This window comes from Lactuca virosa, chromosome 7, assembly GCF_052849685.1.
Source record: "Lactuca virosa cultivar CGN04683 chromosome 7, Lactuca_virosa_CGN04683_v6, whole genome shotgun sequence".
NCBI lineage: Eukaryota > Viridiplantae > Streptophyta > Magnoliopsida > Asterales > Asteraceae > Lactuca > Lactuca virosa.
The window spans coordinates 278,643,317-278,715,405 of NC_136432.1; the positions used below are offsets into that span (position 1 = coordinate 278,643,317).

Here is a 72,089-nt window from a genome sequence, read left to right on the forward strand (position 1 = left end):
TGAGTCAGGATCCAATCATTAATTAGATGTTATTTTGTGATTGATAGCAAAAAGATTTTAGCAGGCCAACAGCCAGAAATTTATCTGTGAGATTTAGCAGTCTGAGGTGAGTTTCCTCACTGTGTTTAGCGGGTCGAAGGCACCAATGCCGACCCATGATTTATTATGTTAGGATGCTAGATGTCTACGTGACTCTTCCATGTGTATGCATTGGTATATATGGTGAGCGGGGCTCGATACCGGGCGTGGCCTGATGATTGTATTGTATGCTATTATCTTCTTGATTATCGCATGTGTTAGTATGATTATATGTTTATATGCTTATATGTGTAACGGGTGGGGCCCGATGTCAAGTGGGGTCTAGTGATTGACAGATCTGTAAACGGAGCAGGGCTCGATGACGGGTGGGGCCCGAGGCCGGGTGGGACTCGATGTCGGGCGGGGCCCGATGAAGGGCGGGGCCCATTATATGTTTATTATGTATGGTATGGGGTATTTTGGGGAACTCACTAAGCTTTGTGCTTACGGTTTTCAGTTTATGTTTCAGGTACTTCTGGTTCGAAAGGGAAGAGCACGGGATGATTGCAGAGCACACACCACCTTATTCCGCATTTTGTGATTTATTCTGATATGATATGATGTAAGGACATACTTTGTTCTATCTTGGTTTTATGACAATGTTTTGAAATACCGTTTTATTTAGATTAAAAATGAATTTTTAGGTCTTATTTTTGGGACGTTACAATCAAGTTCCAATCTTTATGCATTAGGCTTCTAGATCTATGATTTTTGTCCATTTTCTCCACATTTGGGAAATTTTGGATGGATGGATTCCATAAAGTTGGCAACTTTATGGATCTTTGTGGTCCCTTGAAGGTTATATGCTTTGGATCTAAAGTTTGGTTGAGTTTTGAATCCATGCATGTCATTTTGGTTCCATTTTCATCATTTTGATCTAACATGAGCTCAAGACATGCATTGGACATGCATGTTTATAAAGCATCGATTTTTAGAATGTTCTTGGATGTCACAACTGGTATTTTTACCAGGAAATTATGTGATCATGTAAACATCATCTATGATAATAGTTGTAACTGTAACTTGATATCATACACTATGTTCATTCTATGACCACAAAATTAGTCAAGATTTACGATTGAAATTCAAAACTCTATGCAAAACATTTCAGAAAGTCAATTGGGGAGTGGAATACCCTAGAGATCCAAGTTCAAGTTCATTATGGACTAAGATTTCCTTATTGGGCGTAATGGACCAATAAGCATTCAATTCAACTATATTGGGCTTAGAAACCCTATTTGGATTCTAAATGGACCCAACTCATAAATCTATAACATTTTGGATCATTTGGACCTAGAATGATTCATTCTAACCCTAATGGGCCTTAATGGGCCATAAACTCCCTTTCTTTCATTCAAATGGGCCGTGAACCATCTAACGAGCCAATGGGCTGAAAAATAATATTGGGCATATAAAATTCGATCAAAGCCAAGAATTTGGGCCCAACACTATTTTCTTCATCCCACTAGGCCCATTCTCGGCCCAATGAGTAAAAAAAATAAAAAAAAATTAGGAGGATTAATGAGAATTAGACACATCTTTATTGCATGGTGGATCTCCATGCACATCACTTCACTCTCTCTCTCTTCTCCCTTCTTCTTCTCGGCCGAAACACCTCACACCACATTCATTCTCTCAAAAATCTTTCAAGAAAACTCTCTCAAACACTCAAGAACATCCTCCTCCCTTCCATCCAAATTTTCGAGATTTCTAAGTGTCTCAAGAAGATCTTCACCAAAGCTCATCAATCTTAGGTAAGTCATCACACATCCAAGCTAAGTAACTTCATTATTATGCTAGATCACTCCTTCTAAACATTGTTTGTGATCATACTCTTAGAAAACCCCCTAAGTTCAAAATATACTCAAAGAAAGCTTGCTAGGGCCGAAACCTCCCTCTTTTCTTCACCAAACCGAGGACAAAAAAGCAAGGTGAGTTCATATACCCATTGTTTTCGGTTTTTATTTGTTTTTGGGGGAGAATACAAGTGTTCATGTGTAGATCTATGTATTATTGCATGTTGTGTGTGATTTTTTTTGGTCTATGTTGTGTTTTTGTGATAAACTCGATGGATCCATGAAAATTCAACAAAAATAGGTGAGATTCATAAACCAAAACACTTTAGACACCATACTACAAAGTTAAAAGTGTTATATATGCCTAAGTTGTGAAAAACAAAACAAAACCTTGTATAAGGATCATTTTTGGCAAATAAACAAAAGTTTGGGACAAGGGTGACACCTACGGTTTTATAGGGACCAAAAGGGTCATATTAGCTTAAAAATGAGTTTTTACAACAATCATATTTTCCTAAGGGCCAAAAGTGTAGAATTTGGCATTTTGGGCCTTAATGTGGGCCTCATGGCTTTTGGGCCCAAATTGCAAAAATATCAATTTTTGGGGATTAAAATGTCATTTAATCAAAACTTGAGCCAAAAATGAGAATAAACGAGATTAGGGGCTGAAAATGACACAATCTCAAGATTTGGACCAAAAATGTTAATTTTATAAAAACTGGGCCGAAAATGTTATTTTATTCAAATAAGGGCTGAAATTGTAATTTTCTGCAAAAATGGGCTGAAAACGTCATTACATGTATTTTGGGCCAACCCCGTCATTTACTAAACATTTGGGGCGAAAATATAAGTTTTTATAAATTTATGGACTAAAATGTTATTTTTAATTTAAAATAGACCAAAATGACATTTTATGTAAAATAAACCTTTAAATGTTCAAATTAGCTCTTGAGGGACCTAAAGTGAAATTTCTAATAAAAACGGGTTCTAATTATAGAATTTTGATATATCAAACTAAAAATATCGTTCTAACAAAACATTGGACTTTTTATAATGCTAATGATAAATAATTCGACTAAACGAAATATACTATAGCAAATAAACGAAATACAACAATGGTGCGATAATTGGGCCTAGTATTTGCTATACATGTTTATTGGGCCTTCGTGATCCATTTACATGTTTATTGGGCCCAATGTATTCATCACATGTCTATTGGGCCTCAGTGACCCAATTACATGCTAAATGGGCCTAATTTAGCTTTTACATGTTATTGGGCCTTAGTGGCCCATTAACAGGCTAATTTAGCCTGGAAATAACTTACACGTCTAATGGGCCATAGTTGCATTTTCTTCATGTTTGTTGGGCCTTATCTTTTCATTTCATGCATCATCTAGTGTTCGAACTTCTAAATACATATAACATTATACAAATTCATGTGGAAACAAATGGGATCTAGTGAGACGTGTCGGTTGACATCACTGAGTGTATGGCCGTAGCTTGTAGTTATAATCAGAGTCTCATGGAGGGAGAGCGAGAGTTTGTGTATAGATCTATACGGGGGTGACTCCCCTACACCTGAGTTGTTCGCTACAGTTAGACTAGGCCAGTCTAGGGTGACAAAACCTTGATCGAAAATCCGGCGTTTGGAAAAATACCAAGACAAGCAAACCAGTCACTATCATGTATGGTTATAACGACTCATATAGAGATCCATTCCCATCACGACATTACGGAAAATTAAAAACTCGTAAGTCATATTGATACAAAACATTTCGACAGTGCAAAGACTGTGACATTTTTATAAATCAGAAAATATCGGATTTTCTGGGGAAATACTATTATTCAAATACCACTTACTTACAACAGAAAGAATACAAAGAAATTTGAACTGCATTCCTATATGTTACTACTATGAAATTCACACATGCATTTATACTCGATTTTCACATCATTTTTCAGACTTTTTACAGAAAACATCGGATTTTCTGGGTTTTACAAACAATACAAAGACTTTCTTTCAAACATGCTTATGAACTCACCAACATTATATATGTTGACCGTTTTCAAAATAACTTGTATTCTCAGGTAATCGTTAAGCAGAAGGACTTTCAAGTGTGTATGGATTTATTTTATGTAATGTCACTCATCGTACTATTAATATTTTGGATTTATGTAATCTATGACAATGTACTTGATGTGAACAATACCAGTTGTAATATGTAATGTTTGGTGATGAATGTGTTATGTTTCATGTATATTCAGTGTGATGATATTTCAATTGATAGTCACACGAGCCCTCGGGCGTTTCCACCGTCTGGTTTAGGGGTGTGACAGGTTGGTATCAGAGCATTGTTTATAGTGAACTAGCATATCTAACGATACTTGATATGCAACTATAAATACAATGGTACTAAAACACTCTGAATAAAGTACATACGTTAAAACAATAACATTAAAAGTCTCTAGAGGAAATGGAACACTGTGATTAAACTCGGGCAGTTATGTGGTTATATTGGGGGTAAATATAACTTTATCAACTATATTTATTCAAAATATGACCAACATGTGTTTGGGGGTAATTATGGTAGGAAATTGACCTAGAAGCTTACCTCATATCCAAAACTTCGCAGGAATTCAAACATAAATAATTAAAATACTATAGGAGGATTTTGGAAATACTGTATGCATACGTGATTTTTTTACAACGTTTTACACCCCTCGTGCAGACTTTATGGATGGATTCCATCATCCCAGAGATCCCTATTTCCCTAATCAGGGAAATGGTGGATGGCTAGAACCCGAAGAAGAACCTGAGGAAGAACCAGAAGAAGAGCATGAAGAGGAACCCGTGGGAGGACTGGCAGAACCTTTAGCCGACTCGGACGAGGAGGAGGCAGAGGGCAGCGACTCAGATGACTCGGACACAGGGTCCGAAGTCATCAACCCTCCGTACATGGCCAGGGTGCCCCCATATCGAATGGGCCCCAACGGACCCACGCCCCCATAGGCACACGACATTTGGAGATGGAGCCGCCAGCAGGGGATGCGGCCCCCGTTTGGTATGGACCGAAACTACTACGATCTGAGTCACGGTGGACGCGCCGATCGAGCCTTGCCGGTGATAGTAAGGAGGACTCGCGACATCGGCGAGCAGGCGCAGGCGACCGCTGGCCAAATTGTGGCCATGAGAGCCGCGATGGAGCGCATGGATAGGATGACACACGAGGTGGTCAGGGACTATCAGATGCGTCAGGCAGCTTTAGAATCCCGACTTCGGGACACCGAGTGCCATCTGGCTAGACTTCAAGGCGCATCCACCTCATCATCAGCACCACCAGATCCACCCTGCCGCGGCTAGCACCTGTCTATGTGCTCATGTTACGATTTCCATTTCTATGTTTTACTTTATGTACTATCGACCTTATGTTTAAGTGACTACACTACTTATAGGGTCGTCATGCCGACGGATTATATGTTTTCCTATGTACTGTATGCCTTCTGGCAAATTTTCATGTATTAAAAACAATTAGTATTAATGGAAATGCCTTATGTTTATATCGTGACGTTGTTATCTGCTATGTGTTTTATTTCCTTGTTTTATGTTAATGCATGGAATCACCTAAATACACACTCGATACGCTGGGTCTACGGAATTCTAAACTCGGAATACGATATGTACTCAAAACATTTCCGTTCTTTGACAGAAAGATGCCTCAAAGACCCAACCGTGGAAACAACGCAACACCAACCCCGTCGGAAATAAACTCGGTTGCATTCCAAGAAGCAGTGTCCGCTGCGGTCACTGCAGCACTTGTGCAGATTCGCAATGGAAACAACGGAGAAGGCAACGGAAAGGGAACCGGAAGCACAAATCAAGGAACAAACCACAAAGTCACACGAACAGGCACCTAGAAGGACTTCACCAACGCCAAAACTCGAACCTTCAATGGAACAGGAGGTGTAATAGCCCTGAAAAGATGTATTGAGAAGGTGGAATCAGTTTTTGAAATTTGCGGGTGTCTGGATGGGTGCAAGGTCAAGTTTGCGGCCTGCACATTCACTGATCAAGCTCTCTCCTGGTGGAATGGCCACATAGAGGCCATGACACTCCCGGTGGCGAACGCGTTGCCATGGGAAGAGCTTAAAGAAATGATGCTGGCTGAATACTGTCCAAGAGGCGAAATTCAGAAGATGGAACAAGAATTGTGGAACCTCACGGTTTAAAACTCCGATATCGATGCATACATAACCAAGTTTAGTGAACTATCTCTCTTGTGTCCCGGAATGATCACCTCAGAAGGGAAAAAGACTGAGAGGTTTATCTGGGGATTGACTGCACCTATCCAAGGGAATGTCATGGCGGCAAACCCTGAGACATTCGACAGTGCCAAAGAGGCTGGCTAAGAAATTGGATGATCATGGCAACAAAAAGGGTGCCAAAACAGTAGAAGCGGAGGTTAAGAAAGAAGGTGAGAGCAAGAAAGGGAAAAACAACAAGCGAAATGGAAAACAGAACTCTGAATCATCAAAGAAACAACAAACTATGATTGTCCATGCTGCAACTCAAGCTACCACCACACCACATGCTCCAGCCTCATCCACACCAAATGCTCCAAAGCAGTATTCAGGAAATCTCCCCAAATGTAACAAATGCAACTTCCACCATCATGGGGAATGCAGAGAGATGATTTGCACAAGGTGCAACCAGAAAGGCCATACATCAAAGTATTGTAGGACTCAGTTTCAACAAAACCAGATGCCAAACAATAACAACAACAATAACAACCACAACAACACCAATGTTGGGGCCAGTCATACCTATTACGGATGTGGGAGAACCGGGCATTTTAGGTGTAATTGCCCCAATGTTAACAATCACGGAGCTGGAGGATCGGGAAGAGTTTTGACTTTGGGACAGGGCGAAGTAGTCCAGGACCCTACCGTTGTCACCGGTACGTTCCTACTTAACACCACATATGCATCCATCTTATTCGACAGTGGAGCAGAGCGAAGTTTCGTTAGTAACAAGTTTAAACATTTACTAAAACAACGACCCCAGAAGCTCAATGAAACCTTCACGGTAGAAATGACTAATGGGAAGACTGAATCAACTAAAGATATCTATATAGGATGCACGTTAACACTAAACAACCACTCTTTCCAAATAGATTTGATGCTTGTAAATGTTAGGAGTTTTGATGTGATAATTGGCATGGATTGGTTACGCCCCCACCATGCTGATATTATGTGTCACGAGAAGGCCGTTCGCCTTCATCTTCCCAATCACGAAACCCTAATAATCTATGGAGATAAAACTGGCACAAATCTTCGCCTTATCTCGTGTATCAAGGCATAAAAGTGTCTACACAAGAAGAACTACGCATTCCTCGCTCATGTCGTAGATAAAACCAAGGAAGAGCTAAACATTCATAACATCCCAGTGGCGTGCGACTTTCCAGATGTATTTCCTAAAGATCTTCCAGGAATACCTCCAGAAAGGCAAGTCGAATTCCGAATTGACCTCGAGCCTGGAGCCACTCCGATTGCCAAATCACCATATAGGTTGGCTCCCGCTGAAATGCAAGAATTATCAAGCCAACTGAGTGAACTCCTGGATAAAGGATTCATAAGTCCAAGCTTCTCTCCATGGGGAGCTCCTGTTCTTTTCGTTAAAAAGCAAGACGGATCCTTCAGGATGTGCATTGACTATAGGGAATTAAATAAGCTCACCATCAAAAACCGGTATCCACTTTCACGAATCGATGATCTATTTGACCAGCTTCAAGGGGCTAGTTACTTTTCGAAGATAGATCTGAGATTCGGTTATCATCAACTCAAATTCCGAGATGAGGACATTCCTAACACTGCTTTCCGAACTCACTACGGACATTACGAATTTGTCGTGATGCCCTTCGGTCTGACAAATGCCCCCACAACATTTATGGACCTCATGAATCGAGTCTGCCGCCCATTCCTTGACAATTTCGTAATCGTTTTCATTGATGATATTCTCGTATACTCTCGAAGCGAAGAAGATCATAGCCAACATCTCCGACAGATCTTAGAGACTCTACGGGCTGAAAAGTTGTATGTGAAACTCTCCAAATGTGAGTTTTGGATCCGCAGTGTAAATTTCTTGGGTCACGTTGTCAGCAAGGAAGGAATTCATGTAGACCCTTCCAAGGTCAAAGCCATTAAAGGCTGGGAAAATCCGACAACACCAACGGAAATTCACCAATTCTTGGGTCTTGCAGGCTACTACCGAAGGTGTGACCCTGTGTGATTTGATAGGTGGGTTGTAGCACCTGTTTCATGGCGTTGAGCTATGGTTTATTTGACTTCGTGAGAGAGGTGGGTTTTCTCACTATATTATGTAGGATACTAGTTGTCCTTGTGATACTTGAATAGAAGACCATATGAGTAGCCTATGACAGTTGCATAAAAGATCATAGGGGTAACCCATGACACTTGGATGTAAGACCATAGGGGTAGCCCATGGCATTTCAGGGAAATACCATGGGGTAGCCCATGACACTTGGATGTAAGACCATGGGGGTAACCCGTGACATTTTAGGGGAAGACCATGGGGGTAGCCCATGACACTTGAATGTAAGACCATGGGTAGCCCATGACGTTTCAGGGAAAGACCATAGGGGGAGCCCATGGCGAATGTATGTATGGTATATGATATTTCTGATGGGTTTTGAGCATAACATACAATCCTATGTGTGCATGCTACCCTAAATTGATTGGATCTAAGTTTTCTCTAATTGAACATGCAAACTTGAACAACAAAGTATAAACCCTAGATCCCTAGTGTATAATCAAATATTCACGTAGAAAAGGGTTATGAAACATACCTTTAAGATTGTTATTGTAAACAATCTTGAATCCTTGCTTGAAAGACCTTTGGTAACAAGCACCACAAGTATCGCACCTTTAATGGCTCACAGACAAACTCAAGCAACCAAGGATTACTATATATATATATATATATATATATATATATATATATATATATATATATATATATATATATATATATATATATAGAGAGAGAGAGAGAGAGAGAGAGAAGGGAAGAACAATTTCGACTCTAAGCCTTTATTATGAGTTCATAGACGAAATCTCACCCTAAGGAGGGTTTATATAGGTGTTAAGAAGGTATTAGATAAGGCAGGTGTATCCAAGATAACCGTAATCCCTTAACTTCCTCCCCAAGGCATCCAAGGCACCCTTAGAGCCCAAGGAAACCCTAGGAGCATCTAGATTTTGTTCCCCCTACTATAGGGAGGTTCTAGAATTGCCCAATGTTCAACTATTGAACATTGTCACCTTTAGTCCCTGCAGTTTTAATTAATTCCTTTAATCCTAAAATTAAATCCAAATTAATTTCTGATTAAATATTAATTAAACAATATGATCTCTAATTAATATATTATCTCCATAATACATTAATAAATCATTTATTTTGATTTCTAATTAATTTATTAACCAAGTAATAAATTAATAAATCATTCTTCTCTCTCTAACAGTTATCCTATTCAATTGTCAGGTTTGAGGGCAACCCAAAAGGACTGTGCTACTATCAATTTAAGTTTATACCAATTATAGTTATGGGCTTAGACACCTAATCCAACAATTTCGGGCAGCCCATGGCCCGACTTGATCGTACTATATCCCTTGGAGGCTTATTCCGCATTGATTATTACGATTTTACTATGACTGGTTTTTGAACAAATGTTTATGTGATCTGGGTGTTTTAAAAATAAAATTTTTACTTGGTATTTTTAGGACGTAATAGGCATACTGTAAAACATGTCTGAAGATTTTTTTTACGTGTGCAAACTCAACTTCTATCCATCCTTCATTTGATTTTTCATCATCTGATAATGTTTTCTCACTCACTCTTCCAAACTCATATAAATTTTGTTCTTCCACCTCATTTACTGCCACAATTTCTTCTCCCGAACAATCTTCAAATTTATATGATACAATGTTGTCAACATTATCTGATACAAAGTTGTCTTCCACTAGTGCCTCTTCAACCCATCCCTCATCCACCTCCAAATACAAATGCACTATCTTTTTCGTTTCAGACATTACATTTCCGAGTTGAGTAATATCTGCTTCGTCTGTAATGTTGATGACATACCCACGATCCGGGTGTTGAAAAGACAACGATATATTACTATTGAATGTATGTGCCTTATTTTTAACCAAATCAAACAATATCTGGCAGTCAAAATTAGGCGGAAGTAATAAATCTAAGTTGTTATACTTTGCCCTAACATATATGTTAATGCCATTAATTAACTGTCAAAATCTCCCAATACATAAAATAATGAAACTCATATTTTTCTGAAAAACTAGAAAATTTTTCTTCCTTATACTCATATTTTCGTTTTTATTTTTTAAAAAATAAGAAAATTGTTTTATATGACATAAAAAAAGCATCATAAATGCTTGTCACCAACTCCACCTACCAATTTTGCGAAGGTTTCATGTCATTCCGTGGAGCCCGCAGACCTGAAACTACCCATTCCGCGGAGGAATAAATTGTGAATCAATCGTTTCTTTTGTCATTCCGCAGAGCCCGCAAAGGGAGCTCTACGAAACTGTTCTTCATACATTATCCTCTGTGGAATTCTTCTTCATATTTTTTTTATGGCCATGTCGATTCCTCAGAACTTTAGTGAATTTTGCGGAGCTCGTGGAGCTCACATCTACAGAAAGCGTGTCTATATATAGAAATGGTTGATTTTATGTCTATTTTTTGGAATTCAACCTCAAAAATGTCTATATCCGGCAAAATCTCATATATTTAGGATTGTTTGATATGTATATTATTGAGTCTCATAAAAGGTTGGGTCTAACTCAGCCAGATTTAGACTGTTTGATACCTAAATTAGAACCTTCTGACTCAATGGCGGAGACAGGACAAAACCTCAAGGGTAACATATGTGATTTTAGGGTAACATATCGGAAATTTGAAACTACGTGGAATAAACTTTCAAAAAACAAAAAAAAAAGATGATAGTCTAGGCTACCGCAAGCACCCAAGTAGATCTGTTAGTGTTTTGACTTGATTCAACAGTTCTGACTCATCTAACATGTCTGTTATTCGGTCAGATTGAAAGTTGTTTCAACTCAATCAACATTTTATTTAAAATATTTTAAATGTTCAATAAATTATCAAACTATTCACATATTGCGGTTTTCATGGAATTAGAATTCATATACAAACAAACGTGAAATAAGTGCAAGTTGGGAAATCAAAAAAGGGGTCACAAATCGTTGTTCCATTAACTTCTCCAAGACTAAAAAGGATGTCGTGGGCCTAATCAGCTAATCTTTCCAAAAATACACCCACGTCATCAAACGATGATGGAGGAAGGGTAATTTTGTCTTAAAAGTTATCTAAAAATTGTTTGTCTTCATCTTAATGAAGGGTATTTTTTTAAAGATATCAAGTTGAAAGGAGTTGGACATTTGTTTTAATCAATCTATTTAATGAGTTGATTTTAGTTGCATTTTATTTGACATACATCAAGTTGGTAAATTCTAAAAATTAAGATATAAAAATTATCGAATGCTAAAAGACTTTCAACTGATGGGTTTTGGCACAGATTTTGCATAGACTTGTCGAGAAGATCAGTTTTATTCTCTTTATGTACCCGCTTTTGTCCTACTTTTCTATGAAGGACCTTGGCCGTCTAAGATACTTCATCTACATTTAGGTTTTCCCTCCTTCTTAAGACTTTTTTCTCTCCTAAAGAAAATATGTACTGTTATAGACATGTCAACATGCACACCCACACCCACTCCCACTCATATTGATATAACGAAAACTCTTACGACTACTAAACCTTTATATGACAATCCAATTATCGTATCAGAGGGGGCACTTTAATATTTAACCATCACTCGCCCAAACATTTCTTATGATTTCCAACAAATTTATTTGCACATGCATGCACCTCAAGATGTGAACATAATGGATCTCAAACACATCCATTAGTATATTCGTGGTACTATCAATTTCGGCATCTAATATTATTTTCAAATCACAATCATCCTGCCTTACAACTTTCACTAATGTTGACGAAGTTGAATGCCTAAATACTAGTTGTTCGCCTTCTGGTTATTGTGTCTTTTTCGAAAACAAGCTCATGTCAAGGTTTTCTAAATGGCAAACCACGATTTCCCACCCAAGTGTAGAGGCCGAGTACCGATGTGTTCTTAGTGTTTTCTCCAAAATATGGTGGATTCGCAACTTTCTTATTCAGCTTTCTCTCCTTCTAACAAAATCCACAACTCTCTGTTGTGACAATGGCAATAACATTTACCATCTAGACACCTCATATTTGAATATCAACTCACCAAACAATTGAAAACGATATCCATTTTAGTAAAAGAAAGGTGACCAAACAATCTATTTAATGTGTCCTGTCTCGATATTAAATTGCCGACATTTTACTAAAGGGATTCCAAAGATTCTATTTGAAGATTTTTGCAATAGACTGAATGTTCGTTATCCTCTCGCTCATACTGTGAGTGAATATTGACATTATTATATTAGGTATCTTATATTATATTATATACATTATGGAATATTCCATTTTACTAATATTTGTAATAATGTAGCATTCTTAATTAGGAATTGGTGTATAATTTGTCTTGTAATGTTATAGCATGAAAAATGAATAAACCTTTCAAGACGAATAATAATCTTTTGATGCTTAAGTACCCAAATCGATTGAATCTTGAATAATCAAAAAGCGTTTATGAATGCATTTTAATACAAAAGTATAATGATATAATCATTACTTGTACGTCAAAAAAAAAAGTTTGCTTATAAAAGCACACTTGAGAAATATAGTAGACCATAATCAACGTATTTGTATTACTTTATTTGGATAAATATAACTATGGCTTATTTTTGTATAATATTATCATACTTCCATTTACTTGTAATACAACATTCTACTTTTAAAGTTATCATATTTTGATAAAATATATCAAATTACAATAATTTATCTTAAAAGATGCTTATTATAATGATGGTCGACCTATTTATTATGAAGACCCTGTGTAAAAAATATAAAAATGGGCCCTTAAATATTTTTTATGTAAACAAAATTCTTTAATGCTACACGAAGTTGATAATTATTATGAAAACAATCAAAACAAAAGAACAATAATAAAATAGATAATCGTAGATAGCCACATGAATCATGAGACTCTTTTAGCATCTTAGCATTCGATTAAGTGAGTGAATTAAAAGAATTTTGGTCAATTAAAAAATATGTTATGTAGAAGTGAGAGATAAAGCCGATTAATAAAATTAAGATAAATGGTTATTGGTTAATTAGAAAAACCGATAATGCAAAGTGGGGAATAAAACGGATTAATGGTTATAGGTTAATTAGTGAAGTGTTATACATCAATGAAAAACGGATTAATAAAAAAACAAAGAAGTATTAGGAGTCGAACCCATGTCAATTAAAGGGGAGAATAAAAACGCACCTCACTATGCCAACTGAGTTTAAGGTCACAATTTTACATTTTTTTGTAAAATTATATATATTAACACCATAATTTGCCTAAAACTCGGACACTATTTTTTTTGGGCCCTGTGTGGTGGAGACCTTAAACCCCAAGCCCTTAGGGTCGGGCCTAATTATAATATGATACTTTTAAAATATACGTAGTTATACTATAATTTCAAAAATCAAGACGCCAGTTCCCTCAATTGTGGGCCGAACCTTAAGAAGTCGATTTTGGCCCAATATAAAACATTTTTCAATTTATAGGCCGAATGCTATGCGGCTATGCCCTGTATTTTTAATCCATAGTTTAAACTTTAAAGAGGTCTAAATATGCGGTTAACTGACTTGGTCCAGACTCAACTCGGATCCCAAAAAAGGATAATGACTTAAAAGGGTAACATATTATTGGTTTTGTACACATTTAGTCCCTGACTTTTTTTTTGTCCACATTTTACCCTTGAACTTGTTGTTGTGTATAGATTAAGTCCTTATTACCGGTTGATGTCGGTTAAGCCGGTCATTTTGTGTTTTACGGGAGTTTAAGAAAAATGAATTTAGTTACGTGGCAATTACGTGGCAATTACCCTCTTTCACCCTCATTTATGAAAAAACCTCATTTACAAACGAAGATCAGTTAGGGTTCTAGTGTCTTTATTCTCACAGTCCGTTCTTACTCAGTGCCTCATTTACTCACCCTTCTCTGCTCTCAAAACACCCTTCTGATTCAATGGAGGAAAATCAAGCTTTTCCAAAAGTCGATTTACACTATAATGGTACTTTTGTGCCTAATCCATTAGTGTATTTTGCTCCAGAAGTACTACGATTGAATGAAGATGCAAACGAGTTTGTTTTCTCCGATTTCATCAAATATGTTGAGAAGCTTATCGATTTTCAGTGCAAGCATGTGTATTACTGTATACCTGAAGTGAGATTGAGTGAGGGGATCCAAACACTACAAAATGAATGTGACTACTCTCAGTTTCTTGAGGTTGCAAATGCTAACAGACATGTGGATGTGTATATTGACCATGATAATGAACCTATATTTGAGTGGATTCAGAAAGAAGAACCAGACGATGAAGAACTTGTGTATTCAGAAGAAGATGTCGACTCTGTTTTGGAAGATGATGAGAACTGTGAACATGAAGAGGATGAATCTGTTACATCAAGCAAAAGAATCTTCAAAAAAGCCTATAATGATAAGTTTTTGAACAAGTTATGTCCAGTAGTTGTTGCAGATGAAGATGAAGAAGGCAATGAACTTCCAGCTGTCTACCCTAGGCATGATGCTACTCAGGAATGGAGGAAGATGAAGCCTGAACTAGGTATGAGATTCTCTTCTCCTGCTGAACTTAAGTCATCTCTCAGTAACTATGCAGTTGCACATGGATATGACTTGTATTATGAGAAGAATGACAAGGATAGGTTGCTTGTAAAGTGTTGTAAAGGAAAAAGACCACAATGCCCTTTTAGACTGTGGGCTTCCTGGATGAAAGATGAGCAAACATTTCAAATAAAGTCCCTCATAGAAGACCATAGTTGCTCAAGGGCATTCAAACTTGGGTCAATTGTTACCTACAAGTGGATAGGGAAACAGTTTGTCACTGACATTTTGGAGTCCCCTAAAATGAGTCTAAGGAAGATGAAAGTTATGGTATCCAAGTTATTCAACATAAATGTTAGTGTTGGACAATGTAGGAATGCAAAAAGATTTGCATTGTGTGAAATTGAGGGTGATTTGAAGGATCATTATTCCAAGCTATGGGATTATGGAGCTGAGATTAAAAGGCCAACCCAGGATCTCATGTTGAAGTGTATGTGCAGCCCCAAAGTAATTCTACTGTGGTGTTTGAAAGGTTTTATGTGAGTTTTAAAGGAGTGGTTGATGGCTGGTTAGATGGGTGTAGGAAGGTTATTGGGATAGATGGATGTTTTCTGAAGGGCATATGTAAAGGTGAGCTCCTCTCAGCAGTAGGCAGGGATGGCAACAATAACATATACCCAATAGCCTGGGCAGTAGTAAATGTTGAGAACAAGAGTACATGGAAGTGGTTCTTGGACAATCTAATGGAAGACATAGATGAAGGGGGAAATGGTAATGGAATCACATTGATGTCAGATGGACACAAGGTACATATATACACAAATTATCTTTTACAAAAATTGCCTTTTACACAAACTAACATTCCAAATCAATGCAGGGTATAATGGAGGCTGTGAAAGAAAGATGTCCAGAAGTTGAGCATAGGTTGTGTGCTAGGCACATCCTTGCTAACTTCCATAAAAAGTTTACGGGTGAGTGCTACATTAAACCTTATTGGAGGGCTGTAAAGGCAACTACAATTCAAAAATTTGAACTTGCAATGGAAGAGATCAAGAGCTTTGATGTAGGGGCATATGATTATCTCATTAAAAGGGACCCCAGCTGTTGGTCAAGGGCTTTTTTTAAGGTGGGAATGGGATGTGATGCAATGGAAAATGGTGTTTCTGAGAGCTTCAATGCTGCTATTGAAGAAGCTAGAAAGAAGCCATTGATCACTATGTTGGAGGACATAAGGGTATTTGTGATGGAGAGATTGTACATGCAGAAAGAGAAAGGATTGGGCTGGAATTTAGCAATCTGTCCAAATATCAGAAGGAAGCTTGGTGAATTAAAGAAGTTGAGAAGGTTAGTTGTTACAAACACTTTTACTTACTTTTTGTACATGCAATTTATAACTAACTCTTTGTATTGACAGATTCTGGGCACCATATGTTAGTGGATACAAACAGTTTGAAGTTGTGCAATGTAATGAAAGGTATGGTGTTGACTTGGAGAAGAGAGAATGTGGATGCAGAGGTTGGCAATTGATAGGAATTCCTTGTGTACATGTCATATGTGCCATATCTTCTTTGAATCTTGATTCAGAGGAATATGTTGCAGAGTGGTTTACTAAATCTGCATTTCTTAGGGCCTATGAGTACACCATACATCCCCTGAATGATAGTTCCTTGTGGCCCCGCATGCCTGATGTTCACCAGATACTACCTCCAATTAGGAGGAGGTTACCTGGTAGGCCATGTGTGAAAAGAAAAAGAGACCAAGTAGAAAATGAACTCAGTGGGAATACAAGGCATACTATAAGCAGGGCAGGTGTTCAACACAGATGCACAATTTGTAATGAAACTGGACACAACAAAGCTACATGTCCAATGAGGGGTCCTTTTAAAGCAGGTTCAAGTAAAGCAAGAAAGAAGAGTAATGCAAAAAATTGTCCTTCACAAGCAGGTCCAAGCACTCTAGCTCCAAGTGCTCCAACACATGTCAATCAAGATCCTTTGACTCAAGAGCATGTCCCTGTGAATCAAGAGCTTGTCATTCAAGAGAATGTCCCTGTGAATCAAGAGCATGTGAATGAAGATCATGTGAATCAAGTTCCTGTGAATGAAGTACCTATCAACCAATATCCTGTGAATCCAATACCTGTTAACCAAGTGCCTGTGAACTGTTAGAGTGCCTAAGAGCCTTGGTGTTAGAGCAAGGAAGCCTTCAGAGAGAATCAACAAGATACAAATCAGGAAGCAGGTTTTTCGAAAGGATGGCAAAGGAGTGACTGAGGACAACCCAGTTACTTTAGAGTGATTAGGGTTACTTGTTTTCTTTTGCTTTGGAAGTATGTAATAGTACACTATGTATGGTGAATTTTTTTTGTTAATTGGCCCAACTTTTGATGTAATTGACAATACTACCCTTGCTTGTAACCTGTCAACTTTTGATGGCCTTTAAGTAATGGAATCGGATATGGTATCCTATGTCAATTGTGTTTTGTCTTTTTCAATCTTTATTGGTATTAATGCATTAGTTTATTAAGAAGGTTATAATGGGAATCATATGTCAATTGTCTACTGGGAATCATATTTGTTTCTATCAATGTCCTTGTCTTTTGGTTGTTGAAATTGCAGACAAATTCAATTATCATTGTCCTTGTCTTTTGGTTGTTGAAATTGCAGCCAAATTCAATGTAAATTACAATCAAATGTGTACCATGTAACACTTCATTCAATATGCAAACTCCATTCAATAGAAACATAATTCAATACATTATACCAAACTCTATTCAACTGTTTTCAGATAATATTACAACTGATTTCTACCCTATAACTATGTGCTTTATTCTTCAGCTCTTGAACTTCTTTCTTCAAACATGCAACATCCTCTTTAACTGCTTCAAGTTCTTGTTCTAAATCCGGATTCCCAGTCACAGGTTCATCAATCCATTCCCAATACTTACACTTCTTACCTGGTTTCTTCGAAATGAAATATAAAGATGGTAAGAAGCTCAAAATCTTTATTTATTAGAAGGAAAATCAAAAGTACAGAGGGAAATCAAGATCGACATACCAGAGAATTGGGGCAAACTTTGAACTTTTTGTTAGGGTTGTCTTTAGTCTTGGATGTGCATATTCGAACTGGGAGTCGATAATCACAAAGCTCCTCTTTCTTTGCGATGGATCCAGATGAACTGGGAGTCGACATCTTCTTCTTCGATTTTGGCTATGGGTTCAAAATGTTTTTTGAGTCAAGTTAGGGCTACACATCGTATTATAATCAATGGAACTCAGAGATGATCCACGTAGGAGTATTTACTTTTAATGAGTGTCCACATAGGCAGCCATGTCAGCAAATATGGCATCAACCGGTAATACGGACTTAATCTATACACAACAACAAGTTCAAGGGTAAAATGTGGACAAAAAAAAAGTCAGGGACTAAATGTGTACAAAACCAATAATATGTTACCCTTTTAAGTCATTATCCCCCCAAAAAATGATTATTAAAGGCCCCAAACCAGCCCTTTATGGCTTTAGTCCATTTATATTCTTTTAGTAATTTTTCTTTATGAAAGATGATGTGTTTTAGAAAAAATAATATCTAGTATAATACGAATATTATATAACAAAGATGGATTTAATAGAAAATATTGTATTTTTAGATTATTCTTTTTTTAAGGTTTCACAAGTTTTTATATCTTTGGGAGAATATTAAGTTTTGTAACTTTTTTGAATTTTATGATAAAAATATGTATTTGATTGGAGTAAAGTTTTCTTGATATTTTTATTTATTAAAATACTTATTAAAAACTTACCATTTAAAAAATATTGGTTCTATAACTGTAAAATGGTTATGAACGTTTGTTATACTCGTTTAAATATTTTTGGGACATTTGGTTAAAAGTTTCTAGGTTGGGGCCGGAAAGCCCATAACTACATGTCATATTCTTATTTTTTTCCACATGTAATTTTATGGTTATTTTAAATCAATTTTTATTCCACATGTCATTTTATGGTTTTTCTATTTTATTAAATTTCATATATTATTTAAATTTAATAATAAATGCATATCAATTTTTTTAATGAACTTTCCTTCTAATTTCAAAATTACCAAATTAAAGTTTCATTAATTTCCTTTATTTATTTATCTAAATCATTTGTTTAAATTTAAAAGAGAAAAAAAAACACTTTAATTTTTATAATTCAATATTGTTCTCACTTTTCTTATAAATCCAAACTTCTCAAATATTTTGAATTTTATATTTAAAATTTCTTTTAAATAAGCTCATGTAATACATGAGTCTCACACCTAGTATAGAATAAATGTTTGTCCTAAAATAAAAACACTAAAGCTCGAAGTATGATTTATGCGGAAAAGGGAAAAAAGTGAAAAAAAAATCATTGCCTTTGGTTAAATTCTATTAAAATACATTGTAATTTAGATTATTTTTTTCGGATTATTAATATTTTTTTATTCAACCACTAATTATGATTTATTTTAAACCGTTATATAACACTTTGGTGTTTGTAAAAGGGTTATTGTCACCGTAGTTCAAGCATCTTTCGTATATTAGTTTAAATGGTCCTTCGTGACTATTTTTTGCTTTTAGAGGGCTTATACTTGCAAATGACCGGTCAATACAGTACTTTAACCCACAACTGAAGGTAAAACAACTGTTTGACTTGCCAACTAAGCGGGTGACTCAGCATCGACTTATGGACTAGTGTACTCGTCTTCCACCTAAGCCTCCAGCTAACCTAGTTTAATGCTTTCATTAGTTGGTACCAACCCACCAACCACCCTTAGAGCACAAGGAAGCGTCGGTGGTGGGGGCATAAAGCAGCGTCACAAATCGTTGGGGCTTAACCAAGCACAAATCGAGACCTTTTTACCCTAATAAGCCAAACACGATTCCGACCAACACCCTAAAATATGGCAATGTCGGCTCCACCACCTCCTTCACCTGACTCGATAAATTCACGAGAGTTTCTCAACCTCAACGACATGCATTCCATTTTTTGCGACTGTGGAGACAAGATTGCTGCCAACCAGATCGAGATGCAGACGCTCAAAGATCAGTTGGGTAAATATTTCATTGTGTGCCTTGTTGATCACATCGGTCTCCATCACAAGTTGGAAGATCACGACAGGAAGTTAAAAGCGATTGTTGTGGTGATGGGCGACATCATGGTGGCAATGCATGGGATGATGATGGTTGGGATCAAAGTCCTTATGAAGCGTGGATAAGTTGTTTTGGGTACATTACGATGCATATATAATATAGATATATTAGTTATAGATTTTCTGTTCTTAGTTTTATTTTTATTTTTTTGTGTTTGGTATCTAAGGATTATGTGAAAAGACCTGTGTTGATGACAGACATTTTGTTCGTTTGTTAAGGTTTTTAATGGAAAAGGACCTGAGTTGGTCTTAGGCGTTTTGTATCTAATGTTTGACCATTTGAGTTCGGTTGAAATATCATGCAATAACGAAGAACATAACATATGTTGGGTTGTTGTACCCCACGTGTGTTGCACGGTGAGGGTAGTTTTGTCATTTGGTGTTTATAACGGCTGTAAAAAGGGGTGTCTCATTCAAAAGGGTGCCTCTTTCATTTTTTTCTTCTCTTTTTCAAAGCAACTATGGAGTGAGATCCAAAAAAATTCGACAACATGAAGATTGTTTGTGGGTGTGGAAGTCCGACAATAATTCACACATCTCAGACTATCAATAACCCTGGTAGACCATTTTATGCATGTCCAAACCAGGTAAATGTAGTCATATGTTTAGAACCCTAGTTTCATGATTGTTTTTTTAATGTAACCTTAATTTTTTTTAGGGAGCACGACGAGGTTTCATTTCTTGGGTTGATGAAATAAAATGAAACAATGAAGAAATAATTTTAAGTGTACTGATGAGGTCGAAGAAAAACCTAGAATCAGAAGTGTTGAAGTTGAAGCTGATTTTACTTTGTAGTTAGGTTTTTTTGGGTTTAATCATTTATAAGTTGTAATCAAATGTTCTTGGGTAGTTGAATTAAGAACACTTTGTAGTTATGTGATGTGACCTTGATGTATTGTTGTGTTGCCATTATCCTTAATTACGTATAGGGATGCTTATTAACCATAATCTAGTGAAATTATGCCAACTGTTATGTCATTACGTATAGTACGTCGCTAAGAAGCATCTTTCGTATATTGGCCAGGGCCCTTAAATGCTATGAGGTGTTGTATATGTATAAGTATACTTGTATCTATTTCAAGCATATGTTCTTCACTGTGATATAACATTTGTCACTAAAATTAAAAAAATATATTTCAAAGTTACCATATAGGCTTGGACACTTTGTAACTATTGAGCCTTTAGTAGATAAAATAGGAAATTGTAGTTGCTTTTCCCATCATGCCAACAACCTAATAAAAATGTTAACACTTTTTTGTCCATTAACATCACAAGGACCACATGTTCTTAAATGATGTAATTCACTGTCAGTACCATTCCCCTTTTTTTAACAATAATTGTATATTTTGTCCGGAAAGCACACAAGGATCACATGACAAAAAATGGGAATTGCATGCATGCAAGGTGAAAACTATTAGGGATCCCAAACTCTTAATATATAAGGACAACCAAAGCATGATAATATTACAAACCATTGTCAAAGCAAACATACTAATGTCAAACAAACAAGTAAATGTCAAAGCAAACAAGTACAACTTAATGTCAAACCATTGTCAAACATAACCATAGGAAAACATCAAATTCTCCCTACTCAATAATGTCTACCGGGTTTGCACTAGTTTCACCTTTCCCATCCTTGGTCTTAACCTTCTTTGCAAGTTTCATTTTTATGATCCTCTCAGATTTTTTTCTTTTACCACCAATTTTTGGTCCACTACTTCCTTCATCAACTCTAGTTGGTCCACAACTTCCTTCACCATCTTTACCCTTGTCAATTTTTTTCCTTTTCATGACCTTTAGTTTTGTGGGCCTTTTCACCCTTGACCTTTCTACCTGTGGCCTTTCAAATTTAGGACAAGTAACCTTGTTATTCCCTGCTTGTTTACACACACTACACAATATTATTTTCCCTGCCCTAGACACAGTGTGCCTCAGAATCTTTTCTGACTCATCTCTTCTTCTGTTTACGTTTGGTCTACCTGGAATTCTTCTCTTCAATGGTGGTAGGGGTGGTATGAACTCAGTAACTGGCCACATGTTGCTACCATTCATCCCATGTATTTGGTATTTGTAAATGTTCTTGTAGAAGGCAACATACAACATTGGATCAACATAAGTGGCTACATTTCTATTCAGATATGATATAGTAGATACTGAATGCACACATCCATACCCATTAAGTTGCCATACTCTTCAAGTATAAGTCTTCTTGTCTAGGTCAACAACATATGATTCTGTCAGGTTTCTGGTTTCAAATTGGTTAAGACCACTTGGTAAAACCTGCCAATACCTATTTAAGCCACCTCATAAGTTAGTATGTAAGGTAGAGTAAGAGAGTAAAGATTAGAAAGTACCTTTGAGCTCTTTTCAATTTATTTAGTAGGAGTGTAATTGATGGGCAAGGTTTGTAATCAGGCCATGAACAACCTTTCATCTTCAAATTGTATAGCCTCTCCATAACATATAATCTAATCTCCTCTAACATGGTGATGATTGGCTTTTTCCCTGCATCCCCGATGACACTGTTAAAGCTCTCAGATAATTCATTCTCCACTGCATCACACATCTTTCCTTCTTGAAAGAATGCTCTACTCTAAGATTTGGGGTTTGTTTCCATAAGGTAATCATAGGCTGTAGGATTAAGCACTTGAATCTCCTTCATAACAGCATTAAATAAAGGCTCAGTGGATGCTTTGCTTGCCTTCCAAAACATGGTCTCATAGTGTACACCACTGAATCTTTTCCTAAAGTTGGCAACAATATGTCTTGCACACTGCCTATGTTCGGCAATAGGAAGCACTTCTTTGACAGCCTCGAACAACCCCTATCAAATAACAGTGATATTTTAGACATAATGTAACCTAAATGTAAAATATTTATAAAAGTTGAAAGTATAGGACATACCTTATGCTGATCCGACATCAATGATATACCAAAACCATCCTCTAGATGAAGGTTATCTTTTAGATTTTCCAAGAACCATTTCTAATTTGCTTTGTTTTCTACACATACAACTGCCCATGCAATTAGGAATATGTGATTATTAGCATCCCTTCCTACAACACATATTAGCTCTCCTGAACATAAACCCTTTAAGAAACACCCATCCAAATTTATTATTCTTCTGTAGCTCCCTCTCCATCCTTGCTTTAGTCCATCAAACAAATGTAAAACTTGCTAAAATAAGTCTTACCATCTGGCATAGAATTGACATCGATTTTGACTGTTGATCCAGGATTTGATCTTCTTATCTCCTCACCATATGACCATAGCTTTGCATAGGGATTCGCTAGTGTTCCCTCAATCAACTCAATTGCATATTTCTTTGCTCTTCTACACTGTCCCATACTTACATCTATCCCAAATTTCTCTTTAACCTCATCCCTAAGGAGCCTAACACTAACTTTTTGTTTCTGTAAGAATTGGGTGGTGTAATGGGTACCTATTCGGGCATAGTTCACAATTGAACCTAATTTGAAGTTTCTTGCACAATTATGCTCATTTATGAGACTCTTAATTTTGAAATATTTTTCCTCACTCATCCAAGATGCCCACAATCTAAACTTGCAAGCACCAGAACAACATTTCACTAAAAATCTCGTGCTATCATTTTTCTTGTAGTATAAATGATAACCATTTGCAACAACATAGTTACACAGCATGTGTTTCAGTTTGTTTAGGATTCATAAATCTCATACCTAATACAGGCTTCTGCTTTTTCCAATGAACTTTCTCATTGTAAATATCTTGGTCATTAGATATTACCTCATCCTCATCTACATGATCATATCGCTTGTTTTACTATTGTGCATTGTTATGATACTGAACATGACGTCCTCCGCCCCCGAATGTTTCTTCCGTTCTGGTTTGGGGGTGTGACAGATTGGTATCAGAGCTTTGTTTATAGTGAATTTAGTATATCAACCCATAAAGGATATACAACTATAAACACATCGGGATTAAAACACTCTAACCAAGAGTTAATACTTTTAAAATAATGAAATATTTTAGTAAAGTATTCATACATGCATTCATACTAGGATCAGTGTCATACTAGAACAGAACAAAAGTATTGCGGTTGTTGGACATCACGAGTAGGCTTGGGGACATATAATCAAATCTGGGAGTGATATAGCCTGATCAACTATATCTTTCCGAGAAGTGATTAGCATGTGCCTAGGAATGGTTGTGGTGTTGCAGCAAGTCTAAAAACTTACAAACTCTACTACAATGAAAACTTTAGAACATAACATAAACTTAAAATACTATAGGAGTATTTTATGATACTATAATTACTTGTGTGAATACTAAAAGGTCTTTACTAGTAGGTCAATAGTTGCTGAGTGGATACGCTAAGGTTATATGTGACTAAGGTGTCATAGACTGAGAATCTGTGATCTTTGCTTTACTTCATGTTCCTTGTTTGGTTGTGGAATTAGAGTTAGGGTCACTTATTCGAAGGTCTATTCCATCTTGGTTACATATGACGGGTATGCACTACGCAAGTATTGAAGTAACTGGTAAGGATCATCCTATAATTATCTTAAGTAGTACGTCTATTATATGTTTCTTACATCCCTTTTCTCGCTTAGATAACATGGTTGGATTCCATCTCCCTGGTGACCCGTACTTTCCCAATCAAGGGAATGGTGGATGGCTTGGAGCAGAGCCTGAAGAAGAGAACCCGGTGGTCCCATCAGTAGAAGACCCCGAGGAAAGTTCCGATGAAGAGAACGAGGAGGAATTCCAGGAAGACTCAGACTCAGAACCGGAGGTCTATAATCCACCCCAAGTTGTTCAGAATCCTAACCTTCGTCCGGCTTTTCAAGGCCCGATGCCTCTGTGGGCGGTGAACTTGGGCAGGTGGAGCCAAGAGCAGGGACAACCACCTCCCTACAATGGCGACCGAAGCTTCTACAATCTAAATAAGGGAGGCTCAGCAGACAGAGTCCTTCCTATCTTGGTGCGGCGTGTTGCTCGCAATGCTGAGCTGGGTAGAGCAAACTTCGACCAAGGCATGGAGATCCGTGCTAACTCCAGAGTCAACACAGTTCGTCTCCGTCATCTGACCGATGACCAGAACTTGGAAAGGACTCGCACTGATGCCCTACTGGTGGAGCTGAATGCCTGACAATCTGAAGTTAGGGATCTTCGTCAGAACCAGGTGGTACTGCAAAGGCGTGTGTGGGAAACGGAACAACAGTTGGCTGAATCCAGGGCTGAATCAAGTACCAACCATAACAACTCCCCTCGCGAGTAGAGCCTACTCTACTCTCTCTTTTGGATATAAATTAGGTCTATGTATAGACTCTAGTATTAATTTCCTGCTTATGTTAAGACCTTGAAGTTTCAGTCTGTTAGGTATTTGTGCTGTCAAAATTTTCTCAATTCTGGTGTGATGTAAGACCTACTCCAAGGTCATTTTTCCCAAACTTATCGCATCTTTAAATACCAGTGATATTGACAGACATCTAATCTCATGGGGAAATCTTTGTTCAAATGCTTTCATCCTTCTATTGTCAAATCTCTATTGCAATCATACTCTCATGTATTTGTTGAACTAAGGTGATTTAGTTCATGGATCACTCTCATTATCCTCACTATTGAATGCTTACTATCATCTTCATCTTTGTAAACTTTTAGTTGAAAGATGCATCCACGTCGATCAACGAGACGCAATCCTCCGATAACTCCAACTCAACCACCACCTCCTCCATAATACGATCCTACAGCTCTCCAAGCTGCAGTGGCTGCGGCTGTTACGGTAGCCTTAGCTCAATACAGCGCTAGCGGTACTAGCGGGAGTGGAACAGCTGTACATTCTACTCAAGGTGATGCTCTGTGCGCTCTAGGGAGTGTTCGTATAAGGACTTCACCAACTGCAAACCCATAACCTTTAACGGGACTGGGGGAATCATTGCTCTATCGTAATGGTTCGAGAAAATGGAGTCGATCTTTGAGATCTGCTCCTTTCCGGAAGGAAGAAAAGTAAAATTTGCTGCCTACACCTTCTCTGACAGAGCCCTAACATGGTGGAATAGCCATGTCAGGTCACTTACTCTGATAGTGGCTATTGCAATGGGCTGGGAAGATCTGAAGGAGCTGATGATTGAAGAATACTGCCCGAGGGGCGAGGTTCAGAAACTTGAACAGGAACTCTTGAGCCTAACCATGAAGGGCTCCGACATAGTATCCTACACTGCCAGGTTCAATGACCTGGTGGCTCTATGTCCAGGAATGGTCCCAGAACCATCCAAAGCCCCGAAAACAAGCGGAAGTTTTGGGACAAGAAGAAGAGCAACACAGCGCAGAACTATGCCAAGAAGTAGCAGATCGTGGTTGTTCATGCCGCGATAGCACCTGCTGCCACTGCGCCGGTGAAACAATATGCTGGGAGCTTGCCAAAGTGCAACAAGTGCAGCTTCTACCACAACGGACCCTGTCGGGAAATGCAGTGTGCAAACTGCAACAGGAAGGGGTACACTGCCTGTTTCTGCAAAGCTATGGCTAGGCCAATCACCCAGGTCCCTGGCGTTGGAGTGGGTCAGGCTTGCTACGGATGTGGCAAGGTTGGTCACTACAAGAGGAACTGCCCGAAGGCAGGGAACGCTGACAGAGTGGGAAGGGTTTTGGCGAAAGGCCACGAGGAAGCAGTAGCAGACCCCACAGTGGTCACTGGTACGTTTCTCCTCGATAACTCTTATGCATGCATACTATTTGATAGTGGAGCGGAGAGGAGTTTCGTGAACCAAAAATTTGCACACTTACTTAAACAAAAACCACGAGCACTGAAAGAACCGTTCACTGGAGAAATGGCTAATGGAAAGACTGAGAGCACTAGCTGTATATACATAAGATGTACCTTATATCTAGATAGTCATTCATTTCCAATCGACCTCATGCCTGTCTCAATTAAAAGTTTCGACGTCATTATCGGCATGGATTGGTTGAGTCTTCATCGTGCCGACATCATGTGTTATGAGAAGGCCGTTCTTCTTAATCTACGGTCTAACGAAACCCTAGTTATCTATGGCGACAAACCAGGCACGAACCTTTGAATCATCTCTAGTATTCAAGCTCAGAAGTACTTACGAAAGGAATGTCATGCATTCCTTGCTCATATAGTCGATATGAGCCACGAGACAAAAGACAAAAAGAACATCCAAGAAGTATGCGACTTTCCCGACATCTTTCCAGAAGAACTACCAGGATTACCTCCACAACGTCAAGTCGAGTTCAGAATCGACTTAGTTCCAGGGGCAACCCCAGTAGCCAAATCGCCTTATCGTCTAGCACCAGCTGAGATGCAGGAGCTATCCGGTCAACTGAACGAACTGCTCAGCAAGGGCTTTATTAGACCAAGCTTCTCACCCTGGGGAGCACTGGTCTTGTTCGTAAAGAAAGAAGACGGATCGTTCCGTATGTGCATCGACTACAGAGAACTAAACAAGCTTATTGTCAAGAACCGATACCCTCTACCGCGCATAGACGACTTGTTTGACCAACTGCAAGGGGCGAATTACTTTTCAAAGATTGATCTGAGATCCGGCTATCACCAGTTACGAGTTTTAGAGGAAGATGTTCCCAAAACAGCCTTCCGAACTCGATATGGACACTACGAGTTTGTGGTGATGCCATTCGGATTAACTAATGCGCCCGCAGTATTCATGGACTTAATGAACCGGGTGTGCCGTCCTCACTTGGATCAGTTCGTTATTGTATTCATCGATGACATACTTATCTACTCTCGAAGTAAGGAGGAGCATAGTCAACACCTGCGTTAGGTATTAGAAACTATACGATCAGAGAAACTCTATGCGAAGTTCTCTAAGTGCGAATTTTGGATTCGAAGAGTCGAATTCTTGGGTCACGTGGTTAGCGAAAAGGGAATTCACGTGGACCCTTCCAAAATAAAGGCCATTGAGAACTGTTCAGCTCCAAAGACGCCTACAAAAATTCGTCAATTTCTAGGTCTCGCTGGCTACTATCGCAGGTTTATTCAAAACTTCTCTAGGATCATGAAACCGCTTACTACATTGACCCAGAAAGGTGTGACCTTTGACTGGGAAGAGAAACAAGAGAAGGCGTTCCAAACGATGAAGCGAGCATTATGCAGTGCACCGATATTATCCCTCCCAGAAGGGATAGAAGACTTCGTGGTTTATTGCGATGCATCCAACCAAGGGCTTGGTTGTGTTCTTATGCAACGAGGAAAGGTCATCGCCTATGCCTCAAGACAGCTTAAGATGCACGAAGTCAACTATACCATACATGATCTTGAGTTAGGAGCAGTGGTATTTTCTATGAAGATCTAGAGACACTACCTGTATGGTACGAAAAGCACTATCTTTACAGACCACAAAAGCCTCCAACATATTTTCGATCAGAAGGAGCTCAACATGAGACAACGACGGTGGGTCGAGCTACTCAATGACTACGCATACGAAGTTCGTTATCATCCCAGTAAAGCCATAGTAGTAGATGACGCCCTAATTAGGAAAGAATACTCTAGTCGTAGGGTCAAATCATTGACTATGACTATCCATTCACATCTGTCCACACAATTTAAGGAGGCTCAGCTAGAAGCCTTGAAGCCTGAAAATGTGGCGGGTGAATCCCTTAGAGGGATGGATAAGAACTTGGAAGTCAAGGGTGGCAGAGCCTTGTACCTCATGGATCGGATCTGGAAACCGAAGTCCGGTGGTTTCAGAGACGTGGTCATAACCGAAGTGCACAATACTCGATATTCCGTCCACCCAGGTTCAGATAAGATGTATCTGGATCTTAAAAAGTTATACTGGTGGCCTAACATGAAAGCAGAGATTGCTACCTTCGTGAGTAAGTGTCTTACTTGCGCCAAGGTTAAGGTCGAATACCAGAAACCCTCAGGTTTACTACAACAACCGGAAATACCTGAGTGGAAGTGGGAGTGGATCACAATGGACTTCATAACCAAGTTGCCCAAGACAACGGGTTGTCTCGATACCATTTGGGTGATCGTAGACAGGTTAACCAAGTCCGCACACTTCCTGCCTATCAAAGAAATTGACAAGATGGAGAAGCTAACCAGAACTTACATTAGGGAAATTGTACAACTGCATGGTTTTCCCATATCTATTATCTCTGATAGAGATAGTAGATTCACTTCAAGATTCTGTCAGTCGCTACAAAGTTCTCTAGGAACTAGGTTGGATATGAGTACAGCATACCATCCGCAACCGGACGGACAAAGTGAGAGGACTATTCAAACTTGGGAGGATATGTTGCGAGCCTGTGTGATAGACTTTGGAAAGGCATGGGATACTCATTTACCCCTTGTCGAGTTCTCCTACAATATCAGTTATCACACAAGCATAAAGGCTGCTACATTTGAAGCACTCTACGGCCGAAAGTGCATATCCCCTCTGTGCTGGGCTGAAGTGGGTGACACATAGTTAGCTAAAGGACGAGTTCCTAACAGCACTCTCACAGGTCCAGAAATCATTCGGGAAACGACAGAGAATATTGTTCAAATTCGTGAACGATTGAAAGCCTCTAGAGACCGACAGAAGAGCTACGCAGACAAGAGAAGGAAACCTTTGGAATTCCAGGTTGGTGACCATGTTCTATTGAAGGTCTCACCCAGGAAGGGCTTGATACGCTTCGAAAAGCGTGGGAAGCTAAATCCAAGGTATATAGGGCCTTTTAAGATTATCGATAGTAAACTATAATAGGTATAGTTTAGAGGATTACTACTTACTACTTCTAGAACAGTGAAACTTACATGAGTCAGTTCATACATGAGTCAGTTCAAACATACTATAGCTAGAATAGGAAGGAACATACTATAACTAGAACAGGAAGGAACAAACATTCTATAACAAGAATAATATAACAATAATGTGAACCACTACTTCATGGCACAACACTATACTGTTGTGTCACGTTTTGTAACCAGAGTCTCCTGGAGGGAGAGCGTGAGTTTGTGTATAGATCTATACGAGATTGACCATCCTACACCTTGCTGCTAGCTACAGTGGGACCTGCAGGTCTACAGGTGACAAATGTCATACCATTTCGACGTCTTTAGAACGCCATGTTTTATACTAGTCAATCAAGCATGGTTATAACCTCATCACATTTTACCTTAATTTAACTAATTGGTTTTAAGGTAGTTAGTACTTCAGTAGTTACTGTATACAATACTACCGTACATCTTCTTTTTCCCATTACATTCATATAGTGATATTCTCACAAAAAAGGTAATGCAAACTATTTTCTAGTAAAGATAGTCATAAACTTGGGAAAACATTCATTTTTACGAGAGAAACAAACTTACAAAATAGTCGGGTCTTGGTAGAAGACTACTTTCCATTTTAGTAGAAAATATAGGATTTTCTAGGAAGTATACAAACTTTTACATCAAAAACACTTACAAACATTTTCATCAAACTAATGCAAACATTTGACACAAAAAACTTATGAACTCACCAGCTTTAATGCTGATCTACTCTTTCAAAATAACTTGTATTCTTATGTCACCAGTGGACAGGTACAGATGGCCAGGTTTTGAGAAGACGGAGCATATTCAAGAATCGTCTTTATTTTGATTTCATATTTTTTGGTGTCTTACAACTTATTACGGAACACACTTGTATTAACTATATTATTAATGCAATGGATGATGTTGTCGCTTGTTTTACTATTGTGCATTGTTATGATACTGAACATGACGTCCTCCGCCCCCGAACGTTTCCGCCGTTCTGGTTTAGGGGTGTGACAAGTAGGACGCTGGTGGAAGGACCTACTCGACGAGTTGGTATGGGTTTGAGAAACCCTAAATCCGGGTTTTGTACCCTATTTAAGCATCCTTAACCCACACCCCTGGCCTCATTTCCATCCACCTTTGTTCAAACCCTAGATCTCGAACCCTAATGCTATAGTGAGCCATTATTGAGTGTTCTTGAGTGCTTTGAAGCTTGGGGTGTAACGCCCCGATTCTCGAATACCAATTTATGGTTATAAATTCTCATGAATTCAAGAATCTACTCGACGAGTTGGTTGCTTGACTCGTCGAGTAGCAGCGGGTTTGGGCCACGTGTTTAAGTGACCAACTCGCCGAGTCGGAAGAGTGACTTGACGAGTTGGAGCTGGAGGGTGAAACCCTAATTTCCGGGGTTTGGCACCCTATTTAAGGGATCATTAGCCTCCCTTAGTCCCTTTGCAGCCTCTTGAGAGTCCAGAAACCCTAATTCGTGTGTGTGCTCCATATTAGTGTAAATTTTCAATCTTGGAAAGAAGACCTTGATGCAAGAAGCTTGAAGATCAAGAAGTTGGAGGCAAGAACGTTTGTGGGTTTGAAGTCTATCTCAACTAGCTTCATTTGAGGTATCAATTCATGATCTTGGCCTCATTCCTTTCTAGATCTCTTTGGATGAAGTTTAGGGCTTCTTGGCATGGCTATAAAGCTATTCTTGGGTGTGAGCTCAGATCTGAAGTTGTAACTTCAGATCTGAACTCTCTTTGATTTGTAAGTCCATAAAGCTATCAGCTTTGGCAAGTATGAACCCCTCCTTAAGTGTAAAACCCCATTTCAAGCTTGGATTTGGCATTATGAGTCATTAGAGCCTTGCATACACATAAAGTTTGCAACTTTACGTGATAAGCATGCCTTAGGAAGTTAGATCTGCAGTATGGAGCCTTATCATGGCTTAAAAAGCATCTGTATGGATGGAGGACTGAAGGGACTCGACGAGTCGCATGGTAGACTCGGCGAGTCATATGAAGATGGTGTTGGATATAGTGTCTAAGTCCATAACTATATTTGGTATGTACTTGACCCGACCCGACATGGTCCATTTGGGTTGCACATCACCCGAACAATTTATGGATAATCGTTTGAGAATAGTATAAGTTATGATTTATTAATATATTATAAGTCCTAATATATTAATATAAAATCATATTATTTAATTAGTGTTGATCTATAATTAATTTAGAATTAATTTAGAGATCAAAAGTATGACTAATTAAATATGGGTTCTTGTATTTATATAGTGTGGGCTAATGCTTATTTGGAATGGGCTAGGCTTGCATGGAAAGTCCATGGATTCTCCATGGAGCTTTAACCCATGGATCTCATGGAAATGAAAAGACATGGGTATTAGGGTTTACATGGATGTAACCCTAATCCACCACACTATATAAAGGAGGCTTTGGTTCTTGAAATAACACTAGTTGATGTGTGTAAACCAAGAGGGCCGATTTCAAGAAGTTTGTGACTATTCTCTCAAGTTTCCAAGTTTGTGGTGATTTGTGACTTCCATTTGAGGCATCCACATTATTGGTGCTAGGCTCTCAAACTCCAAGCAATCAACTACTACTACAAGGTAAGTAATTCTACTAGTTTTATTTGATTCAAGTATCCTATGCCATGCTAGTTAGGATAAGAACCTTGGAAAAATAATTATTTGCATGTATCTTAGTCAAACATAGATCCAAGGTTTCTAGGGTTGCATGTACACCATAGGAGTGTTAGAATGCTCAAAACCCATCAGTGGTATCAGAGCCAGGTTTGTTTATTTGATACTTGATGCAAAAAAAAAAAAAACTTGAAAATCGAAGTTTTGTTCAAAAGCTCGTATCAAAATTTCAAGTTTTGTATATGTACTTACGATTCTTGAAATTTTTGATATGAACTTTCATAAACATATGAGTTTAGAAGATCATAGAAATTATGTGCTAATAATTGATTAGATTAATTCTTGATCTTTATGCGTTTTAATGGAGTCCATAACTAGTTCTTAAGTTATGGATAACCAAAAGTCACATTTATAAATAACCATTAAAAGAACACATAGGTTACAAAAAATGAAGAGTCTTCATTTTTAATAACCATTAACTCATAAGTTATGAGAAATGAAAAGTTTTGAAAGTTTACAAAACTTGCCCTCAAGTTTTGGAACATGTAAAGTCATATTAAAAAATTTAGTTCCAACCCCTAGAATTTTAAAAGTTAAAATTCAACCCTTATACTTTATAATATTATAAGTTTAATAATATTTATATATGTATAAGATCAAGTCGTCTTACCGCTAGTACTCCTCATTCACGAAGTCGGTCTATAAGGGGGGTATAAGGTTGTTGCCTATAAAATGGCAACTTAATGGGTGTCCACTCTCACCCACCGCTTCCTTGATCAGTGGAGGGTCGTTAGCCGAACGGGTAGGACAAGGACTTATAAATTATCATTAAAAGTATAATGATAATACTAAAGTAACCAAACTTTATTGAATTCCCAATCTTAGTTATTTTAGGAAAATGTGAATAAGGTGCTAATCCATGAAATTACACTTTACACTTTGTTTAAGTCGTTAGTGGAGCGTGTGTGGTTAACCGGCACACTAACTTGAACTTAACAAGGTAGGTAAAGGGTGACTTAATGTTTATCATACTATCGATGAAGCGTGTTTGGTTAACCGGCACATCGATTGAGGGGTAATACATTAAGGGTACCAAGTAATTTGCATGGTTACTTCACACCTTGTTTTGTGATCCTCGGCATCCCAGTCACAAAACTTGAAGGGCACACTCGAGATTGAAACATGTCATTGAAGAAAGTTCAATGAATCTCAAAGAATCTAGGAGTTTCTAAACCAATTAAAACCTAATTAAATATTTCGTTTTTCATGGTGGAAATTGGTGAATTGTCATTCACCTACCTTCAAATATCTTATAGCTTAGATTACGACATCCCTCTTCTAAGTTATAAAATATTGTGTTGGGTCCTAGCCTTAATATTACATTTGGGTGTTTTGTTAAGGACTATCTCTATATCTAATCTAATCTATTCCCTCTTCTTTTCAGATGTCTTCCAATAACAATGCTTCTGGCTCAAACCCTACTAGCTCCTTATATCTCATGAATCTTTGTGGGAGAGTCATCTTTGATGGGTCCAACTTTACAGATTGGATCAGAAACATCAGGATGGTCACTCGGTATGAGAACAAAGAATATGTTCTCGACAAGGAGCTGAAGGTACCCGAGCCAACTGCTACTCCTGAAGAGCTTGCTGAATATGAGGTACATGAAAGAGATGCTACAAAAGTGGCATGCATCATGATGGCCACCATGACAGCCGAGCTCCAAAAGTCCTATGAGGACTATTATCCTTTTGAGATGCACCAGGACTTGATGGACCGCTACCATCAAAGTGCTCGTCAAGAGCGATATGAAATAATCTCCTCCATGATAACAACCCGAATGAAGGATGGTGAACCCATCACGGGCCACATGCAGAAAATGCAAAGGTATGTGGACCGTTTACTGAAGCTGAATGTGAACTTCCCTGAGGAGTTAGCAATAGACATCATTTTGCACTCCTTGCCATCGTGTTATGATCAATTCCGCATGACATATCACATGAACAAGGAATAAGTCACCCTCAGCAAACTTCAAGGACTCTTGAAGACCGCCGAAAGTGGTCTAAAGGGTAAGTCGGTTGTTACTACTCCTACTCCTACTCCAACTGCGGCCAATGTCTTGGCAATCGGGCATGGCAAAGGGAAGAAGAGAAAGAACCCTTCTAAGGGTACCAAGGGTAAGACCCTTGAAGGCTCCTCTTCAAGCAAAACCAAGAAAGGTTTTGTCACTCCTTCTGCTAACCCTAATGAGGCTGAATGCTTCTATTGCCATGAAAAATCGCACTGGAAGCGAAGCTGCCCAAAGTACCAGCAAGATTTGAAGGATGGGAAAGTAAAACCCAACCATGCAGGTATATACACTATATTGTCTAATAACTCACTTCATTCTAAGTCTTGGGTCCTTGATACAGGTTGTGGTATTCACATATGTTGTGATTTGCAGGGACTAAAAAGAAGTGACAATGTGGAGCAGGGAAAGATAAACTTGATCATGGGAAACAGGAAAGCTTCACCTGTCACCAAGATAGGAGTTTATTCCTTAGTGCTAAATAGTGGGTTTACATTAGATTTGAATAAATGTTATTATTCGCCAGAAATGACAAGAAATGTTATTTCCTTTCATGCATTGTATAAACAAGGTTTTACCTTTTATTTTGATAATAATAATGGTAGTATTGATGCTTTCTTTAATAATGTTCTTTATTTTAAAGCATTACCTTGTGATGGCGTGTATGAAACTGTATCTGTTGTAGATAATCTAGGAAATAATGTATTGTGTATTAACTCTTCCACTAGCTTAGATAAAGCATCCTTATGGCATTGTCGTCTTGGACATGTAAGCAAGAAACGTATAGGCCAACTCCAAAAGGATGGAGTCTTGGAGTCATTTGACCTAAAGTCAGATGATAGTTGTGAATCTTGTTTGCTTGGTAAAATGACAAAGTCACCTTTTCCTGGCACGTGTGCTAGGGGTGAAGGTTTGTTGGACCTCATACACACGGATGTGTGTGGACCCTTCAGAACCGCCACAAGAGATGCTAATCGGTTCTATGTGACTTTTACTGATGATTTTAGTAGATATGGATATGTCTACCTAATCAAGCATAAGTCAGAAACCTTTGAGAAATTCAAAGAGTTTAAGCAAGAAGTGGAGAATCAGTTGGGCAGGAACATTAAGATGCTTCGATCCGATCGTGGTGGTGAGTATCTTAGTACTGAGTTCCTTGACTATCTTAAGGAATGTGGGATTGTCTCACAATTGACACCTCCTAGGACACCACAGTTGAATAGTGTAGCTGAGATGCGCAATCGGACCTTGTTGGACATGGTTCGTTCCATGATGAGTCGAGCTTCGCTACCAATCTCATTTTGGGGGTATGCCTTAGAGACTACCGCCCATATCCTTAATCTAGTCCCTACAAAGAAGGTTTCCAAAACACCTCACGAGGTGTGGACTGGAAAAGTTCCCAATCTAGACCACATCAAGATTTGGGGTTGCGAGGCTTTCGTGAGACGCGAGACTCACGATAAGCTCGAACCCCGAAGCGAAAGGTGTATTTTCATCGGCTACCCACAGAAATCCTTTGGTTACATCTTCTACAAACCCAGTGATAATGTGGTCTTTGTAGCAAGAAGAGGATTCTTTCGAGAGAGAGAATTCATGAGCCAAGGAGACAGTGGGAGGCAAATTGACCTTGAGGAAATTCAAGAGTCAAGTGGTGAAGGAACCTCAAACCCTAGCCCTCAACCTGAGGAGAAAACTCCTGTTGAGCCGACTGAAGAATCTATACCTCTGAGGCGTTCCACCAGAGTTAGGAATGCACCTGAGCATTATTATGGTTTTCATATTACTGCAGAAGGTGAGACACTTATCAGCGATAACACACTGGTAAATCTGGATGAGCCTAACAGCTACACGGAAGCCATGGCAGGCCCTGAGGCTGCTAAATGGAAAGAGGCTATGGATAGCGAGATACAGTCCATGTATGACAATCAAGTTTGGAACGTGGTTGACAATGTACCTGATCGTAAGATAGTTGGGTGAAAATGGATCTTCAAGAAGAAGACCGACATGGATGGTAATGTATACACTTATAAGGCACGACTGGTTGCAAAGGGTCATTCTCAAACTCCGGGAGTTGATTATGATGAGACCTTTTCACCAGTGGCCAAGATTAAGTCTATTAGGGTTCTGTTAGCCATTGCTGAATTTCATGATTATGAATATGGCAAATGGATGTCAAAACCGCTTTCCTTAATGGAAAGTTGGCTGAAGATGTTTACATGGTTCAGCCAGAGGGTTTTGTCAGTACAGAGTACCCCAGTAGAGTGTGTAAGCTCGATAAATCCATTTATGGATTAAAACAGGCACCTCGCAGATGGAATCTTTGCTTTGATGAGAAAGTAAAAGAATTTGGCTTTTCAAGGAGTGAAGATGAATCTTGTGTCTATATCAAGGCCAGTGGGAGTATAGTCAGCTTTTTGGTACTGTATGTGGATGACATACTACTCATAGGAAATGACATCCCAACCCTGCAGGAAGTAAAGTCCTGGCTTGGGAAGTGTTTCGCTATGAAGGACCTTGGAGAAGCTGCCTATATCCTAGGGATAAGGATTTTGAGAAACAGGAGTAAAAGACTAATTGGACTTAGTCAAAGCACCTATGTGGACAAAGTGTTGAAAAGGTTCAACATGCATAACTCCAAGAAAGGAGAGTTACCCATCCAGAGTAACGCCAGATTGAGTAAGACACAAAGCCCTAGTACTGAGCCTGAGATAGCAGAAATGAGTCGAATACCTTATGCTTCAGCTGTAGGATCGATCTTGTATGCTATGACGTGTACTCGACCTGATGTAGCCTTTGCTTTGAGCATGGTTAGCAGGTATCAGGGGAACCCTGGCAAGGCACACTGGACTGCGGTAAATAATATCCTCAGGTACCTACGGAGGACTAAGGACTGGGTCCTTACCCTCGGTGGCAGTGAGGACTTGAGAGTTGTAGGGTACAGTGATGCTGGCTTTCAGACTGACAGGGATAATTTCCGCTCTCATTCGGGCTGGGTCTTTACTCTAAACGGAGGGGCAATTACTTGGAAAAGTTCCAAGCAGGAGACAGTGGCTGATTCCACTTGTGAATCAGAGTATATAGCAGCAAGCAAGGCAGCAAAGGAGGCTATATGGCTAAAGAACTTCATCGGAGACCTTGGAGTTGTACCAGCTATAAAGGAGCCAATGGAGATTGTCTGTGACAGCAATAGTGCGGTTGCCTTAGCCAAGGAACCAAGAGATCATGGGAGATCCAGACACATTGACAGAAAATATCACTTCATCATACATCGAATAGAAGAAGGAATCCTCGTGGCAAAGAGGGTATCATCGGATGAGAACCCACCAGATCCCCTCACGAAGGGACTGACTCGGGCTAAGCATCTCCAGCATGCTCGGAGCATAGGGTTGAAGGATGATATTAGTTTTAGTAGTTAGATATGTTGGATTAGATGTCTAAGCCCATAACTATTATTGGTATGTACTTGACCCGAGAGTAGCATGGTCCATTTGGGTTGCATATCATCATGACAATTTGTTAGGATGGACTTTTGTGAGAAGGTTATTTATGGTTTATTAATATATTATAAGTTATAATATATTAATATGAAATCATATGTTTTAATTAGTATCGATCAAGAATTAATTTGGAATTAATTTAGTGATCAAAAGAGACTAATTAAATCTATGGGGACTAATTATGATAATTAGTTATATTTATATGTGTTGGGCTTATGATCCATGTTGGACCAAGTTTATGTATGGATACATAAAGAGTTGGGCCACATGAACCATGGATCATAAAACCCATGGGTATGGATTATGGGTTATACCCATGACCCTTGGAATCCTACATATAAATAGGTTACTCCATAGCCAAAATCACCACTTCTTTTCTTAGAAAAATATGGAGGTGTTTTGGTGCATGGAATTCTCTCTCAAGAGCCACCTTTGTCCTAGGTGTGTTGTGATTCCATTTGAGGCATTTCATACTATTGGTGCTAAGCTCTTAAGGCCAAATACATCAAGACTTCAAGCCACATAAAAGGTATGTTTCCCTAACTAGTATATTATATGGTTTATGTCAAATGCATGCTAGTTATAGGTTTAATGCCTTGGAAACCATTTGCATGTATAATATAGAAAACATAGATCCAAGGTATTTAGGGTTGTATGTGCACCATAGGATGTTGTAGTATACTAAAACCCAACAATGGTATTAGAGCCAGGTTGTTTTCTATTATATTTGATGCAAATGTATTTTTTTTTCAAGTTGAAGGAAAAAAAAAGAAAAAAAAACATGAAGTTTGTCAAATTTTATGATAATTACTTGATTTTATGAAAAACTAATTATTTATAAAATTTGAGTCAGTTTACTACAAGAGTTGAATTAGGTCAATTTATTAAAAGATAGAATGATATGATTATTTTATTTGTTTTAAAAGTTTGATCTAAATGGTTTTAAGGAGTTACAAATTTTGTCATAAAATTTTGGAACTCAAAAGTTTTTTTTAAAGTTATGATCTTAAGAGTTTTGAAACTTCCATAAGTTATGGATGTGAAATGTCTCATTTATTAACTCTTTAGGTTATGAATTCCAAGAGTCTTCAAAGGATAATTGTCAAAGTTTCAAGATTTGTATTAGTTTATATGATTATCTAATTTCTTGAAAATTGTTGATGTGAATTATCTTTACTTATGAGTTTAATCTAGATCATAGAAAAATTATTTGATTATTGTGTTAATTGGAATATTTGATCTTAATGGTTTTTATGAACTCCATAAGTTGTCCTCAAGTTATGGAAAGTGAAGAGTTTTTCTTTTTAAAGTGTCATTAAGTCTCATAGGTTATGAAAATAGAAGAGTCACTATTTTTAATGTCATCATTAAATGATTTAATGTCTTCCATAACTTGTCCTCAAGTTATGGAACTTGAATTTTTTTTCATTAAACCTTAATTAAACTCATAAGTTATGAAAAATCCAAGAGTTTTGAAAGGTTTCAAAACTTGTCCTCAAGTTTTGGAATTTGTAAAGTTACCCCCCATGTATACTTTAATTCCAAACTAGACCTTAGAATTTTAAAAGTTTAAAATTCAACCCTTATACTATTATTATAATTTTAATTATATAGATATGTATAAGATAAAGTCGTCTTACCATTAGTAGGCCTCATTCACGAAGCCGGTCTATAAGGGGGGTATAAGGTTACTGCCTATAAAATGGCAGTTTAATGGGTGTCCACTCTCACTCACCGCTTCCTTGACCGGTGGAGGGTCGTTAGCCGAACAGGTAGGACAAGGACTATAATTCTTCCTTCATTATAAGTATAATGATAAATATTAAGTAACTAAACACTTATAAATTCCCAATCTTAGTTACTTAGGAAAATGTGAATAAGGTGCTAATCCATGAAATTACACTTTGCACTTTGTTTAAGCTGTTAGTGGAGCGTGTGTGGTTAACCGGCACACTAACCTAGACTTAACAAGGTAGGCAAAGGGTAACTTAATGTTTATCATAGTATCGTTGGAGCGTGTGTGGTTAACCGGCACATCGATTGAGGGGTAAATATTAAGGGTACCAAGTATATTTGCATGGTTACTTCACACCTTGTTTTGTGATCCTCGGCATCCCAGTCACAAAACCTGAAGGGCACACTCGAGATTGAAACATGTCATTGAAAAGTTCAATGAATCTCAAAAGAATCTAGGAGTTTCAAAACCAATTAAAACCTAATAATATATTTCGTTTATCTTGGTGGAAATTGGTGAATCGTCATTCACCTACCTTCAAATATTTTATAGCTTGGATTACGGCATCCCTCTTCCAAGTTATAAAATAGTTTGTTGGGTCCTAGCCTTAATATATCATATTGGGTGTTATATTAAGGACTTAAATCAACTTTACGTGAATTTCTCCCATTGTTGATGTCTGGTTTAGACAACAATGATCTTCCCAAACCAAGCTTTCCTAATGAATATGACTTTCCGAGTTTGGCTCATGGAAGTCATACTTCTATTCCTCCACCTCCTCCAGTTATTCTCCCTAACCCACAAGTTCAAGGTCACTCAAGCCCTAATGGCAAGCAAGGTCTATGTGTGATCACATCTTAGAGATGAAGTCACATATTGACAAGCCGGGAGAGTTGGGTGTCAAAGTCTTGAGAAAGTTGGATGTTCAATCACTTTCTAAGTCACATAGTGAGTTCCTTTGGGACTACTATGAAACAGACTATGACATGAACCTTAATGATCATATCTATTTGCTTGGTGCTGCTGAATCAGCAATGATTTGGAACGATAGTAAAGCAAATTTGATTAGAAGATCAACTTCCAAAAAAAAAATTATGGACAGTGACAATGGTGACACTGGAAATCCAGAAAAAGCATTCTCTTCCCAATGGAAAGGGATTGGCCATAGTAAACCCGGTTGACCAAATGGTAAAGAGAAAGGCTAAGTCTGAGATAGTCCCATTACCAAAGGGTCCATATGTTTATTTTGCCAAAGGAAGGGGCGTTGATTGCAAAGCTGCCAAATTTACCTAAGGATGTTAAAGTCAATAAATTTGACTCTACATCAGGTAGAGCCCATTATCTAACTCTGTTAAGTTCTATTCTGAGATCCTCATTACATGATATGACTGGGTCACATGTTGATGTTTTAAGAATCAAAGAATAGAGAGAAATCTTAAAGGAAGTATATGTTGATTCTGATCGCGAAGGTGGATTTCGATCGCATCAGAATTTTGAGCAGTTGCTTAAGAAGTTATGATATATTGCTAAGGAATAGATAACAACAATTTTCCATGTGGATTGTAAGGATAAGTTTTTCCGCAAAGTTTTAAAATAAAAGAAAATTGTTTAATTTTATTTATTTGAAGTATCCTTACAATGGCATTTGTGGAAAATTGTTGCTTATATGATTCCACTGACAGCAATATTGGAAAATGGATTTGATTCTTTCATTTGTGGTAGTGTCTAAATTTACCAAATCAGGAAAGTTCCTCATCACCCAAGTTTCAATTGGACCGAAACTTGGAATCATGCAAGTTGAATAGTATGATGAATGAGAACTTTCAAGCATTGGAAAATCAAGACTAATTACTTGTTCACATGGATGTGTGAGTCAAGTGAAGGACTAAAGGGATCGAGTACACATTCTTGTGCACTGGTCATGTCCACCTCAAAGCTCGTTAAGACTATTTGATTTACTAAAGTTTAGTAAATATGGTTATACTTACAAGTTTAAGTATAATTCTGAAACATTGGAAAAGTCTCAATGTATGGCAGAACGAATGGGAAGAATCAAATTAGGCAGAAAGATAAAAGTTTCTCAAATCTGAAAAGATGGGAGAGTACTTTAGTATCATGTTTGTGATCATCTTAATGATTTAAAAATCATATCACAATTAGTCCTCTAAAGGTCATCTTAGTGCATTCTTATGACTAAGAAGAGGAGTCATGAATTGTTGAAATGGTTAGATCAGGAAGATGAGTCATACTTCGTTCCAAAACAATTCTTAGAGTCATACTCCAAGATTGTAACTTGAGTGACATATCTTAAAGAAAGGTTTAAAACACTTGTCAAATGTAAGAGTAAAAGTGTCCTACTCTTGTACATTTGAAATTGGTAAGTTGTGATGTTTTGGATAAAACAAAGACCAACTAAGGCCAATTGTGTGAAGTGTTTGTCTTGATAAAGAATCCACACTATCTCTTGAATATTTGGCAAGATAGTCTTATATGTCAAGAGGATAGTGGGAGTCTTAAAGATCCTAAAAAGAATTTCAAGAACTAATCAAGAATAAAACCTGAGGTTCTTCACTAGCACACGACTTGAGGTTTATAACCTATCGTGTTGACATATTCTGTGCCCATTCCAGTTAAAGTTGGATTTGCATAGGAGTTCTGAAAGTTCTCAATTGGTTGCATAACAACATGGAAGCAATGGCAGGCCCTGTACCGCCAGGTGGCAAGAAGTTAAGATTGCATAAGTTCAGTCCATATGAGTTTGGATTTGTCATTATCCTTGTCTTGTGACTATGGTTTTGACGATTCACATGGATAAGAACACATACACCATAAAATCTAAAGGTCATAAGGTTTCTCTCCGATTCATGAAAATGATGGTGAGGAAACACTTCCACCAAGTAGATTTGAAGCAGATGGCAAAAAATCTAAACAATTGAGACTATGATTACGACATCCCTTTTCATAGTTCTGAAATTGTTTAGACACACATGCATGCTATCTAAGGAAAGGTGTATGATTTTGATAAAGTTTTATCAAAGCATCTCGTATCAGAAATCTGCACTATGGTAAGAAAGTCAATAAAGTATTGATTTCTAGAAGTCCAGTTGATTTCTGAGTAAATGTCAAAGCTAGTGGGAGCATAAGTGTTATGCTAATAATCATCATGTTAGTGGGAGCATGATAATTATTGTTAGTGTTGCAAGTTAGCAATGTTAATTATAGAAAACAAAAGTTTCAATTCGTGAGGCTGCAGGGATTGAAAAAGTTGTTTTGCTATAATTAAGGGAGAGGATATACTTCATTTCAGTTCTAAAGGCTTAGATTGAGACCTTAATCATCTTTAGTCAAGAATATATATATGAATTTCATGTTGGATTGGTTCAACTTAAGGAAATTCTATATATTGCGTTCTCAAAATTCGATTATGATTACGACATCCCTCTTCATAGTCAAATTTTGAAAACACGGCAAATAAAAATATTGTAGCAAAAGACTGGTCTAGAATCATGTCTTTATGTGAGACATCATGAATCGTGTACCATTTGCTTTGGGTACAGGATCGATTGCATGTGCTATAATATTTGTCATTTCTAAATTTTTCCAAATGCCCAGAGGCATTAAGAAGGGAAAAGGTCTAGAATTGGATATGACTAAAATGATTAAGCAATTGTTGAGGACAATCTGAGGTTTACCAAAGATTGGTTGCTCAGGGACAGTTGGAAGTATAGTGCTAATTTTGGAAGGACCATATTGACATATTCTGAAAAGAGGCATCTCTTATTCAGAAGTGATAGTCAAAATGAGAATATGGAGTTGTCTCCATAGGTGGAAGTTATCTGTGTAAGATTAGAAAACTTAATGCAAGAAGCATGTCCAAAGCAATGTAATTTGAATATGAGACTTAGTTTCCATGGAGTTGATCTCCATTGGAATACCTTATAATGACTGTTGACAAGTCTTTGTGACTTTGTACATATTCATTACAGGAGGGTCAGTGCATATAAGTTTAAAATCTAAACAGATTTCGATAAATGATAGGAATTTGAAATTCTCACATTTTTCGATAAGGATTTGGGAGTGTGAAATTAGAATCATTGAAATTATGTTCAATTGGTTTATTTCACAAAGTAAGGATCATAGACAAACATAGAGTGCATACTTGGTGTATGGAAAAGCTATTGTTTAAGAAAAACATAGTGTACATGCTTGGAGCATGGGACAACTAGTGTTTTTAATTCAAGTATAAAGTTGATAAAACCGAAACAATGAATAATGAGTAATCAGTATGGTGATAAATAAAAGTGTTTATTTATATTCATAGGGTTTGATACCATATTTGATTCATTTATTCTTGTGTTTCACTTTGCATGTTTTGACTTCCAGAATAACTAAGTCGCTCTTCCTGAATGATTAAGTTATTCAAACCATCCACAGTCGGTCATATGTTGGAAGTAGATATGAATCAAGACTGTCATGGGTTGGTTTGTAGAGGTCCAAGTTGGTGGACAAAGTGGTGCTACAACACTCATGAGTGCTCATAAGTTCTGAGTATTGGATTCAACCCGCGCTCATTTGAATCACTTCATGGATTTTATCACGAGTGATCATGAGACGATAATATCTTATATTCTTCAAACCTAGAGATATGAGTTGTTACTATGAGTTGGTTATACATTGATTGCATGAAAAAGCATTTGGTAACTCGATGTTATAAAACGTGCCGTTGTGTATGATTCAACAAGTAGTAGAACAAGCCATATGAGTCGAAGTTTATCCATTCCTTTTACCTTCGGGATAAAAGCGATATCTGTGGGCCCCTCGATGATTTAGCGATGACACATGTGAGTGCTTGGCCAAGCCAGGACTGATTTGATTTGTTCAATCAGTCAGTCATCATAAATCGAAAATCGGGAAACAACAAATGGACAGAGAGAATGATTATAATCCATGTCTCAGTCCATATGATATCTAGAATGGAGGAATATATGATCCCTTATCTAATGGACGCGTCATTGATTTGTTCAGAGTTCGACAGCGGCTTTAAGAGCTACGATTGCTAGTCGGGTTATGAAGTCGTACTTGCAATAATAGTTTTAGACTTATCCAAGTGGGAGACTGTTGGATTAGATGTCTAAGCCCATAACTATTATTGGTATGTACTTGACCCGAGAGTAGCATGGTCCATTTGGGTTGCATATCATCAGGACAATTTGTTAGGATGGACTTTTGAGAGAAGGTTATTTATGGTTTATTAATATATTATAAGTTATAATATATTAATATGAAATCATATGTTTTAATTAGTATCGATCAAGAATTAATTTGGAATTAATTTAGTGATCAAAAGAGACTAATTAAATCTATGGGGACTAATTATGATAATTAGTTATATTTATATGTGTTGGGCTTATGATCCATGTTGGACCAAGTTTATGTATGGATACATAAAGAGTTGGGCCACATGAACCATGGATCATAAAACCCATGGGTATGGATTATGGGTTATACCTATGACCCTTGGAATCCTACATATAAATAGGTTACTCCATAGCCAAAATCACCACTTCTTTTCTTAGAGAAATATGGAGGTGTTTTGGTGCATGGAATTCTCTCTCAAGAGCCACCTTTGTCCTAGGTGTGTTGTGATTCCATTTGAGGCATTTCATACTATTGGTGCTAAGCTCTTAAGGCCAAATACATCAAGACTTCAAGCCACATAAAAGGTATGTTTCCCTAACTAGTATATTATATGGTTTATGTCAAATGCATGCTAGTTATAGGTTTAATGCCTTGGAAACCATTTGCATGTATAATATAGAAAACATAGATCCTAGGTATTTAGGGTTGTATGTGCACCATAGGATGTTGTAGTATACTAAAACCCAACAAGATAATCTTGAAATTTGTAAAATGTAATTGACATTTGATGATAAATAAAAGCTGTTATTTATGAGTAAAGTGTTGCTATCTCTTGTCAATCGTTTACTATTATTTCTTTTTGCATGTTTTGACTTCCAGAATAATTATGTTATGGTTTATATCATATTATTCAAACTCTCCACAGTCGGTCATATGTTGGAAGTAGATATGAATCAAGACTGTCATGGGTTGGCTTGTAGAGATCTAAGATGTTAGACAAAGCGGGGCTACAGCACTCATGAGTGCTCATAAGTTCTGAGTATTGGATTCAACCCACGCTCACTTGTATCACTTCATGGAATTTATCTCGAGTGATCGTGAGACGGTAATATCATATAAGTCTTCAAACCTAGAGATATGATTTGTTGCCTATGAGTTGGTTATGCATTGATTGCACGAAAACGCATTGGTAACTCGATGTTATAAACCGTGCTTTTGTGTGTAATTCAACAGGTAGTAGAGCAAACATATGAGTCGAAGTTTATCTGTTCCTTCTAGGATTAGAAGCGATATCTGGGCCCCTCGATGATTTTATTTTGACCTATGTACCGGGCCCGGTCAGAACTAAATTGATGTGTTCAGTTAAGTTCTATGTCAAACAAATCGGAAATCGGGAAACAAATGCTGGACAATAAGCAAGACCATGTTCCATGTATTTGTCCGGCTGATATCTAGAACAGAGGATTATATGATCACTTATCTAAAATGGCGCTTCATAGTTCAACAGAGTTTAAAAAGCTACGATTGCTGATCGGTTCCTGAAGTCATACTTGCAACTATAGTTATTAGACTTATCCAAGTGGGAGACTGTTGGATATAGTGTCTAAGTCCATAACTATATTTGGTATGTACTTGACCCGACCCGGCATGGTCCATTTGGGTTGCACTTCACCCGAACAATTTATGGATAATCGTTTGAGAATAGTATAAGTTATGATTTATTAATATATTATAAGTCCTAATATATTAATATAAAATCATATTATTTAATTAGTGTTGATCTATAATTAATTTAGAATTAATTTAGAGATCAAAAGTATGACTAATTAAATATGGGCTCTTGTATTTATATAGTGTGGGCTAATGCTTATTTGGAATGGGCTAGGCTTGCATGGAAAGTCCATGGATTCTCCATGGAGCTTTAACCCATGGATCTCATGGAAATGAAAAGACATGGGTATTAGGGTTTACATGGATGTAACCCTAATCCACCACACTATATAAAGGAGGCTTTGGTTCTTGAAATAACACTAATTGATGTGTGTAAACCAAGAGGGCCGATTTCAAGAAGTTTGTGACTATTCTCTCAAGTTTCCAAGTTTGTGGTGATTTGTGACTTCCATTTGAGGCATCCACATTATTGGTGCTAGGCTCTCAAACTCCAAGCAATCAACTACTACTACAAGGTAAGTAATGATGGGTTTTTGAGCATTCTAACACTCCTATGGTGTACATGCAACCCTAGAAACCTTGGATCTATGTTTGACTAAGATACATGCAAATAATTATTTTTCCAAGGTTCTTATCCTAACTAGCATGGCATGGGGTACTTGAATCAAATAAAACTAGTAGAATTACTTACCTTGTAGTAGTAGTTGATTGCTTGGAGTTTGAGAGCCTAGCACCAATAATGTGGATGCCTCAAATGGAAGTCACAAATCACCACAAACTTGGAAACTTGAGAGAATAGTCACAACCTTTCTTGAAATCGGCCCTCTTAGTTTTCTCACATCAACTAGTGCAATTTCAAGAACCAAAGCCTCCTTTATATAGTGTGGTGGATTAGGGTTACATCCATGTAAACCCTAATACCCATGTCTTTTCATTTCCATGAGATCCATGGGTTAAAGCTCCATGGAGAATCCATCGACTTTCCATGCAAGCCTAGCCCATTCCAAATAAGCATTAGCCCACACTATATAAATACAAGAGCTCATATTTAATTAGTCATACTTTTGATCTCTAAATTAATTCTAAATTAATTATAGATCAATACTAATTAAATAATATGATTTTATATTAATATATTAGAACTTATAATATATTAATAAATCATAACTTATACTATTCTCAAACGATTATCCATAAATTGTTCAGGTGAAGTGCAACCCAAATGGACCATGCCGGGTCGGGTCAAGTACATACCAAATATAGTTATGGACTTAGACACTATATCCAACAGTCTCCCACTTGGATAAGTCTAATAACTATAGTTGCAAGTATGACTTCAGGAACCGATCAGCAATCGTAGCTTTTTAAACTCTGTTGAACTATGAAGCGCCATTTTAGATAAGTGATCATATAATCCTCTGTTCTAGATATCAGCCGGACAAATACATGGAACATGGTCTTGCTTATTGTCCAGCATTTGTTTCCCGATTTCCGATTTGTTTGACATAGAACTTAACTGAACACATCAATTTAGTTCTGACCGGGCCCGGTACATAGGTCAAAATAAAATCATCGAGGGGCCCAGATATCGCTTCTAATCCTAGAAGGAACAGATAAACTTCGACTCATATGTTTGCTCTACTACTTGTTGAATTACACACAAAAGCACGGTTTATAACATCGAGTTACCAATGCGTTTTCGTGCAATCAATGCATAACCAACTCATAGGCAACAAATCATATCTCTAGGTTTGAAGACTTATATGATATTACCGTCTCACGATCACTCGAGATAAATTCCATGAAGTGATACAAGTGAGCGTGGGTTGAATCCAATACTCAGAACTTATGAGCACTCATGAGTGCTGTAGCCCCGCTTTGTCTAACATCTTAGATCTCTACAAGCCAACCCATGACAGTCTTGATTCATATCTACTTCCAACATATGACCGACTGTGGAGAGTTTGAATAATATGATATAAACCATAACATAATTATTCTGGAAGTCAAAACATGCAAAAAGAAATAATAGTAAACGATTGACAAGAGATAGCAACACTTTACTCATAAATAACAGCTTTTATTTATCATCAAATGTCAATTACATTTTACAAATTTCAAGATTATCTAACTACTAAAACTAATATCATCCTTCAGCCTTATGCTCCGAGCATGCTGGAGATGCTTAGCCCGAGTCAGTCCCTTCGTGAGGGGATCTGCTGGGTTCTCATCCGATGATACCCTCTTTGCCACGAGGATTCCTTCTTCTATTCGATGTATGATGAAGTGATATTTTCTGTCAATATGTCTGGATCTCCCATGATCTCTTGGTTCCTTGGCTAAGGCAACCGCACTATTGCTGTCAAAGAAAATCTCCATTGGCTCCTTTATAGCTGGTATAACTCCAAGGTCTCCGATGAAGTTCTTTAGCCATATAGCCTCCTTTGCTGCCTCGCTTGCTGCTATATACTCTGATTCACAAGTGGAATCAGCCACTGTCTCCTGCTTGGAACTTTTCCAAGTAATTGCCCCTCCATTTAGAGTAAAGACCCAGCCCGACTGAGAGCGGAAATTATCCCTGTCAGTCTGAAAGCCAGCATCACTGTACCCTACAACTCTCAAGTCCTCACTGCCACCAAGGGTAAGGACCCAGTCCTTAGTCCTCCGTAGGTACTTGAGGATATTATTTACCGCAGTCCAGTATGCCTTGCCAGGGTTCCCCTGATACCTGCTAACCATGCTCAAAGCAAAGGCTACATCAGGTCGAGTACACGTCATAGCATACATGATCGATCCTACAGCTGAAGCATAAGGTATTCGACTCATTTCTGCTATCTCAGCCTCAGTACTAGGGCTTTGTGTCTTACTCAATCTGGCGTTACTCTGGATGGGTAACTCTCCTTTCTTGGAGTTATGCATGTTGAACCTTTTCAACACTTTGTCCACATAGGTGCTTTGACTAAGTCCAATTAGTCTTTTACTCCTGTTTCTCAAAATCCTTATCCCTAGGATATAGGCAGCTTCTCCAAGGTCCTTCATAGCGAAACACTTCCCAAGCCAGGACTTTACTTCCTGCAGGGTTGGGATGTCATTTCCTATGAGTAATATGTCATCCACATACAGTACCAAAAAGCTGACTATACTCCCACTGGCCTTGATATAGACACAAGATTCATCTTCACTCCTTGAAAAGCCAAATTCTTTGATTGGGAACTTTTCCAGTCCACACCTCGTGAGGTGTTTTGGCAACCTTCTTTGTAGGGACTAGATTAAGGATATGGGCGGCAGTCTCTAAGGCATACCCCCAAAATGAGATTGGTAGCGAAGCTCGACTCATCATGGAACGAACCATGTCCAACAAGGTCCGATTGCGCATCTCAGCTACACCATTCAACTGTGGTGTCCTAGGAGGTGTCAATTGTGAGACAATCCCACATTCCTTAAGATAGTCAAGGAACTCAGTACTAAGATACTCACCACCACGATCGGATTGAAGCATCTTAATGTTCCTGCCCAACTGATTCTCCACTTCTTGCTTAAACTCTTTGAATTTCTCAAAGGTTTCTGACTTATGCTTGATTAGGTAGACATATCCATATCTACTAAAATCATCAGTAAAAGTCACATAGAACCGATTAGCATCTCTTGTGGCGGTTCTGAAGGGTCCACACACATCCGTGTGTATGAGGTCCAACAAACCTTCACCCCTAGCACAAGTGCCAGTAAAAGGTGACTTTGTCATTTTACCAAGCAAACAAGATTCACAACTATCATCTGACTTTAGGTCAAATGACTCCAAGACTCCATCCTTTTGGAGTTGGCCTATGCGTTTCTTGCTTACATGTCCAAGACGACAATGCCATAAGGATGCTTTATCTAAGCTAGTGGAAGAGTTAATACACAATACATTATTTCCTAGATTATCTACAACAGATACAGTTTCATACACGCCATCACAAGGTAATGCTTTAAAATAAAGAACATTATTAAAGAAAGCATCAATACTACCATTATTATTATCAAAATAAAAGGTAAAACCTTGTTTATACAATGCATGAAAGGAAATAACATTTCTTGCCATTTCTGGCCAATAGTAACATTTATTCAAATCTAATGTAAACCCACTATTTAGCACTAAGGAATAAACTCCTATCTTGGTGACAGGTGAAGCTTTCCTGTTTCCCATGATCAAGTTTATCTTTCCCTGCTCCACATTCTCACTTCTTTTTAGTCCCTGCAAATCACAACATATGTGAATACCACAACCTGTATCAAGGACCCAAGACTTAGAATGAGGTGAGTTATTAGACAATATAGTGTATATACCTGCATGGTTGGGTTTTACTTTCCCATCCTTCAAATCTTGCTGGTACTTTGGGCAGTTTCGCTTCCAGTGCGATTTTTCATGGCAATAGAAGCATTCAGCCTCATTAGGGTTAGCAGAAGGAGTGACAAAACCTTTCTTGGTTTTGCTTGAAGAGGAGCCTTCAAGGGTCTTACCCTTGGTACCCTTAGAAGGGTTCTTTCTCTTCTTCCCTTTGCCATGCCCGATTGCCAAGACATTGGCCGCAGTTGGAGTAGGAGTAGGAGTAGTAACAACCGACTTACCCTTTAGACCACTTTCGGCGGTCTTCAAGAGTCCTTGAAGTTTGTTGAGGGTGACTTATTCCTTGTTCATGTGATATGTCATGCGGAATTGATCATAACACGATGGCAAGGAGTGCAAAATGATGTCTATTGCTAACTCCTCAGGGAAGTTCACATTCAGCTTCAGTAAACGGTCCACATACCTTTGCATTTTCTGCATGTGGCCCGTGATGGGTTCACCATCCTTCATTCGGGTTGTTATCATGGAGGAGATTATTTCATATCGCTCTTGACGAGCACTTTGATGGTAGCGGTCCATCAAGTCCTAGTGCATCTCAAAAGGATAATAGTCCTCATAGGACTTTTGGAGCTCGGCTGTCATGGTGGCCATCATGATGCATGCCACTTTTGTAGCATCTCTTTCATGTACCTCATATTCAGCAAGCTCTTCAGGAGTAGCAGTTGGCTCGGGCACCTTCAGCTCCTTGTCCAGAACATATTCTTTGTTCTCATACCGAGTGACCATCCTGATGTTTCTGATCCAATCTGTAAAGTTGGACCCATCAAAGATGACTCTCCCACAAAGATTCATGAGAGAGAAGGAGCTAGTAGGGTTTGAGCCAGAATCATTGTTATTGGAAGACATCTGAAAAGAAGAGGGAATAGATTAGATTAGATATAGAGATAGTCCTTAACAAAACACCCAAATGTAATATTAAGGCTAGGACCCAACACAATATTTTATAACTTAGAAGAGGGATGCCGTAATCTAAGCTATAAGATATTTGAAGGTAGGTGAATGACGATTCACCAATTTCCACCATGAAAAACGAAATATTTAATTAGGTTTTAATTGGTTTAGAAACTCCTAGATTCTTTGAGATTCATTGAACTTTCTTCAATGACATGTTTCAATCTCGAGTGTGCCCTTCAAGTTTTGTGACTGGGATGCCGAGGATCACAAAACAAGGTGTGAAGTAACCATGCAAATTACTTGGTACCCTTAATGTATTACCCCTCAATCGATGTGCCGGTTAACCACACACGCTCCATCGACACTATGATAAACATTAAGTCACCCTTTACCTACCTTGTTAAGTTCAAGTTAGTGTGCCGGTTAACCACACACGCTCCACTAACGACTTAAACAAAGTGTAAAGTGTAATTTCATGGATTAGCACCTTATTCACATTTTCCTAAAATAACTAAGATTGCGAATTCAATAAAGTTTAGTTACTTTAGTATTATCATTATACTTTTAATGAGAATTTATAAGTCCTTGTCCTACCCGTTCGGCTAACGATCCTCCACCGATCAAGGAAGCGGTGGGTGAGAGTGGACACCCATTAAGTTGCCATTTTATAAGCAACAACCTTATACCCTCCTTATAGACTAGCTTCGTGAATGAGGCGTACTAGCGGTAAGACGACTTGATCTTATACATATATAAATTTTATTAAACTTATAATATTATAAAGTATAAGGGTTGAATTTTAACTTTTAAAATTCTAGGGGTTGGAACTAAAGTTTTTAATATGACTTTACATGTTCCAAAACTTGAGGGCAAGTTTTGTAAACTTTCAAAACTTTTCATTTCTCATAACTTATGAGTTAATGGTTATTAAAAATGAAGACTCTTCATTTTTTGTAACCTATGTGTTCTTTTAATGGTTATTTATAAATGTGACTTTTGGTTATCCATAACTTAAGAACTAGTTCTGGACTCCATTAAAACGCATAAAGATCAAGAATTAATCTAATCAATTATTAGCACATAATTTCTATGATCTTCTAAACTCATATGTTTATGAATGTTCATATCAAAAATTTCAAGAATCGTAAGTACATATACAAAACTTGAAATTTTGATACGAGCTTTTGAACAAAACTTCGATTGTCAAGTTTTTTTTTTTTTTTTTTTTTTTTTTTTTTTTTTTGCATCAAGTATCAAATAAACAAACCTGGCTCTGATACCACTGATGGGTTTTGAGCATTCTAACACTCCTATGGTGTACATGCAACCCTAGAAACCTTGGATCTATGTTTGACTAAGATACATGCAAATAATTATTTTTCCAAGGTTCTTATCCTAACTAGCATGGCATGGGGTACTTGAATCAAATAAAACTAGTAGAATTACTTACCTTGTAGTATTAGTTGATTGCTTGGAGTTTGAGAGCCTAGCACCAATAATGTGGATGCCTCAAATGGAAGTCACAAATCACCACAAACTTGGAAAATTGAGAGAATAGTCACAACCTTTCTTGAAATCGGCCCTCTTAGTTTTCTCACATCAACTAGTGCAATTTCAAGAACCAAAGCCTCCTTTATATAGTGTGGTGGATTAGGGTTACATCCATGTAAACCCTAATACCCATGTCTTTTCATTTCCATGAGATCCATGGGTTAAAGCTCCATGGAGTATCCGTGGACTTTCCATGCAAGCCTAGCCCATTCCAAATAAGCATTAGCCCACACTATATAAATACAAGAGTCCATATTTAATTAGTCATACTTTTGATCTCTAAATTAATTCTAAATTAATTATAGATCAATACTAATTAAATAATATGATTTTATATTAATATATTAGAACTTATAATATATTAATAAATCATAACTTATACTATTCTCAAATGATTATCCATAAATTGTTCGGGTGAAGTGCAACCCAAATGGACAATGTCGGGTCGGGTCAAGTACATACCAAATATAGTTATGGACTTAGACACTATATCCAACAAGTAATTCTACTAGTTTTATTTGATTCAAGTATCCCATGTCATGCTAGTTAGGATAAGAACCTTGGAAAAATAATTATTTGCATGTATCTTAGTCAAACATAGATACAAGGTTTCTAGGGTTGCATGTACACCATAGGAGTGTTAGAATGCTCAAAACCCATCAGATGGTCATGAACTCGACGGGTTGGATGAACAACTCGGTGAGTCCGATGAAGATTGCCTTGGGCTCGGCGAGTGGCATGGTGACTCGGCGAGTTGGCAAGTTATGCAAGGAACTCGGCGAGTAGCTGAGGGTACTCGACGAGTTGAGGTCAACATGGACTGTTGACCTTGATAGTTGACTTTGACTTTAACCAAGGGTTGACCGTTTTTACTTTTGAGGATAATTGGTAAGCGGGTATTTATGAATTGGATCATTGATGGTTATAGGTGTTGGAGCTTGGGGCAGTGTTTCGGGAGCGTGATTTCATGGTTCAGTACGACATTGAAAGGTGAGTTATCCTCGCTATACTAAGGGGTCTAAGGCACCAAGGCCGTCCCATTAGATATGTTATCCTAGCAGTGTTAGATGTTGGGTATGAGTTAGTGTTGCATGCTAGTGGTTATGCCAGTTAGGTAGATCTGTAGGACTACATGTGTTGTTATATGATTATCTGCATGCTCAGTAGTTATATTATATGTTGATATGTTATGGGGGATGGGTTGAGGTGATACTGCTCCATGCGGTAACCAAAGAACCTAGGAGCATTCCAGATACAAGCTGTGGGCCCGGTAGGCAATCCAGACTCGTACTGTGGGCTCGGTGGCAATCCAGATGTGAGCTGTGGGCCCGGTAGGCAATCCAGACTCACATTGTGGGCCCAGTGGTAATCTAGTAGCTGGACCATTCCAGATACGAGCCGAGGGAGACTCGTACAGTGGGCTCGATGGCAATCCAGATGTGAGAAGTGGGCCCGGTAGGCAATCCAGACTCACACTGTAAGCCCAGGGGTAATCCATTCTGTAAAGTTGTGGACCCAGTACATGCTGTTAATTGTATATTGTTATGTGAAGTGTATCAGTATGTTGGCATTCCAACCCAATGGTTGAGGGTCTGGGGTATTCCATCCCGATGGATGATTGGACCCATAGTATGTTGTTGTTATTGTATGTGTATTGTTGTGTGTAAGGGTATTTTGGGGGTAACTCACTAAGCTTTCGGGCTTACAGTTTCAGTTTATTGTTTCAGGTTCAGCGGATGGTCGCGGGTAGGCGAAGGCGTGACCATACACTTCCTCGATTGACGATTATGATTTCTGGTAACTCTGATGTATAAACTATTTTGAAAACAGATTGTAATAATTGAATGGTTTCGAACGATTTAAAAAGTTTTAAATTGGCTCGGATTTTATGGGTGTTACAAGTTGGTATCATAGCCTTGGTTTGAGTGAATTGGAGGAACACTCGTGTGAATCCAGTCTCAAATCAAGGAAAGATTTTCAAAATGATTTTAAATGGTTTTCAAAATAAGTAAAAGAGCATGCGAAGTGTACGATCAGCCGGAGCCAGTAAGTAGACCCCAAAATACCATACATTTATTTGATATTGTGATATGTTAGAACATCATGCTAGTACTGGGCTAGGGATCTTTAGGAATTGCATGATAGAATTGCCTGATTACATGATGCTTGTTAGCCTAGGGTTTTCCTTATATGAGATTGACATCATTACTGTAGTTACTTGTGTATGCATCACAGCTGTATATAATTAAGATCTTATAGCCTGATAATGTTTGATCTCGCCTTATGTTCTGTTCTTATTGATTAGGGCTTAGGGTAGAATTGGATATTCGAAAGTCTATAGGGTCCAGCGTTATGTATGGCTAGCATACACTAGTGCTGCAGGGGTTGGTGGAAGTTTCATGGATGGGTGGGTAGTGAGAGGCTGGGAGGCCAGTTATGAGATATTTAGCATTCCTCTAGGAGTGAGGATTTATCGCTCGCTATGAATATGTATATTGTAGGGTGTTGTGGTGATACTTGAGACAAATATGGGTAGGTGTGGAAGGTAGTATGGGCCCGTACTACTGAAAGCACAGGACCCATACGCGTATCAAGGAAGTCACAACCCCTAGGGTAGGGTTGGGAGTTGGTTCCCTGTTATTATTAGGGTTATCAGAGATCTTTCTGGTATTTTACCAGAATGGTGGTTACGAGACGTCTTGAGACCGGATCCAGGTTAGGATCGGGAGCGGGCAGCCAAGATAGGCCAACATTTTCAGGGGATCGTATCAGTGAGATCATCTGGGAGAAGGTGATCAAGATTGTCCGGGGGCAGTTTTCGGAGATGTCGGGTCTATTAAGACCGCCATGGTTGAGTATTCCGACGAGCGTTATTCATCCATTGCCGAGACGGTTGCCGCGGCAACTTTAACATCTGTAACGACGGCAAGGGGAGGAGCTAGTCGAGCTTCCTAGTTCTGGGACATATTCTGATGAGCAGAGGGTTGCAGTTATTTGGGATCGGGAAGATGATATGTACTTGTTATACTTCCGCGGGTGGTGCGGGAGAGGTTAGCACGCGAGTTTCTAGATTTGAGGCTCGGGGGTTTGCTCGAGGCCGGAATATGGGTCGCGGGAACTCCAGAAAGGAGTGATGATTATGTTCAGCTGGAGTTTTGCAGCTGGAAGTGGAATCGTTAATTGATGGATTGGACCGTCATTTTGTAGGGAAAGGATTGCGCCCTCTCAGTTTTCCGAGCTCGAAGGAGTGAGAAGGCTTGTGACCCCAGGAACGGGTTGTATTCCAGCTCGGGGTCAGTTGGTTGCAGGAATAGGCAACCTTATTTCAGCGTCGGGGAGCGCAGGACGGTCGACGTGGCATATGTATTTGTGAGGTCCGATTTGCATTGGATCTCTTGTATCGGACGGAAAGGATTGATTGTGCGATCTATTGCACTTTTGGGATTGTAGACTATGTCGTGGGAGTAGTTTGTAGCCCCGTTTAGGATAGGGATTGTTTCAGCTGCTGCAATTCAGCTGTAGACGTTTGAGCTGGTAAGTGAGTCAGGGTGCGGACCCTGAAGAGAATGATTTCTAGAGCCCGAGAGCGGGAAGCTTGTTTGGAACACCTTTGGGAAAGGGGTATTATGTGGGAGGCCTGTGGATAGGGTCCCACAGAAGGGTTATTCAGCATTGTCAGGATTCAGTGGTTACCAATCATTAGTGATTGACGGACTAAAGCGCCAAGAGAAGTAAACTCGTTGCCGATGTATTAGTTGTAGCATCTATCTTGTGGTCTTCATGACGTGAGTGTGGGGTCATTCAAGCATTAGCGGTTGTCGGTTTCACTGGGATTCAGGAAGTGTTCATCTGGCTCTTAGAAGTGTGTGATCAATTGGGACTAACTAGTAGTGGAGCACAAGTGGGAAAGAGTTGGTTGTCATCGGATCGATCGTTGGGAAGTGAGAAGGATTGAGAATCCTCCAATCTTCATGTATTATGAAGGCTTAGTCGAATCTAAGTGGGGGAGAGTTACCCCGGGATGCAGAGCAGGAGAGGTTTTGAAACGGGGATAAGTTTCACAACCCGATGGGAGAATGGAGGCCCTAGTGGCTGCTCGGTTTGAGGGTTGTGATGATTGGGGGTTCGGCAAAACTCCCCAACATAAGAACACGTCTTCTGGGTGCTTGATAGCAGAACTTGGGGAACCAGGTTGGAGTTCTAGTCAAGAATCGAGTTCAGTCCGAGTATTCGGTCGAGGGTGTGCTCGACTCTGAGGGTTTTCGGATTGATAGATTGAGGGTTTTGTTAGCTGCCAAGGCTCAGCAATGCATTCAGCACGGGAGTGCGGGTTATTTAGCGTGTGTGGTAGACACGCGGGTCAGGGAACAGACCATAGATTTCCGAGAGGGTGGACGATCAACATGAGGCCTAGGGTTAGGCTGGGGATATAGTCCACATAGTAGATCAGGAGTTCGAAGCCGCAAGTGGGTGAGAACAGGATGCATGGGAGAGAGCATCAGGAGGGGTGGTCCAGGGAGATGCTCAATAGTTTAGAGCGGTCCGGATAGACTGAAGGCCAGTGGGGGATACCCGTCAGATTGAAGGCTCGGAGAACGGTCCAGACAGGCTGAAGGCCCGAGAGGCAGTCCAGACATGCTGAAGGTTCTGAGGGTGGTCCAGATAGACTGAAGGCCTGGTAGGGCGGTCCAGTCATGCTGAAGACTCTGTATATGTTTGTAGATCTATGTGCGAGTATTGAGTATTCTGCTATGCTATAGCAATCAGCAGGTCTGTCCCCAGGTATTGAGCATGTTGTTGGAGTAGGCTGAGGACTCCGGTGCATTTTGGGTTGGATCGGAAGTTGTTATTAGTGGTCGGACGGGGTTCAAGGATCTTGGTGATCTCATCAGTTCGGAGTGTCTCCGAGGTTTCACCTTCTTGGATCGGTTAATACTCCAGTTGGGGACTGAGAGGGGATCCGAATGGGTATTCGTCAGTTTTAGGAAGGTTTGGGATTAGGATATCCTGTCATTCAGGTTCTGGGAACCGGGTTAGATCTGTCTCATGATCGTCTATGGCTTTTGGATAGCGTTGAAGCGGTCCTGCTCTCTATGTAGTAGGCCAAGATACCTGGTGCGGGCCGACTGTAAGTCGTAGGCACGGAGGCTCGAAGGGAGCGGTAGGGTTGAGGCGCTAGGCCAACAAACCCTGAGAATTTCAACTCGATAGTTGAATTGATTAGACATGTTGGTATTCTAACCCGAAGGGGGTGATATGGGTTAGATATGAGTGTTGTACCGGTTGGCCAGTAGTGGAAGGTATGTTGATGATGGTTTGAGTTATTGTGAGGTGTCTTGGGTTGGTTTCATCTGTGATAGAGCCATAGCGTGTCTGAAGTAAGGAGAAGATGGGTCACTAAAGACCAGGTAGGATGTGAGGCGGACGTGGGTATGTAACGTTCATTATGTTGGCAGGAGTTGGTGGCAGGGCGTGGAAGCAAGTCCAACCAGTCGGTTTCTTTTCGGGAAGACGTATGGGACTGCTGTTTGTGTGTGTATTTTGGTTCTGTAATCGGTGAGGTGTCCGATATTCGGGTAGTGGGCAGACAAGTTGGGACCAAGGAGGTTTCGAATTTGCTTGAGAAACGTCATATGGTAGCAAGAAAAGTTGAAATGGGTTTATGACTTGGGATTCATGTGTAGTAGTAGTTTTTGTATAGTTATGTTGTTTTTTGATGAGATGAGCATCGATTAGGCCTTCGAGTGGCAGCGGAAAGTGGATATCTGCACGGTCGGAGTGTTGGACAACTGAAGTAACGACAGTAGTGTCGATCGGTCATCGGGAGCATTCCAGTCATGAGCTGAGGGTCGGGGAGGGCATACCAGACTCATGCTGTGGGCTCAGAGGCAATCCAGACCTATGATGAGGACCACGTAAGGGTATTCCAGTCATAGGCTGTGGGCATAGAGATTGTGTTGGTTATGTCTATGGTAGGAGCGCGTTCGTATTGGATGTATTGTTGAAGATTCGGGGGAGTTGCACTCGGTTGTGACGAATCTGAGGATGGTGGATGAGACGCAAGGATAGATCCTTGGACCTCAAGTTATGATTAGACCCGAGTTATGTTCATAGAGGTATTCCAATCTAGGGTATTCCATCCTGAGGATGACCGAACCCTATGATTGATTGGACTTGATATGTTTGGTATTCCAGCCTGAGGCTGATTAGGCCAGGCATGTGTGCTCGTATTTTAGTGGATCGATTTGGTATGATATCTTTGGGACAAATATCCTGTCAGCACAAAAGGGGTTCGCTTTAGGAAGAGGAAAAGTCAGATTTCCGATACTTTGGATCATCAGGATTTTGGCAAGTTGGCTAAGTGGCCTGAAGGATAGACCTTATGAAAAGGTTCGATTGGGATTCACATCACCTCTCACGTTTCGCACTTGCGAAAGTGCGTCATGGATCAGGAGGCGGTAGTATCGTTGGATGACATTCAGGTCGGTGAGCGTCTGGATTATTTGGAGAGGCCTGTGGCCATTCTGGATAGAGGGGTGAAGGTTCTTCGGGACAAGGAGGTACCTTTGGTAAGGGTACAGTGGGAGCACCAAAGAGGGTCCGAGTGGACGTGGGAGCCGGAGGCAGAGATGCGGGAGCACTATCCGAGGATGTTCACCACGGCAGACTTCGAGGACGAAGTCTAGTTCAAGTGGGGGAGAATTGTAACGCCCCGGTTCTCGAATACCAATTTATGGTTATAAATTCTCATGAATTCAAGAATCTACTCGACGAGTTGGTTGCTTGACTCGTCGAGTAGCAGCGGGTTTGGGCCACGTGTTTAAGTGACCAACTCGCCGATTCGGAAGAGTGACTCGACGAGTTGGAGCTGGAGGGTGAAACCCTAATTTCTGGGGTTTGGCACCCTATTTAAGGGATCATTAGCCTCCCTTAGTCCCTTTGCAGCCTCTTGAGAGTCTAGAAACCCTAATTCGTGTGTGTGCTCCATATTAGTGTAAATTTCAAGCTTGGAAAGAAGACCTTGATGCAAGAAGCTTGAAGATCAAGAAGTTGGAGGCAAGAACGTTTGTCGGTATGAAGTCTATCTCAGCTAGCTTCATTTGAGGTATCAATTCATGATCTTGGCCTCATTCCTTTCTAGATCTCTTTGAATGAAGTTTATGGCTTCTTGGCTTGGTTATGAAGCTATTCTTGGGTGTGAGCTCAGATCTGAAGTTGTAACTTCAGATCTGAACTCTCTTTGATTTGTAAGTCCATAAAGCTATCAGCTTTGGCAAGTATGAACCCCTCCTTAAGTGTAAAACCCCATTTCAAGCTTGGATTTGGCATTAGGAGTCATTAGAGCCTTGCATGCACATAAAGTTTGCAACTTTACGTGATAAGCATGCCTTGGGAAGTTAGATCTGCAGTATGGAGCCTTAGCATGGATTAAAAAGCATCTGTATGGATGAAGGACTGAAGGGACTCGACGAGTCATATGAAGATGGTCATGAACTCGACGGGTGGGATGAACAACTCGGCGAGTCCGATGAAGATTGCCTTGGGCTCGGCGAGTGGCATGGTGACTCGGCGAGTTGGCAAGTTATGCAAGGAACTCGGCGAGTAGCTGAGGGTACTCGACGAGTTGAGGTCAACATGGACTGTTGACCTTGATAGTTGACTTTGACTTTGACCAAGGGTTGACCGTTTTGACTTTTGAGGATAATTGGTAAGCGGGTATTTATGAATTGGATCATTGATGGTTATAGGTGTTGGAGCTTGGGGCAGTGTTTCGGGAGCGTGATTTCATGGTTCAGTCCGACATTGCAAGGTGAGTTATCCTCACTATACTAAGGGGTCTAAGGCACCAAGGCCGGCCCATTGGATATGTTATCCTAGCAGTGTTAGATGTTGGGTATGAGTTAGTGTTGCATGCTAGTGGTTATGCTAGTTAGGTAGATCTGTAGGACTACCTGTGTTATTATATGATTATCTGCATGCTCAGTAGTTATGTTATATGTTGATATGTTATGAGGGATGGGTTGAGGTGATACTGCTCCGTGCGGTAACCAACAAACCCGGGAGCATTCCAGATACAAGCTGTGGGCCCGGTAGGCAATCCAGACTCGTACTGTGGGCCCGGTGGCAATCCAGATGTGAGCTGTGGGCCCGGTAGGCAATCCAGACTCACACTGTGGGCCCAGTGGTAATCTAGTAGTTGGACCATTCCAGATACGAGCTGAGGGAGACTCGTATAGTGGGCTCGATGGCAATCCAGATGTGAGCTGTGGGCCCGGTAGGCAATCCAGACCTACACTGTGGGCCCACGGGTAATCCATTCTGTAAAGTTGTGGACCCAATACATGCTGTTAATTGTATATTGTTATGTGAAGTGTATCAGTATGTTGGCATTCCAACCCAATGGTTGAGGGCCTGGGGTATTCCATCGCGATGGATGATTGGACCCATAATATGATGTTGTTATTGTATGTGCATTGTTGTGTGTATGGGTATTTTGGGGGTAACTCACTAAGCTTTCGGGCTTACAATTTCAATTTATTGTTTCAGGTTCAACGGATGGTCGCGGGTAGGCGAAGGCGTGACCGTACACTTCCTCGATTGACGATTATGATTTATGGGAACTCTGATGTATAAACTATTTTGAAAACAGATTGTAATAATTGAATGGTTTCGAACGATTTAAAAAGTTTTAAATTGGCTCGAATTTTATGGGTGTTACATGGGGAAGAAGGAAGAGCTTGGGGAAACAAGAAGAGACTAGTAGATCCAGCAACACTATCTCATTTCCATCATCTTCTGGTAATCAAGTCTCTAACTTGATCATTAGTTCATTAGATCTCTTCCTTTCCCCTTTATGAAGGTTTTTGGTCTAAGAATGATAGCTTTCGGGATTTGGACATCCTAAGCAAAGATCCTTTCAGATCTGGAAGCACTAAGAGTGGGTAAGGCGTAAAGGTGCAAACTTTATGCCATTGGAACCCCCATGCAAGCTTTAAGGAGTTGTTATGGCCTTTTAAGCCTCAAAAGGCCATGCATGGAAGAAAAGGCAGAGACTTTACGTGTTCTTCTTGTAACAACGTAAATTTTCAAACCAAAATTTTCAATTTCATAACACATTTATTCCAATAATAAAACCCCAAAGTGTCACAATGTCAAATCATCAAAACTCATGTCCAAAAAATGTATATAAAACTCCAGGATCCTCTCAATCATAACTCAATCTCCGATGTGTGTACAATCAAGCCGGCGCCTTCCCATGATCCTGAGAAGTACCTGAAACACATAACACATAACACGATAAGCACAAAGCTTAGTGAGTTCCCCAAAATACCATACACAGCACATTAGCCACTCTAGGCCATAACTCAATAAGACCCTCTAGTCAATGTGTCTCAGTGGGATCCTCCGGCCCCAACTCAATAAGCTCATAAAAACAATATTCATCATAAATCACAAAGACATAATGCAGAATATCGCAATACACAGACAAGCACATAAGACAGCTCAATCACACAAAGATACCACTCTTGGTACGTATAGTGAGAAGACTCACCTTGTAAGCTAGCAAGTAAAAGTCTCGTACTCGGAAATCTCGAACTAGCCTCCGCCTAACACATTGGGTGAGTATCTCTAATCAATACTCCACTCATACTCAAATACACCAAAGGTTGCCCTATCATTCTCTCTAACTCTCGGAATGGGTAAAAGACCATTTTACCTCTCCATGGTCTCCAATACTTATGTTGACCAAACCCTAAAGTCAACATAAGTCAACTCGAGTCAACAATCCCAGTTTGACCTGACTCGTCGAGTGCACCCATGTGACTCGTTGAGTCCAGTCGTCCATCAGAAGTCTTCGTGAAGGTCCAACTCATTGAGTTAACCGCTAACTCGCTGAGTTACAGCATAGCCAGCTCATCGGGACAAACCCTAACCGACTCGTCGAGTCGGCTCCTCGACTCGGCAAGTCCATTCAAACTCTTTTCTCATTCAGACGATTTCAAGGCAGAAAACCTTCCCAAACTCTAGATCTACACTCTTAAGGCTCGTTTATCATGTAAAGTCACAGGCTTTACGTCCATGCATGACACTTAGGGCTTGAAATGCCAAAACATACCTTAAAAATGGGTTTTCACTCAAGATCGTTATTGTGGCTGAATAAAGTAGGGACTTTTGGACTCTAGGGACCTCACATGGTCCAGATCTGAAGTCCAAACCTCTATATGAACTTAAAACACTCTAGGTCCTCATTTTAGATAGAAAAAGACCTAAACTCCCAAAATCATGAGATCTACTCAACAAAATGAGAAAGGTGCAAGCTTTATACCTTTCCCAGAAGCTCTGAGATGAAATAGCCACGGATCTAGCAACTCCTTCTCGTCCCTTGGCTTGGAATCATTCTCTTCTCTTCAAAAGATGCACCAAACACTCAAGGTTAGATCAAAACTCTCTCTCTAAGCTCACAGGCCGATTAGGGTTTACTCTCAGGGAAGTATAGCCGCAAATGAGGCTATAAGTGCCCTTAAATAGGCCCCAAAATCGGGGATTTAGGGTTTCTCATCACAGCGTCTACTCGGCGAGTCGACTCTTGGACTCGTGGAGTAGGTCATTAATCCCACGTGACACATCGCGACTCTACTCGACGAGTTGTAGCACCGACTCGTCGAGTAGCTCAATAGTCCTCAAAATAATCAAAATAATTAAATAAATAAACAATATACCTGGAAGTCCGGATGTTACACTTCTAGTGTTTAAGGCTTGGATCTATGTGGGTATGCTTTAGTTTGGAAAACTATGGCCTTTGGACAAGAATCTATGCCTTAAGGAGTTAGGGTTTGAGCTTAATCCTTTTAGGAAAGGTATTAATAGGTAAAGTTGGAAACTTTACCCCTCTAATAGCATTTCCAGAGTGTATACGAAGTTTTGGGCTTAGATCTGAAGTGGAAGGGCTTAATCTATTAAGGTGGCCCAAACAGACTGAGGGACTCGGCGAGTCCATGGAGGGACTCAACGAGTTGAAGTGAGTTGTCCCGATTTTGATCACGATAGAAATCCATGAGTCTGAGGATGACTCGACGAGTTGATTCACTAAATCGTGACCATGAGTAGCTAGGGAACTCGACGAGTCAGGGGGTGACTCGACGAGTTGGATCGCAATTTCAGGATTCTGATTTATAGAACTCGACGAGTTGATGGAGCAACTCGGCGAGTTGAGTCAACTCGAAGCGTTGAATTTGACCGTTGACTTTGAATTTGACCAAGGTTGACCTAGTTTGACTTTTGAGGGTGTAACGACGTAATTTTTCAAACAAAATTTTCATTTTCAAACACAATAAAACTCAGTTTTATATTCTCAAAATCATAAGTATCTCAAATGTCAACAATTCCACATATATGAAAATCAAATCCCAGAATCATATAACAATCTCTCGCCAGTGTGTACAATCATGCCAGTGCCTTCCCGCGATCCTCAGAACTACCTGAAACACATAACACATGACACGGTAAGCACAAAGCTTAGCGAGTTCCCCAAAATACCACATTCAACATATTAGCCACTCGAGGCTATAACACTGTAAGACCCTCCAGTCTATGTGTCTCATTGGGACCCTCCAGTCCCACGGTTCGTTGGACCCTCTGGTCCGGTCTGGTTGGGACCCTCCAGTCCCATGGCTCGTTGGACCCTCCGGTCCGGTCTCAGCCTCGCATAATATATCATAATATATATCACACAAATAAAGCACAACTCAAATAAGCACATAAGACCCTCTGGTCACACATAAATACCACTCAAGGTAAAGTATAGTGAGAAGACTCACCTCGTAAGCTAGCTAGTAAAATCTCGTGCTCGAAATCCTCGATCTAGCCTCTACCTATCACATGGATAATATTTCTAATCAATACTCCCCTCACACTTAATTACACTATTTGTTGATCTCTCTTACACTCTTAGCCCCTTAAATGGGTAAAAGACCATTTTACCCCTCCCTAACTTTTACTACTCATTTGACCAGACCTTACAGTCAACAGAAGTCAAACTCTAGTCAACAGTCCAAAATTGACCAGACTCGCCGAGTGCTCGTGCGACTCGTCGAATCCCATCGTTTCTCAGTAACCTCAGGAAGGTCCAGCTCGTCGAGTTAACCCCTAACTCGTCGAGTTAGAGCGCGATTCAACTCATCGGGACAAACCCTAAGCTACTCGCCGAGTCGGCTCATCAACTCGGCGAGTCTATTAAGACTCAGCTTGCATTCAGACGATTTTAAGGCGGAACACTTCCTCAAACTCCAGATCCACATTCTCAGGGATCAAATATCACGTAAAGTCATAGACTTTACGTCCATGCATGGCATTTTGGGCAAGAAATGCCGATATCATGCCTTAACAAAGGTTTTTCTCACAAGGACTTCACCAAATCAGAATAAAGCTTGAACCTTTAGATGTTAAGGGTCTCCTACAGTCCATATCTGGAGTTCAAGCTTCCTCATGAACCCCAAACCTTTCAAGTCCCAAAATATACACAAAAAGGAGCCCTAATCTCCCAAAAATGTCATCTACTTAATCAGAAGGAAAGGTTCGAACTTGATACCTTTAACAGAAGCTCCTGGACGAGTATTAGCAGATCCAATGCCCCTCCTTTACTCCTTGCTTGAAAACTCTCTTCTCCCTTCCACAAATGCACCAAAGATCTCAAAGTTAGCTCTCTCTCTCTCTCTCTCTCTCTCTCTCACTCTATGAGCTTCAAGGTCGTTTAGGGTTTCTCAGGGAAGTGTGGTCGCCAAAGGGAGGCTATAAGTGCCTTTATATAGGCCACAGTGTAACGCCCGTGTTTCTAGGCTAGGCATTAATATTGACATGATAGTCTAGGTTAACCTTTGTGACTCATTTTGAAGAAATGAAAAGGAATTATGTGAATATTATGTGTTTTATGCTTAATTATTAGGATTTAATTAATTAAGAATAAAAATGAGCGTCAAAAATAAATATTAGATAAAGCCGATATTTATTAAGAAAGTTGTAGTGGTCGTGACAATGATTACGGATATATAAAGAATGCCGAAATCCGAGTTATAACGAAGAAGTTATGACTTGTCGAAGTTTCGCGACAAAACCGGCACGGTGCCGAATGTCGTAAAAAGTGAGTTTTTGATAAACTACTTTTTAGCCTTAGTGATCTAAACAAAAGTCGCAGTGTTCGTTAAACCGAGAGTATGTATAAAAAGAACGCCCAAATCTGACTTCGTATGAGGAAGTTATGATTTTTCGAAGTTCCAGCTTAGCAGTAGACAGCTAAAAACTCGAATTTTAGATCGAGTGATTTTTAGCCAACACGACCTAAACGAGAATCGAAGGTCTCGTCAATAGTAGCACAACGGTAAAAAGACAGATGAAAACGGGCGTCAGATGAAGAAGTTATGAATTTTTAACGGATTTCCTGTCCCGGTCTGTTAAAAATAATAATATAAAAATTAAAGTCAAAATTAGCCGACTAAGTCTAAACAAAAGTTGTAGAGCGTAATTTTACCTACGCGTGCATATAAAGAACGTCAAAAACGGAGCTCGTATGCGAAAGTTATGGATTTTAGAAGTTTTGGCGTGAAAATCGAGAAATATTGTCAAAACCGGGAAATTTCGCATACGTGGACTTCGGCCACGTCACCCTCGCTTAAATCATGCCACGTGTCCGAAATTGCTGTGTCATCAGAAGCGTGTCCGAACCGGAGAAGCCATCCGAAGTGGTCCAATGAAGTTGCGACGCGTGCCCCTTTCCTCGTGCATCCGAGCTTCGCAGGGTGCCACAGACCCCCCCCCTCCTCGGACCCGGACTTCGGTCCAATCAGAAGCCTCCAGCGAGGCCCTCGCATGCGCAACCCATGTGCTGCCCTCTTCGCATCTGCTGCCGCGTTGCCTCTTTCCAACCGTCCGATCAACAACCTCTTCCTATAAATAGAAGGCTGCGAGCCTTCTCGGATATTTTTAAGAAATTGTCCATTTTCACCCCTTTTTTCATATTTCTTTCATTTTAACATCCCCCAAAGCCCCAGTATCAATTATAACCCCCGGAATACGCCACGAAGTGCCCGAGAAACCCGAAAAATTTATCTTTTCGGTTTCGAAGCCCGACCCTTGCAGAGCCCGGTTTCTCAATAAAACTCTCGGTTTTATTAGAAACGATCATTTTAGGAAACGAATTGCTGCCCGATTTTCATTAAATCAGGTGAGTGTGTAGTTACTTTCACCTTACACATAAATATGAAGTATTTTATATAAAATACGTGCTGTGTGAATATATATTGTTTGTTTATTTGAGATGGATGTTGAAGGAATGATTTATACAGGTTTTTAAATAATTTAAACTGTATATGTATTTTTATCTACAAAAAATGTTGGGTAAAACATGGGTAGATGAAATAGTGGGTGTGTGATGAAAGGTGAGTTGGATAAATGAGATGATCAGTGATATTGATCATGAGTTGAGGGTGAGTGGTGAAATATGAGAGAATCACTTACCCAAACGTTGGCCCCCGTCATTCAGCAGAGTATGGATGACAACCATGGACTATTCTAGATGATATGTGGAACACTAGCAGGCTCGCAACCTGTAAGTGTGTGAACTATATGTTCATCTGTTGTACTCTAAAAACCCATGGACATGTATTGCAGGGGGGATTCCTGTGAATAATATTGTCGATAAATAAGAGCTATGGACTTAGCACATGTTGAATAAACCTTGGCAGCTATGGACTTAGTGCCTGTTGTATAAACCCTGGCGACGATGTGACTTCATGCCTATTCCTTAGGATGAATCCTTAGGAAGGAGTGATAGTTGAATCTTAGGGTAAACCCTTAAGAAATAAATAAGATAATGGGGTTGGGGTAATTTGGTTGGTTGATTGATGTTTAAGTACAATAAATTTATTTATTGTGGGTTGAAAACCCCATATGCTCACCAGGCTTCCAAGCCTGACCCACTCAGCTTTTATATTACAGGTAGTGGACCCCGAGCATAGTCAGATGATGATGATGAGTGATTTTTGGATTATAGCCCAGTAGTTGTAAATAACTGTTGTAAGGCTTATAATGTCTTGTTTATGCTTTTGATCTGTATCGGAACATGACATCCTGAGGTTTTGATATGAAATGAAACTATACATTTCTTAAAGAAAGGTTTTGATAAACTTTTATCATGTTTTGTTTTGGGGACCAATTCCGCAACATCTTTTAAAAGATTTCTCTGATTTTATTTTAAAAAGCATAAATTAAATCGGTCTTTTCTGGCCGAGAAATTAGGGGATGTCACACACAGGCCCGCTAAATTAGGGTTTCCCTCAATAGTGCTGACTCAGCGAGTCGGCTCACAGACTCGTCAAGTCCATTCATTAATACACATCACAAGTCACGACCCTACTCGAGGAGTTGAGGCGTCAACTCGTCGAATCTCTCCAAGATTCTCAAATTAAATAATGAAGATAATAAACCTGGAAAACCGGATGTTACAGAGGGCATTTGGACTAAGTGTCATTTTGGTATTGATAGCTCGGGAGCTGAAGGATCAGCAGTTTGGGGAATTGCCAGTTAGCAGCCAGAGGAGTATCTGCAGGTCTTCAACAGTGCAAGGTGAGTCTCCTCACTGTGTGCATGGGTCTACGGCCACAATGCCGACCCATTTAGTTATGTATGGTAGGAAGACCCGGGGGTTAGCCCTAGGCATTGTATGTTAGTATGTGATTCCGGATCAAGGTCCGATGTCGGGTGGTACCCGGGGAATGTTCGAATGTTAGATTATACTTCTTTCAAAAAAAAAGAATGTTAGATTATACTTGTTGTCTGTGTGATACATGTATGTGCCTGGTAGGGAGGTAAGTGTGGGCGAGGTCCTGTATCTCATCACTAGCTGAGTGTGGAAGGGGTTCCATATCTCATCATTAGCAGAGTAGGGGCGGGGCCCGTGATAGGAGAGAAGTGAGTGTGGGCGGGGGCCTGTATCTCACTATTAGCAGGAGCGTGGACGGGGTTCCATGACTCATCAGTATTAGGACAGGGGCGAGGCCCAAATTAGGCGAGGCCTTAGAACAGAAATGCAGTTAGAGTATGTTTCCTTTATGTACTAGTATGTTTATATAATTGTGTGAGTATAGCGGGCGAGGCTCAGAGACATGCGGGGACTAAGAGAAACAGATTTGTAACCGAGCGGGGCTCGATGCCAAGAGGGGCCTGATGCCGGGCAGGGCCTGATGCCAGAGCGAGTCCGATGTCGGGATAATCCTGATGTAGCGGGCGGGGTCCCAGTATATGTGCTTATGTGTATGGTATGTGGTAGTATGGGGAACTCACTAAGCTTCGTGCTTACGGTTTTCAATTTTGGTTTCAGGTACTTCCGGTAGCGGAGGAAAGAGCTCGAGATGACTGCATCGCACACACCATTGTTTTAGCCTGTGATGTTTTACTCTGATATGATATGTGATTTGATACGATGACTTATGATTTGGAATGAATGATTTGATAATTATGGTTTTACTTAATGAATTAAAATGAAATTTTTGGACCGTATTTTTGGGATGTTTCAGATGGTCCATGTATACATGAATTACAATAGCAGAAACATACCCTACTTCGATGAAGTCCATGTAGTCTATATCAGTAACTATTGCCCTCAATCCACCAGGGAACTCCACATCGGGCATGCAAAAGTAAACATTGAAGTATACCTCATTAGCGAATCTTTGAATGAACACCACAAACTCGTTCTTGTCCATTCCAGCAAAATCGACATCATCGAACCTTTGCTCTGCACCATCTGAGTAACAAATAACGGGGTACCTCGTAAAAATTCCGGCAAAATGGAGATCTATCTTCATGTAGACAGCCATAGGATTGATTATGTTGGCCGATTTGAACGAGGAGGAGTTTAAGAAACGGATTCGTGTCAATCACGTGTTGAAAAAAGTATACCAATGAAAAAGGTAGCAGAATAAATGAAAGGGGCAGTTGAGAGGGTTTAAACGGATATGAAGTTACATTTAATAACAAAACACGTGGCCATGACCTGACCTATTTAATCTAGTTGGCATTGACGTGGAATAAAAAAACGTCCTAGTAGGATGGTTGTGACCGGTTGCACCCTTCAAATATAAAAATGTGACCTTTAAACCATAAAATCACAAGTATAAGACCTTTAAAAGCAAAAAATAGTCACGAGGGACCATTTAAACTAATATACGAAAGATGATTGGGCTACAGTGACAATAACCCTTTGTAAACCCTATAATTTTGAATTTGCTCAATTTAATCATTCAGAAAATTTCTTTATGATTTAATTATTGTAGTGTGAAATTAAAGGAAAAACTCCAATCAAAAATCCGATCATTTGTTGCAATAGCGGAGCATTCCGTCAAACAGATTTTTTTTAATTATTGTAGGGTTGGCGGCCCCTACGAGGCCCTCTCACCATGAATAACCAGTTCTCCCCCACTTGGGGTTCGAACCCTCACCAACTGGCGCTCGCAATCGATCATGGCCCCGTTGGCCCCCAACCAGTCCATCCCGACAATCACCTTCATCCCTCGCAACGGTATCAAAACTAGATCAACACGAAACCTCTCTCCAAGCACATTTAGGACATAGTCCCGGTACACCCTCGCAACACTCACAGTGCGGTCATCCGCAATCTCAACCTCAAGCGGGGAACCCAAGGTCCCCGACGCATCCCAAAACTTCTTGCTAAGTGCAAGAGATACAAATGACCGGGTAGCACCCGAGTCGAATAGAACGTGAGCCGACATCCCATTGACCAAAAAGGTCCCTATAGATAAGTACAGTATACACATAAGCAATGAAAATAAATATAGAGCAGGAGAATAGAATACGTACCAGCCACAACGTCTGGAGCTGCCCGAGCCTCCTCGGTAGTCAACTGAAATGCGCGGCTCTTCACCGCTGGAGCATTCGCCTTAGTAGGGCGACCATCAGTAATCCTCATCGTGGCAGGTGCAGGCGCCACCACTGCTCCTCTCCCTCCCTGCAACCTCGGACAATCGGCCCGCTTGTGGCCGGTCTGGTTGCAGTGAAAACAAATCAAGCCCTTCTTGGGGCAATCCCTGCTCAAGTGACCCTGCTGGCCACACACATAACATCCTGAGCCCGCTATCCGACAAGCCCCACTGTGCAGTTTACCGCACTTGGCACACCGGCCACGACCCTGCTGGCCTCTACTAGAAGAATCTTAGGTCTTAGGCTTTTTAGTCTGACCTACTGCTGTTTGTGCCTGCTCCGGCTTCCGCTTTGTGCGGAAGTCCAACTCCATTTCCCGCCCACGGGCCTTTTCCACCATCTCATTCAGGGTTTTGCACCCTGTAAAGCTCACAAACTCCCGGATATCATCCCTCAACATGGAATGATACCTCGTATGCCTCATATCCTCGTCTGTAGCATACTGTGGGATCAACAGTGCTCGTTCCTGAAACTTGGCGGTGATCTCCGCCACAGTCTCGGTGGTCTGCTGAAGGTCATGAAACTCCCTCACAAGCCGTTGCACCTCAATAGGTGGTGTAAAATCCAAATCAAATCGCCGAACAAACTCAGCCCATGTCATCTCAGCCACACCGGCTGCTCCCACCTAACTAGTCACCTCGCCCCACCAGTGTCGGGCTCCGTTTCTCAGCATACATGAAGCAAAACCCACCTTTGTTGCATCCGGGCAAGAACTCGTGTGTTGAGCATTCTCAATAACCGTCACCCATCTTCGGCTAACAATGGGGTCCCTAACCCCGAAAAACTCCGGCGCCCCGCACGCCTTGAACTCCCGAAATGAGGGAGTTCGGGCC

At 39.6% G+C, this 72,089-nt stretch overlaps 1 protein-coding gene and 1 pseudogene across 1 annotated transcript; one reads left to right on the forward strand and one right to left on the reverse strand.

The window, feature by feature from the left end:
• The window catches only part of LOC145127907 (25S ribosomal RNA), a 962-nt pseudogene extending 951 nt beyond the window's left edge, over positions 1-11 (forward strand).
• A 22,504-nt stretch (positions 12-22,515) lies between these two features.
• On the reverse strand, positions 22,516-23,584 carry LOC145127778 (uncharacterized). The gene is made up of 3 exons (XM_079062911.1): positions 23,116-23,584; positions 22,827-22,882; positions 22,516-22,746 (listed from the first exon to the last, which is right to left on the reverse strand). Exons 1-3 carry the CDS (start codon positions 23,582-23,584, stop codon positions 22,516-22,518), a joined length of 756 nt encoding a protein of 251 aa, XP_078919037.1.
• Between the last annotated feature and the right edge of the window lie 48,505 nt (positions 23,585-72,089).

Excerpts from the sequence above, each read along its gene's own strand:
- LOC145127778 (XM_079062911.1), bottom strand. The coding sequence starts at position 23,584 with ATGCTGTGTAACTATGTTGTTGCAAATGGTTATCATTTATACTACAAG. Across the intron at positions 22,883-23,115 it reads TGTCAATTCTATGCCAGATG|ATAACCTTCATCTAGAGGAT; the intron begins GTAAGACTTATT and ends AAAATCTAAAAG. Across the intron at positions 22,747-22,826 it reads TGATGTCGGATCAGCATAAG|GGGTTGTTCGAGGCTGTCAA; the intron begins GTATGTCCTATA and ends GTTATTTGATAG.